The sequence below is a fragment of the Euprymna scolopes genome, chromosome 45 (assembly GCF_053919585.1).
Source record: "Euprymna scolopes isolate OS-2025 chromosome 45, ASM5391958v1, whole genome shotgun sequence".
In the NCBI taxonomy this organism is placed as follows: Eukaryota; Metazoa; Mollusca; class Cephalopoda; order Sepiida; family Sepiolidae; genus Euprymna; species Euprymna scolopes.
In genome coordinates, this window is record NC_136526.1 from 56087395 (window position 1) to 56159483 (window position 72089).

General features: G+C 33.7%; 1 protein-coding gene and 1 long non-coding RNA gene across 2 annotated transcripts in view; one reads left to right on the forward strand and one right to left on the reverse strand.

The window, feature by feature from the left end:
- The first annotated feature begins 13089 nt into the window (after positions 1–13089).
- Positions 13090–56888, forward strand: LOC145269706 (uncharacterized). The gene is made up of 2 exons (XR_013865180.1): positions 13090–13790; positions 56048–56888. It is a non-coding gene; the product is annotated as an uncharacterized LOC145269706 (long non-coding RNA).
- A 13544-nt stretch (positions 56889–70432) lies between these two features.
- The window catches only part of LOC145269196 (uncharacterized), an 86136-nt gene continuing 84479 nt past the window's right edge, over positions 70433–72089 (reverse strand). The window contains exon 5 of the mRNA XM_080124812.1: positions 70433–72089. This exon is cut by the window's right edge and continues 3531 nt beyond it. The gene's annotated coding sequence lies outside the window, so the exon portion shown is untranslated.

Here is a 72089-nt window from a genome sequence, read left to right on the forward strand (position 1 = left end):
TTGTAATTAATATTTAATAAACTGTGGAGGGACTCTGGTCACATGTGAAAAGGAACAGGAGGATGGTAGCGACTAATGAAAATTTGTTTCATTCCCATCTAGTGAAAGAGTTGCGGAGACGTCGAGAGAAAGGACACGCATTTCCACAAATTATTAAAAGCATAAGACAACAATACACTTTTTAAGAAATGTTTCATTTTCAAATTCATTTTATTTTGTATATATAAATTTGGCACTTGTACAGTTTAATCAAGACATTAAAAAATGAAAATATCGAAAAAAAAAAAATAAAAGGGTTATATTGTACGTATCCGTTTTGGACTGAAGATCTCCGGAAAAAAAATTCATTTAATTTGATCGAGTAGTTTTTTTTTTTGGGGGGGGGGTTACAGCGTCAAAAACGCGTTTTTATGAGAGCGCGTTGAAGGCAGCCATTATAGAATTTGTTGAACACTCTACGGCAGATAACTCCATGTAAAGCGCCGATAGTCCCTCCCCATCTTTATTACTAACTTTTCTTCCTAAAAATCGAACTTTTTTGCTCAGTTTCATAAAAAATTGTTTTTTCGCTGTAAAAAAAAAAAAAAAAAAAAAAAAAAAACTACTTGATGAAATTAAGTGAAATTTTTTGGGGTTTGTATTACTGTACACATAGATTCGAAAAAATTGTCAAAAAACAAATATATAACAAATAAATGTTATCAAAGGCAAGATAAGTTGTTACTTTTCTACCTAACTGGATATGTTTTTAGTGTTTATATTTAATGTAACATGTTTATTCAGCTCGAAAAACATAGTGTTTACCGATGTATTGGAAAATTTAAAATGGCAGCCGTTGCGTCGCAACGGCGTTGCGACGTTAAGTGTGGGAAAAGGAGTTATAAATTAAAAAAAAAAAAAAAACAGATAAAATACGGTTAAAAACTCGCTCAATATCTGTTACCGTGACATAGGCTGACATATATTATCAGTATTTTGGCTTTTTTTTTTTTTTTAAATTTATTTATAACTCCTTTTCTCAAACTTACCGTCTCCGAGAGCGAGTCGGTGCCCGGAAAACTCGTCCCGGGAAAACCCGTCTCTGGAAAACTCGTCTCCGGAAAACTCGACCCCGGAAAACTCGTCCCCTTTCGCTAGGTAGGAAAACTGGTCCCATATTGAATAAATATCGATTGAAAACACATTTTATGATCGTTCTTGAAGGAGGTATTGTTTTTTAAAATAGACTATAGCCCCCCCTTAATATTTTAAAAAAATATTTTTACTTGTTTAATGTTTTTTTTTTTTTTTTTTTTTTTAAATAAAATTGATTTTCTAAGTGTCCGTTTTCTACCTAACTGGCTAAGTTCTTAGTGGCTTCACTTATTTTAAAGCGTTTATTATGTTCATACAAAGTTAATTACAAATTTTTTTGTTCTTATTTTAACGATGTTTTTTGGAGTCATAAAAACAATAATAATAAAATATATATATATATATAAAAACGGAGCGATTTCGATTCTTCGTTACTTTTTTTGTTTTGGTTTTTTAATTATGATAGTTTTTTTTTGTTGTTGTTGTTATGTTTTTGTATGCGTTGTTTAAAATTATAATTTTATCAATTATCAACATTTATTGTCGTCCTGTCAAATTTTGCAAAAATTAACTAATAAATTAAAAACGAAATATTTTTTTGGCGCGAGAGATGCCATGTGCTTACAATCTCTCGTTAACTCATTTTTAATTTTTTTTTAATTTTTACTTCAAAATTCTAAAATTAATCATTAAGAGAAAAAGTAATCACTAAATAAATTTATTAATCAATTTTATTGAAAACTCCGCTATCGTTTATCAAGAATCTTTTTAATTTCATTTTTTGTTGGTTGTTTTTCGGAGGGAGATATAGTTTTTGAAAATTCGTCTTGGGAAAATTCGTCTCCGGAAAACTCGTTCCCTTTCACTAGGTAGGAAAACTGGTCCCTTATTAAATAAATGTCGATTGAAAACACATTTTATGATCGTTCTTGAAGGAGATATTGTTTTTTAAAATAGACTATAACCCCCATAATATTTTTAAAAAAAATATTTTTACTTGTTTAACAAAATACTGTTAGAAATTTGCTCAATATATGTTACCGTGACATAACTTGACAAATATTCGGTTGTTTTTTAACAGTATTTTGTCTAGTTCATTATTTATAACATCTTTTCCCAAACTTACCGTGTTAAAGAGAGAGAGTCGGCCGCCATTTTGAATTTTCCAATACATCGGTAAACACTGTATGCTTTTTGAGCTGAATAAACATGTTAAATTGAATAAAAACACGAAAAATATATCCAGTTTGGTAGAAAAGTAACTTATCTTGCCTTTGATAACATTTATTTGTTATATTTGTTTTTTGACAACTTTTTCGAATCTATGTGTACAGAATTTAGGAACACTCGTCCCGGGAAAACTCGTCTCCGGAAAACTCGTCTCCGGAAAATTGATCCCCTTTCGCTAAGTAGGAAAACTGGTCCCTTATTAAATAAATGTCGATTGAAAACACATTTTATGATCGTTCTTGAAGGAGATATTGTTTTTTAAAATAGACTATAACCCCCATAATATTTAAAAAAAAAAAATTTTTTTACCTGTTTAATGTTTTTTTTTTTTTTTTTTTTTTTAAAATAAAATCGATTTTCTAAGTGTCTGTTTTCTACCTGACTGGTTAAGTTCTTAGTGGTTTCACTTATTTTAAAGCGGTTATTATGTTCATAAACGAGACCGTTTTTTTTTTTTAATATTAATATAAAAAGAATTTACGGGTTTGTATTACCGTTACACATAGATTCGAAAAAGTTGTCAAAAAAACAATATAACCCATAAATGTTATCAAAGGCAAGATAAGCTACTTTTCTACCAAACTGGATATGTTTTTAGTGTTTTTATTCAATTTAACATGTTTATTCAGCTCAAAAAGCATACAGTGTTTAGCGATGTATTGGAAAATTCAAAATGGCGGCCGACTCTCTCTTTAACACGGTACGTTCGGGAAAATGTGTTATAAATAATGAACTAGACAAAATACTATTAAAAAAACACCGAATATATGTCAACTTATGTCACGGTAACATATATTGAGCAAATTTCTAACAGTATTTTGTCTAGTTTATGATTTATTACACCTTTTTTCGAACTTACCGTGTTAAAGAGAGAGTCGGCCGCCATTTTAAATTTTCCAATACATCGGTAAACACTGTATGCTTTTCGAGCTGAATAAACATGTTAAATTGAATAAAAAAAACACGAAAATTATATCCAGTTTGGTAGAAAAGTAATTCATCTTGCCTTTGATAACATTTATTGGGTTTGTATTACTGTACACATAGATTCGAAAAGGTGCTCGGAAAACTCGTCCCGGGAAAACTCGTCTCGGGAAAACTCGTCTCGGGAAAACTCGTCTCCGGAAAACTCGTCCCCTTTCGCTAGATAGGAAAACTCGTCCCGTATTGAATAAATATCGATTGAAAACACATTTTATGATCGTTCTTGAAGGAGATATTGTTTTTTAAAATAGACTATAGCCCCCCATAATATTTTTAAAAAATATTTTAACTTGTTTAATGTTTTTGTTTTTTTTTTTAAATAAAATTGATTTTCTAAGTATCCATTTTCTACCTTACTGGCTAAGTTCTTAGTGGTTTCACTTATTTTAAAGCGTTTATTATGTTCATACAAAGTTAATACCAAATTTTTTGGTTCTTATTTGAACGATGTTTTTTGGAGTCATAAAAACAATAATAATAAAAAACAAAACAAAAAAATTTTAAAAAATCAGGGAGCGATTCGATTCTTCGTTACTTTTTTTGTTTTGGTTTTTTAATTATGATAGTTTGTTTTTTTTTTGTTATGGTTTTGTTTTTTCTCTCATACCAAATGCACTCATGCGTTATTTAAAATTATAATTTTATCAATTATCAACATTTATTGTCGTCCTGTCAAATTTTGCAAAAATTAACTAATAAATTAAAAGCGAAATATTTTTTTGGCGCGAGAGATGCCATGTGCTAACAATCTCTCGTTAACTCATTTTTAATTTTTACTTCAAAATTCTAAAATCAATCATTAAGAGAAAAAGTAATCACTAAATAAATTTATTAATTAATTTTATTGAAAACTCCGCTATCGTGTATCAAGAATATTTTTAATTTCATTTTTTGTTGGTTGTTTTTCGGAGGGAGATATAGTTTTAACCCCTCCCTCTCTAAATTATATTTTAAAAATACAACTTTTTCGAATCAATGTGTACAGTAATACAAACCCTGATAGAATTATAATTTTAAATAACGCATGTGTCATTTGGTATGAGAGAAAACGAAACATAACAACAAAAAAACTATCATAATTAAAAAACCAAAACAAAAAAGTAACGCTCCCAGTTTTTAATTTTTTTGTTTTGTTTTTTTTTATTATTGTTTTTATGACTCCAAAAAAAAAATCGTTAAAATAAGAACCCAAAAAATTGTAATTAACTTTGTATGAACATAATAAACGCTTTAAAATAAGTGAAACCACTAAGAACTTAGCCAGTTAGGTAGAAAACGGACAATCGATTTTATTTTAAAAAAACAAACAAAAAAACATTAAACAAATAAAAATATTTTTTTTAAAATATTAGGGGGGGGCTATAGTCTATTTTAAAAAGCAATATCTCCTTCAAGAACGATCATAAAATGTGTTTTCAATCGATATTTATTTAATAAGGGACCAGTTTTCCTATCTAGCGAAAGGGGACGAGTTTTCCGGAGACGAGTTTTCCGGAGACGAGTTTTCCCGAGACGAGTTTTCCCGAGACGAGTTTTCCCGGGACGAGTTTTCCTAAATTCATTCGAAAAAGTTGTCAAAAAAACAATATATAACAAATAAATGTTATCAAAGGCAAGATAAGTTACTTTTCTACCTAACTGGATATATTTTTTGTGTTTTTATTCAGTGTAACATGTTTATTCAGCTCGAAAAACATGCAGTGTTTACCGATGTATTGGAAAATTCAAAATGGCGGCTGACTTCTCTCGTAGAGGGTAAGTTTGGGAAAAGGTATTATAAATAATAATATAGACAAATTACTGTTAAAAATTCGCTCAATATATGTTACTGTGACATACCTTGACATATATTCGGTTGTTTTTTTAATAGTATCTTGTCTAGTTTACTATTTATAACATCTTTTCCCAAACTTACCGTGTTAAAGAGACAGTCAGGCGCCATTTTGAATTTTCCAATACATAGATCGGTAAACACTGCATGTTTTTCGAGCTGAATAAACATGTTACATTGAATAAAAACACAAAAAATATATCCAGTTAGGAAGAAAAGTAACTTATCTTGCCTTTGATAACATTTATTTGTTATATATTTGTTTTTTGACAACTTTTTCGAATCTATGTGTACAGTAATACAAACCCGAGATTTGGTTTTAAAAACAAAATAATAAATTTTAATATTTTTTAAAATATAATTTAGAGAGAGAGAGAGAGAGAGAGAGAGAGAGAGAGAGAGAGAGAGAGAGAGAGAGAGTGGGGGGGGGGTAAAAACTATATCTCCCTCCGAAAAACAACCAACAAAAAATGAAATTAAAAAGATTCTTGATAAACGATAGCGGGTTTTTCAAGAAAATTGATTAATAAATTTATTTAGTTATTACTTTTTCTCTTAATGATTGATTTTAGTTTGAAGTAAAAATTAAAAAAATTAAAAATGAGTTAGCACATGGCATCTCTCGCGCCAAAAAATATTTCGCTTTTAATTTATTAGTTAATTTTTGCAAAGTTTGACAGGACGACAATAAATGTTGATAATTGATAAAATCATAACTTTAAATAACGCATGAGTGCATTTGGTATGAGAGAAAACAAAAATATAACAACAAAAAAACTATCATAATTAAAAAACCAAAACAAAAAAGTAACGAAAAATCGAATCGCTCCCTGTTTTTTAATTTTTTGGTTTTGTTTTTAATTATTGTTTTTATGACCCCAAAAAACATCGTTAAAATAAGAACAAAAAAAAATTTGTAATTAAATAATAAACGCTTTAATATAAGTGAAACCACTAAGAACTTAGCCAGTTAGGTAGAAAACGGACACTTAGAAAATCGATTTTATTTAAAAAAAAAAAAAAAAAAAAAACATTAAACAAGTAAAAATATTTTTTTTAAATATTAGGGGTGGGGGGGCTATAGTCTATTTTAAAAAATAATATCTCCTTCAAGAATGATCATAAAATGTGTTTTCAATCGATATTTATTCAATAAGGGACCAGTTTTCCTACCCAGCGAAAGGGGACGAGTTTTCCCGGGACGAGTTTTCCGGGCACCATAGTTTTTACCCCCCCCCCCTCTCTAAATTATATTTTAAAAAATATTAAAATTTAATTCTTTTCAAAACCAAATCTCTCTCAGTAATTTCGGGTTTGTATTACTGTACACATAGATTCGGAAAGTTGTCAAAAAACAAATATATAACAAATAAATGTTATCAAAGGCAAGATAAGTTACTTTTCTACCAAACTGGATATATTTTTTGTGTTTTTATTCAATGTAACATGTTTATTCAGCTCGAAAACCATATAGTGTTTGCCGATGTATTGGAAAATTCAAGATGGCGTCTGACTCCCTCTTTAACACGGTAAGTTTGAGAAAAGGTGTTATAAATAAAAAAACTGGATAAAATACTGTTAAAAACTCGCTCAATATATTTTACCGTGACATATTCGGCGGGTTTTTAATAGTATTTTTTCTAGTTTTCTGGAGCAATTTCCGGAACTCAGCTAGCTACAGTAATCGTGTAATCTTTTTTTTTTTTTTTTTTAACATTTTTTCATTGTTCTACTGATTATTTCAGCGTCCCAAATTATATATTGCAAAAAATGCTTATTTTTTACTAAGTTTATGCTGGTTATCTCCCTTAGATTTGATGATCCGTTGACATAAGCGCCAGTAATTTAATGAAATGTGCTCCGTAAAATTCTACTTTTGCAAAAGAGCACTCTGGGTATCTGATTGAACATAGTTAGATTTTACTATCAATGTGGCAATCTTCAACAAATCTGAAACCTAAAAACATTTTTTTTTCTATTCCAAGACGACCGTTCTCATCAGATACCTAAATCCCATATCCTTTTTTGTTTTTGTTTCAATCCTTTTTTTCCTTTTCTATGTCCCTTTAAACGATTTTAATCATTAATATATTTTCAATTTATGTGCTAAATAGCAAAATTATATCAAAACAGAATTAATATTTTGCTAATGACTTTCCTCTGAGGAAATGAACCCACGTCAACTCCATGGATTAAGCAAGTTCCTTAAAATGTTGTATTCTTTTTTTTTTCAAACAATAAATTTTTGCTTTGAAAATTATATTTTCTGAAAGAAATTTAAATGTAAGGCCTGTAATTTTTAATTTGCTTTATCTAGTATATTGAGCAATTTCATTTGACTGGGATTATCTTCTATAAAAATATTACCAAAAATATTTTGTAAGACTTGAAACCACAACATTCATCGATCTGTGATCTTATTAATTTCGTTATTCATATATATATATATATATATATATATATATATATATATATATATATATATATATATATATATATATATATATAATCTGTCCGAATGTCTATTTAAATAAACATCCGTCCGCTACTTGTAAAGTGCTCAAATGCTTGTTTGTAAACAAATCGCGAGCTTCACATTTTTTCAGCCAAATTAAGTAGCGAGTGAGATTATTTACGACTGTGCTCAACCCAAAGAGGGATGCTTTTTAAAATATATTTGTAGTCATCGACATGCAGTCCTGTTTTGTTGTATCACAACTCATTAGTGCCGCTAGACTAGCACCTCTCCCAAGCCCAGGATCGAATCTAGAACCGTCGTGTTGACAGTCGGCAGTTCTACCCCTCGACCACGGAAGCGATGCCTGCAACTAATCTGTCCGAATGTCTATTTAAATAAACATCCGTCCGCTACTTGTAAAGGGCTCAAACGCTAATATTTTTATTTATATAGACAAATATAACATAGTCGGTAAACTGAACATGCTATGGCTTCGGACAATTGGTTGTCAAGAACCAAAAGTCCTCGTCAGGCGACATAATGAAGCTTATGTGCCACCAAAGGCATCTGGTTCTTAAAAATCCCCCCAAACCTCTGGCCTTGATGTAGGGGAGGCTAGAACTTGCTGCTATAGTCTCAAATGATTTGAAATAACAGCAAGGGGAGACTTGATTCCAAATATTCCTCATATGTTATACCTCCCCTCTTTTGGAAATAGGGTATGATTATGAATATCTCCAGTATCAAATAATCCTAATACACTGTGAAATTTACTTTATGTATGAAAACTAAGGGGGGAGAACTTACATACGAGAAACATTTGGAATCAAGTCTCCCCTTGTTATTTCAGATCAATTAGAGATAATAATGATACAGTCATATGCCTCAGAAACATATGGAATGCTTCAGACTGTTTTTGGACCATCTTCCATGAATCGAACATCAGTGGCATAAGAGATTCAAGGAAGGCTGTAATGGATGATGAGAGGTGTGAGAGAAGTAAGGAAGTTAGAACACCAGAGTTGATTGGCCAAATAAAGAATTTCATGGATAAGGTCCGTCGTGTGTCTATAAAGACAATAAGTGTACAGTTTGATGTCAGTGTGGGAACTGTACACACAATTATTTGCGAGGAACTGAAGATGTGAAAGATTTGTGCAAAGATTGTCCAAAGGGTGCTCGCAGAAGATCAGAAAGAAAGACATTGGAAGGACAGTAGGGAGATAGTCGAGCTGATCAATTCAAATCTGATATTCTTGCTACCTTGATGACCTGCGATGAAAGCTTGATCTACTGCTTTGACCCAAAGACCAAGACACAGAGTTCCCCATGGAAGCATGTTAGCTCTCCCAGACCCATGAAGGCCAGACAGAGCAAATCCACCCAGAAACTTATGATGATCCCTTTTTTTGACAATATGAGCATGATCTACATATACTGGGTTTCCACTGGACAGCTAGTCAACAATACATGCCATGTTCAGATTTTAAGATTGTTGAGGAATAGATTCTGCCGGAAGAGGTCAGTATTCTTCAAATTGAGTCAGTGGCATTCCCACCAGGACAATGCACCCGTCCATAACTCCATCTTTGTCATTTGACAAAAATGGGCCTTATAGTCCAGACCTTGCTCCTTGTAACTTTTGGTTATTCCCTAAGATCAAGGCAAACCTTAGAAGATGTCGTATTGAGACAATTGAGGAGATGAAAGAGACTGTGATGAGGGTCATTGACAAGTTCAAATGAGAACACTTCCATGCGGCCTTCCAGAAGTTGTTGGAACGGTACAAGTGCATTGCAGCCGGAGGAGATTACTTCGAAGATGACTAGAGTTTCATGTGTGTCTGAAAACTTATTGAAGGCACCTCGTATTATCTATCTATCTATCCATCTATCTATCTATCTATCCATCTATCTATCCATCTATCTATCCATCTATCTATCTATCTATCTATCTACCAATCCATCTATCTATCCATCTATCTATCTATCTATCTGTAACATGGTTGATACTTTTTTTAACTGTGTTGTTACACTTCAAACCTCTCAGACCCACACGCTGTCTGGTACCACCGCAAAGGAACAAACAAAAACAGGAAAGAAATAAAAATTCGACTCAGAATTTTTTTTTTTAAACTGCAAATAAAATGCATTTATTCACGATTCTTCCAAAACAACGCATTTCCAAAGTCTTTTCACACACACGTGTGCTTTTTAAATGTCTCGTTATTATCTCATGTTGGTGCTTTCTCGTCCTCTGCTTTCACACGTCCATTTTGCCTGGTATGCAACTTGCTTCTCTCCTAGACCATGTAATGTATTTTTCTCTTTTCTTGTGATGTATGGCCTCAAGGTTTTATAAAAAGGATTAGTGGTGGGAAAGGATGCCATAGACTTTACAACAAAGAATACATGAAATGAACGACGTTGGAAGTGTGTAGATTCTGACTCCATATAATTAAAGACTGACGAATATTGAAGGTTGAGAACCGACTTTATTTACTACCAACAATTTGTATTAGGAGAGGCAAAGTGTTCATAGGATGGAATGTGATTTAACAAAGGAGATGAATGTTCGTAAGATGTTTGTAGGTATGTATGAATTGACAAGGAATGAATGCTCGTAAAATGTTTGTAGGTATGTATGAATTGACAAGGAATGAATGTTCGTAAAATGTTTGTAGGTATGTATGAATTGACAAGGAATGAATGTTCGTAAAATGTTTGTAGGTATGTATGAATTGACAAGGAATGAATGTTCGTAAAATGTTTGTAGGTATGTATGAATTGACAAGGAATGAATGTTCGTAAAATGTTTGTAGGTATGTATGAATTGACAAGGAATGAATGTTCGTAAAATGTTTGTAGGTATGTATGAATTGACAAGGAATGAATGTTCGTAAAATGTTTGTAGGTATGTATGAATTGACAAGGAATGAATGTTCGTAAAATGTTTGTAGGTATGTATGAATTGACAAGGAATGAATGTTCGTAAAATGTAACTTATCTTTTGGACGATGGAGAGGGTTAGGGTAGGCCGGTCATCCTGCTGTCGGTGATGCGTGTCCTGGCTTGTAACTGGAAAGCGAGTGACTTTTTCATCAGCAGCTAATAGTCTTTGTCTTCCTTTTCCTCCCCTCTTCTTTGGTTTGTGTGAATTAGGCATTGTTTAGAATTGAAGGCATTTGGCCCATAACATGAGAGCATAGTCGGCTTCAGTTCACTGGTGCCTTATTTCTTTTTCTTCTCCATCTCTTTAGGTCGGGTGGGAGAATCTGTCCGTGCGTTCACTGACGCAGCAGGGCGAATCTCCTCCTCCTTCTTTTTGGTCCCCTCATTTTATAGTGGCAAACCGGCTCCCAGCGACTGTGATATTTGAGGTGTTTATTTTAGGCGCGGAGCTCTGCCATTGGTCGATAATTATTTTGTGGTTATCCTATTTTTTTTCTTCCCAAGCAGAAGTGATGCGTGGAGCCATGTGCAAAAGACGATTTTTCATTTTGTCTCTCATGGTGGATGCGTTAACATCCGGTTTGCTGCTAATTCTCATCATGTTCCCACAGCTGCAAGCTCACACACACTTGCTAATTTGTATACGTGCTTTAACAGCTGCTGCTGTTAATATTTTCACTAGCAAGCTCTCCTTCAGCTGCTGCTGATTTTCTCACATGCACTCATACGTGCTCTATTACATATCTATTATATAATAGATGGCACTTTGTGTGTTTGTGTGTGAGTTTGTTCCCTATGAATCTTCACGCAAATGTACTTTATTTATCTCGCAGTATTCTTAGGTAGGTTTTGTATGGGAATGTCTTCGATAAAAATCTACTACTGACACCTGAAAGTATCCTGTACCTCTATAAGGCCACCATTCGCCCATGTATGGAGTATTGTTGTCACATTTGGGCTGGTGCATCTGCTACAAATCTCTCGCTCCTAGACAAGGTTAAAAAAAGAGTCGCCAATCTGATAGGCCCTGAACTGGGATCTAAGCTTCAGCCTCTGTCCCATCGACGAAACCTTGCATCCCTCTGCTTGTTCTACAAGTACTTTAATGGTGAATTCTCTGACGAACTGCAGACACTTGTGCCCCCACGATGTAGACACCCTCGACAAACCCGACAGGCAGCTAAATCCCACCCCCACACAGTAGAGATCCCTAGATGCAAAAGATCTTTCTACTCCAGTAGTTTCTTCCCCAGAACCGCTAGACTCTGGAATTCCATTCCAAGTTCCTGCTTCCCCAACTGTACTGACATGCAGAAGTTCAAGTGCAACGTGAACTGACATCTTGCTGCCCAAATCCCAACATAGCACCCCAGTAGTTGCTGCCCCTGATCGTAGCCCCCTACACCAAAGTGGCAATGCGCCTTGTTTGAGGTGGAAAAGTAATGAAAAAAAATTTTTTTTTAAATCCGATGAAAAAAGGAACAGCCGATTTTGACCAAAGTTATAGCTTAAGTATCATGTCACATATCCAAAAAAAATATGAAAAACGATGAGGAAGAAAATTATTTATTAATGAAAACAGTTATCAAAGACAATTAACGAAAATTGAGTTTTGTGCAATTGGCCTAATTTTTCAGTTTTCAGAAAATATCTACCAACCTTACATGAAGCTAGAAAGGATGACAACATGCAGATTTTTTTGATTTTATTTTTTAAATAAACGAATATTTATTTATTATTCCTTGATTGGAATTCATTTTTTTGAGATGAGCATTATATATTAATTTATTTTTATTTCGGACTATTATTCTCATCTTTATTAGTTGTTGTCTTTTTTATCTTTTATTGTATTTTTGTTTATTAAGGAATAATATATATACCAATTGGTACGGACCCGACTATGGAAGATCAGATAATAAATAAACATGGATTTATAAGATCAAAGAATCCAACCTTGATCGCCCTTCGGGGCCCGTGGCGCAGTTGATAGAGACGTTGAATCTCTACAGTTCCAGATGAACATTGTTTGAAGATAGCGGTTTCAATCCCACCCAAAGCGTGCCAGAGGTTAATTGGTCAAAATGTGGTGAGACGACAACTACGGATGGCAGTGATGGCTGAGAATGCAGTTAGGAGATTCGAAGTTCCTATCCGTCGCGGTTACCACCTGATGAAGGCCAGAGGAATAGTTGGCCGAAACGTTGTGAATAAACAAAAAACCAATAAAAGATAAAAAAACAACAACTAATAAAGATGAGACTAATAGTCCGAAATAAAAATAAATTAAACGAATATTTATTTAAAATGTTCGGCTTATAACAAAGCCTTCATCAGGAATATATTTTTAAAAACTATACATTTTTTCTTTTTTTTTTTTCTTACTTGTCATGGTGTAGTTTGGCACAGTTTGATAAACAAAAACAAAAAAATTTTAATGTATTTTTTTTGTTAAATATTCCTGATGAAGGCTTTGTTATAAGCCGAAAATTTGAAACTTTAAATAAATATTTGTTTATTAAAAAAAAAAAAAAAAAAAAGAAAAAAAAAATTCACACATGGTCGTTCTTTCTAACCTCATGTTTTGAAGTTTATTTTCTCCGTGCTTCTAAAGAGTGGATTACTTCTCTTTGTTATCCACTTTCCGTGGTTTGAGTTGAACTCTCCTGTTTTTTATTAAAATTCAATTTTCGATTATTGTCTTCGAAAACTATTTTAATTAATAATTAATTTTCTACCTCATCGTTTTTCGTAATTTTTGGATATGTTCATTCATTACTGCAAACTGACAATTAACTAGATACCATTGGTTTCACTTGAAATCCAGTATTTCGATTTTCGAATTTCGCTATTATAACGAAGAAGCCTCTGGTTTTGCTATCTATTCTGTACTTTCACCTAACAATTAATTACATCAATTAATAAATAAAAATTAGTATAAAACTTGATAAAGCCTAAGAAACCAAAAGCAGGAAGTCTTTGATATCAGGAATCAAATTTGACCGGATGCTTGGATTGCCGCTAAAATAAAAAATTCAAAATTTAAAAAAGAAAAAAAAAAAATCGATAAAAACTTGTCCAACCAAGAGAAAGCGCCGAGATGGGAAATATTTTCGTAAGTTTTTTTTTTTATCACGCCTTTAATTTTTCTGCTCGGCTGCTTTTGTAGGTCACCATTTTGAATTTTGACTGCGGGACTTGTTTAACGCATCACGTTCACAACACGACAATTGCAAAAACCTCAGCGGAGGAAGATTGAATAAAAGTAAGTATTAATGTCACTTGAATTATTCTGGCAGATATGCAGTTTAGGTTCTAACGATTTAAGATAGCCTCTGAACCTTACATGACTGAAAAAGGACAGCTTTTTAGATTACGCCGTCACGTTATATCCTAACATGTGTATCTACTGTGTCTGTGTTTAATCATTTACAAAAGTTTTTATGATTTTCAATAGTTTTATCATGTACTAATTTAAAAATAATTTCATTTATTCTAATTTTTTTTCTTTTTGTTTTGAAGAGTAATCTAAATTTAATTTGATTTTGTTTTTTCTGTTTTTAGTATTTTATATTTTTAAGAAAAAATTCAATTTAATTCGTTTTTATATACTTTTCTTTATTCGCATTTTATAAAAATTTTCGTAGGCTACATGTACAATTTAATCAAGGAATTAAAAAAATGAAAAAGGTTATATTGTAGGTATCTGTTTTAGACTGAAGATCTCCGAAAAAAAATTTCACTTAATTTGATCGAGTAGTTTTTTTTTTTTTTTTTTTTTTTTTTTTTTACAGCGGAAAAAAACACGTTTTTAAGATAGCGCACATTGAAAATAGTCATCTTTGAATTCTTTTGAACACGCCACGTGGCGATAACTCAGTTTAAAGCGGTGACACTTCCTCCCCATCTTTAATTCTAGCTTTCCTTCCTAAAAATCGAACCGTTTGCTTGGTATTATAACAAATTGTTTGTTCGCTGTAAAAAAAAAAAAAAAAACTTAAGGAAATTAAGTGAAATTTATTTTGAAGAACTTCATTTCATAACAGATACGTACAATATAATCTCTTTTTCGATATTTTAACTTTTTAATGTCTTGATTAAAGTACCAAAATTTTATTCCTTTTTGTTTTTTATTATTATTTTATTTATTTATTTTTTTGTGCTTAAAATGAAAATCAACATTGTGGGTCAAATCTGTAATTTATCTGTTATGGAGAAGAGGAGACATTATTTCAAATTGAACCACGCTATTTTTAAATAGTATTTTCAAGTTAAATTAAAGTTTTATGATATTTTATTTTATTAAATTGTGAAAAAAAAAACATATAATAGGGGTGATGCTTACGTTGGGCAAGTCCGACTGTCATGGGGGGGGGGATAAATGAACTAACATAAGCAAAGCATGGCAAATGGTATTTGTGTCAAAGGGGTAGGAGGTAATTAAAACCTAAAAACGCATGGTTCTTTTTTTTTTTTTTTTTTTTTTGCTTTCCGAGGGATCAGATTTTAATTATCGTGGCGACTAGACTAGGCCATTTAACTTGTTCCGGAAAATATTTTTCATACTGTTGTTACTAGACCCGGTTGGGGTGGGGTCGCTAAAAGAGTATTTCTTTTTTTGCAACCCTGACATTTGCTTGCTCGCCTTGGAGTGTCGCCCTTCGGCCCATTTTCTTTTCAACAGTTGTTAGATGAAAGTACAGAATAGTTACAAAACACCCTCCTCTCCCCATGTAAAGAATGGCTTTCTAAATAATGTTATTATTTCAGCATGTTTCAATAAGTGCATAAGTATCTCTAATTATTACACCTTGAGTCCTACTCGAGATGAGGATACAATCTGATGGATGGGCAGCCTATGAAGGTCTTGAACAATTTGTGGAATGGGATATACGATTACAACAAAGTGGTCCATGACGAAAATTTTGTGAATCCAGTTGACCCCTTTATCTACACACAAACTATTGAACGTTTATGGATAAATACTAAAACAAAAATGAGAAAGGCTGGAAATAAGGAAAATGTGTTCGATATGAATTTGATTAGACACAACCAAAATCGAAGGAAGGAGTATGTTTTGATGCAGTCTCTCTTTAAACCCTACCAAAAATCTAGTAATTATCCAATCAATATAAAATTTTCACCAAAAAGTAAAGTAGAAAAAGTTTTATATTATTCTGCTTTTCAAATGATAAAATTCAAGCTTTTATCTTTTTGGAAAAAATGTTGCTCAAGAATAATGGATTTTAATAGATGTTAATAGATTTTAATAGATTTTAATAGCTGTTAATAGATTTTAATAGATGTTAATTCATTAAAAAAAAACATTTTTCGATTTTTTGGCCATGCCTACATTTGATGGCATTATTGTAGTGATCAAGAGAAAAAGGGGAAGATTTTGCACATATCAAATGCATCTGTGAACAATATCTTGTTTAAATTTTATAACCTTATTGTTTAATATTTCTTAATATGATTAAGAAAAAAGTAGTTATAACGTTTTGTAATTAAAAAAAATGAAATTAATTTATAGGGCTATGACAAGAGCATAGGCTTTTCATTATTATTATTATACTCTCGAGTATATATCACTTAATATCATATGTTTTTAGATAGAGTGATGTGGTTCTTGATTGATTAACTGTGTCTAATTGTGTCGGATATATACATGAGAGTCAAAATAATGATAAAAATATACTCTTGTCATAGCGCTACTAATTAATCATTGATGTTTATTTAGGTGATACCACTACGGTGTAATTTTATAAGCTGTCTTTTTTAGTGAAACAAGGGTTAGAGGCTATCTTTACAGATTAATCGACATATCTGTTAATTATTTTATGTTTTTATAAATATGTTGTTTGTTTTTATTCATTTGCAAAAAATTAGATAAAAGTAATGACAAGCATCCTTCTAAAAGAAATGGCTCCTATTTTTTGTTTTTGTAAACTCAAAAAAAATGTGGTAGTAATAACATTAAAACAACGTAACAAGCGAACTTTTCTGTTCCAGAATTTATTTTTCTACATAGTCGCCCCCATTCTCAATGCACTTTTGCCAGGAAGTCAGTGATGCATCTCTGCTTCTGATGCACGCCCATTACAAGGGTTGCTTTCTTAAGAGTTTCACGCAGTCAATATCTGCAACAGAGAGATGAAACTTTCAGGTGATAAATGCATAAGTTCATTCATCATAACAATGCAATTTGCAATCCCCTCTGATCCATTCAGACAGAATGAAAAAATAGGAGGCATTACTTTTGGAATGGTCCTGTATAAAATAACTTGAATTATTAAAAAAGAATCATCTTTGGATTTCACATTGTACCATTGTTTATGTTTAGTTTTCGTAAGGCCAAGAACTTCAGCTTCTTTTTTTTTTACATAGGCATCACCACATTATCAAGGCCAAGAGGCCACTCAAGGATAAGGGTTAAAGAGTGTACAGTAGACATTGGACAATATAGTAATCATTAGTAATGAAAATTTGGTAAATTAGATAACTTATATGGAACGACTCATCAAGAACTTATTTACGTTAGAATTGAAGACAACCATATTGTAGTCAGCCAGAGAGCAGGAAAACGGAAGACAATTCCACAGGCGTGCAGTTCTAAGAAAAAAGCTTTGTTCATGGAATCTACGTTTAGGTTTAGGCACAGATAAAGAGTGGGGGGAATTAATGATAGTGTTTACAGCTAGACGAGTGTTTCTTGTGAAAGTTTGGCGAGGGGGGGACCATAGATTGAAGCTCAGTTGAACACTTTCCATGAAAATAACGATACATAAGAGACAGACTCGCAACATCTCTTCTGTGAGATAGAGGTTGCAAGGAAGAGAAAAGGACATCTCCTACGAGGCTACGAAGTCTATTTTGAACTCTATCAAGGCAGGACAAGTCCTTTCTAGCAGCTCCTGCCCAGATGTGGCAACAGTATTCCATCCTTGGACGTACCTGGCTCTTATATAGATAGAGAATAGCATCAGCAGTGAGATATCTACCGGATCGATAAAAAGATCCCACCATTTTTCCAGCGGCCTTGGCAACAGATTTGATGTACGTGTTCCATTTAAGATCAGGAGTAATGGTCAAGCCAAGAAGCTTGTCAAAACTTGAGGCCTCCTGAAGACGAGAGCCATTCATTTCAATTGATGCCAGATATGATATAAATGTGGTTGTGCCACAGGGGTGAATCCTTGGATATTATTATTATTATTATTGATATTCATAAATGGCCTCCTTGATAAAGTTTCCTCTGAGATGGGGATATTTGCTGATGACACCATGCTCTATAACAGATATGAGAGTAAAACTAATGAACACATATCTAAGGAAATTGCTAAAACTCTAGAAGACCTCCAGTCTGTAGTGGAATGAGGCTGTAAGTGGTTGGTTTCCTTTAATAATTACAAGAAACCTTCTCAACCACTGATTTTTCATAATATTGAACAAAGCAAAAAAAAAAAAAAAGAAAAAAAGCGACAAAATAAATCTATATATCTACTATGATTGATACCCGACATTGCCCAGGTCGACACAAAGTTCCGTTTGGAACACACCTGCTATACTAAGGATATTCATCACTTTCATTGTGTGCAATGTTGATACCCCCCTCCAACAATTTAAAAAATAAAAGAATGGATAAAAACCTGAAAATATAAAACAAAAACAAAAGTATGTGACACCCTCTTTACCAGATGTTTCAGCAGAAGGGATGGAAAGAAAAGGAGCTATTCTCCGGATATTGAGCACTTTTTGTTTCCCGTGTGCTTGGACGCCCCCCCCCACACCTAAAAAAAATAAAATATAAATGAATCAAAACAATTTTTCTTTCAATCAAAATAGCAGGGAGTGCCTGTGTGACCAATAAAAGAAAAAAAAAAAATGAGCTGCAGTGTCCGGACTCGAACATAAAACGCAAAAAAGGGGAAGTAGGCAAAAACTTATGGACAAACTATTTTGTTCACATGGTCACGAGTGCTTATGACTAATGACGTTGGAAACTAAGTGTTTTAAAGGCATGCATAACTTGCGAAAAGTTTAAGAAAAAAAATGGAATTCCTTTCATGGATTTTTTTTTTTTGTAAAGCCACTTTTTTCAACGTTTTTTTTTTTTTTCGTAAAGGCACTTTCTTCAACGTTTTTTTTTTTTCATAAAGGCACTTTTTTCAACGTTTTTTTTTTTTTCGTAAAGGCACTTTTTTCAATGTTTTTTTTTCGTAAAGGCACTTTTTTCAAGTTTTTCTTTTCGTAAAGGCACTTTTTTCAACGTTTTTTTTTTTTTCGTAAAGGCACTTTTTTCAACGTTTTTTTTTTTTTCGTAAAGGCACTTTTTTCAACGTTTTTTTTTTTTTTTTCGTAAAGGCACTTTGTAATATGTATTAAACATAATTTGCTGCAGTTAAATGTTTTTAAAGGGAAATGTGGCATCCAAAGGAATAACTTGAAACCGGTTTCTAAAAAATCAATGTTGGTAATAATAATTCAAAATAAATTAAATTAAATATATTATCAATATAAATCAACTTTAAATAACAATCTTAAATAGAACACTTAAAAAATTCTCTCGCTATAAATGGTAACTAACATGCAGCTATTTAGTAAAATCGATTTTCTTTAATGTAATATGCAAATGAGGTTAGCTCTTGAGCGTATATTTTGCAAGAATCATACTATATAGTGAAATAAAGTTTATGCAAGTAAGTTTCCAGTCTGAAAATTACTTAGGAAAGTAATGAGCCTTTTGTATATATATTAATTCAAATTGTGAACAAACGTACAAACAAACATACAGGAATACAAATTTATATATAGAAATAAATGAGAATGTGTGTGTGAGAGGACAACTCTTATCTTTTTTATCTTCAGACTTGAAATTTGGTATATATGGTATTCAGACATGTGTAAAACTTTTTAATCAGTTTTAATCCAAAAAAACATCTACTAAGAGGTCAAAATTGAAAACTTGTACTTGGCGTTCATCAGATTTGTCAACTGTTTCACAACTGTGCATGCATAAATCGTTCACATGACAGATTCATTATATTAAGAATAAGTAGGTTTGAAAACACATTTTAAACAGTAGCAAGCTAGCATATTGGACTTAGAAAAATTGAACTGTTTAGAAAAAAACATAATACGTGCATGTGCCTGTCTTAGTTTCTTTCATTTTTTACTTAATTTTTTTAAAAGGAATTTAACATTACATTTACTACCGGGCAACGCCAGGTACATCTGGTAGTATACAATAAATGATTGTTACCAAAGTTTTTTTCTCTAATTAAGGTGAAGTCAGATTAAATTTTTTTGTCAGAGAAAAATTCCTTTTTAGGCAATTGTGCAGTATAGTTAACCAGAAAATAAAAGAATGAAAAACAATTAAATAACAAATAATTATTATCAAATGATAGAAACTTTAATATTTTACTGAATTATTTGTCATTTAAAAAATTTTTTTCTTGTCATTTCACTTAAGTGATTTAAAGAAACGGGTATTTTTCCCCCTCCCACTGAAATAACTGACACCAGGGTTAGAAAGAGAGATTGCGAAGACAACGCACACTGGAGGTGCACTTTGACCTGCAAAAAGTGACCAGGCAGACCCGTTTACATTTCCCAGATAGAGCGTCTCAGGTGATTAGCTATAAACTAACCCATTCTCAAAGAGAAAAAGCAAAGCCTGGGAAGGTGGACCTCCTAGAACTGCACATAACTAACATTACACCACAATCAGCCACCAATAGCCATGTCTAATAATACATTACCTGAAAGTACTTTGTTCAAACTCCTCAGCTTAACGTTCACAGGAAACATGAGTTGAAACGTAAATTGAAGGCATTGTGGTGTCTGCTGTGAGAAAGGTAGGCTCTCTCTACCATACTAGAAAGTTACTTATGCCTGAGAGTATCCTATACATCTACAAAGCCACTATTCGACCATGTATGGACTATTGTTGTCACATTTGGGCTGTTAGTCTGTTACTCCTGGACAGTTCAAAATTGTCAGCTGGTCTTCAACCTCTGTTTCATTGATGAAATGTTCCATCCCTCTACCTGTTTTACAAGTATTTTAATCGTAAATGTTCTGATGAACTACAAACACTTGTACCCCCTCAACATAAATACCCTGAAAACCCCAACAAGCAGCAAAATCCCACCCCTACACAATAGAGATTCCCAGATGCCAGAAGTTTTCTTCTCTAATAGTTTCTTCTCCAAAACAACTAGATTTTGGTATTCAGTTCTGGTTCCTGTTTCCCAGACTGTACTTACATTCAGAAATTCCAGTGTAATGTGAGTTTACATCTTGCTGCTAAACTCCTTAAACAGTGTCCCTGCAATTATGTCCAAAATAGTAGCTCCCTTCATCAAAATGGCGCTGTACCCTGTTTGGGGTGAAAATACAATTTAAAAAAAATCAACTACTGTGAATGTTACACGGAGGAATTGGAATGAAGTACTTTTAGATCATATATGATTACCCATGGCTATTGGTGTATTATTAGCCATGGCTATTGGTGTATGATTAGCCATGGCTATTATTGTATGATTAGCCATGGCTATTAGTGTATGATTAGCCATGGCTATTGGTGTATGATTAGCCATGGCTATTAATGTATGATTAGCCATGGCTATTGGTGTATGATTAGCCATGGCTATTAGTGTATGATTAGCCATGGCTATTAGTGTATGATTAGCCATGGCTATAAGTGTATGATTAGCCATGGCTATTGGTGTATGATTAGCCATGGCTATTGGTGTATGATTAGCCATGGCTATTGGTGTATGATTAGCCATGGCTATTATTGTATGATTAGCCATGGCTATTGGTGTATGATTAGCCATGGCTATTGGTGTATGATTAGCCATGGCTATTATTGTATGATTAGCCATGGCTATTGGTGTATGATTAGCCATGGCTATTGGTGTATGATTAGCCATGGCTATTGGTGTATGATTAGCCATGGCTATTAGTGTATGATTAGCCATGGCTATTAGTGTATGATTAGCCATGGCTATTAGTGTATGATTAGCCATGGCTATTATTGTATGATTAGCCATGGCTATTGGTGTATGATTAGCCATGGCTATTATTGTATGATTAGCCATGGCTATTAGTGTATGATTAGCCATGGCTATTAGTGTATGATTAGCCATGGCTATTATTGTATGATTAGCCATGGCTATTGGTGTATGATTAGCCATGGCTATTGGTGTATGATTAGCCATGGCTATTATTGTATGATTAGCCATGGCTATTGGTGTATGATTAGCCATGGCTATTGGTGTATGATTAGCCATGGCTATTATTGTATGATTAGCCATGGCTATTGGTGTATGATTAGCCATGGCTATTGGTGTATGATTAGCCATGGCTATTGGTGTATGATTAGCCATGGCTATTAGTGTATGATTAGCCATGGCTATTAGTGTATGATTAGCCATGGCTATTAGTGTATGATTAGCCATGGCTATTGGTGTATGATTAGCCATGGCTATTGGTGTATGATTAGCCATGGCTATTGGTGTATGATTAGCCATGGCTATTGGTGTATGATTAGCCATGGCTATTGGTGTATGATTAGCCATGGCTATTATTGTATGATTAGCCATGGCTATTGGTGTATGATTAGCCATGGCTATTGGTGTATGATTAGCCATGGCTATTATTGTATGATTAGCCATGGCTATTGGTGTATGATTAGCCATGGCTATTGGTGTATGATTAGCCATGGCTATTATTGTATGATTAGCCATGGCTATTGGTGTATGATTAGCCATGGCTATTGGTGTATGATTAGCCATGGCTATTGGTGTATGATTAGCCATGGCTATTAGTGTATGATTAGCCATGGCTATTAGTGTATGATTAGCCATGGCTATTGGTGTATGATTAGCCATGGCTATTGGTGTATGATTAGCCATGGCTATTGGTGTATGATTAGCCATGGCTATTGGTGTATGATTAGCCATGGCTATTGGTGTATGATTAGCCATGGCTATTAATGTATGATTAGCCATGGCTATTAGTGTATGATTAGCCATGGCTATTGGTGTATGATTAGCCATGGCTATTGGTGTATGATTAGCCATGGCTATTGGTGTATGATTAGCCATGGCTATTGGTGTATGATTAGCCATGGCTATTGGTGTATGATTAGCCATGGCTATTATTGTATGATTAGCCATGGCTATTGGTGTATGATTAGCCATGGCTATTGGTGTATGATTAGCCATGGCTATTATTGTATGATTAGCCATGGCTATTGGTGTATGATTAGCCATGGCTATTGGTGTATGATTAGCCATGGCTATTATTGTATGATTAGCCATGGCTATTGGTGTATGATTAGCCATGGCTATTGGTGTATGATTAGCCATGGCTATTGGTGTATGATTAGCCATGGCTATTAGTGTATGATTAGCCATGGCTATTAGTGTATGATTAGCCATGGCTATTAGTGTATGATTAGCCATGGCTATTGGTGTATGATTAGCCATGGCTATTGGTGTATGATTAGCCATGGCTATTGGTGTATGATTAGCCATGGCTATTGGTGTATGATTAGCCATGGCTATTGGTGTATGATTAGCCATGGCTATTAATGTATAATTAGCCATGGCTATTAGTGTATTATTAGCCATGGCTATTAATGTATTATTAGCCACTGCTATTAGTGTATGATTAGCCATGGCTATTAGTGTATGATTAGCCATGGCTATTGGTGTATGATTAGCCATGGCTATTGGTGTATGATTAGCCATGGCTATTGGTGTATGATTAGCCATGGCTATTGGTGTATGATTAGCCATGGCTATTGGTGTATGATTAGCCATGGCTATTGGTTTATGATTTGCCATGGCTATTGGTGTATGATTAGCCATGGCTATTATTGTATGATTAGCCATGGCTATTGGTGTATGATTAGCCATGGCTATTAGTGTATGATTAGCCATGGCTATTAGTGTATGATTAGCCATGGCTATTATTGTATGATTAGCCATGGCTATTAGTGTATGATTAGCCATGGCTATTAGTGTATGATTAGCCATGGCTATTAGTGTATGATTAGCCATGGCTATTAGTGTATGATTAGCCATGGCTATTGGTGTATGATTAGCCATGGCTATTAATGTATGATTAGCCATGGCTATTGGTGTATGATTAGCCATGGCTATTAGTGTATGATTAGCCATGGCTATTAGTGTATGATTAGCCATGGCTATTAGTGTATGATTAGCCATGGCTATTAGTGTATGATTAGCCATGGCTATTAATGTATGATTAGCCATGGCTATTGGTGTATGATTAGCCATGGCTATTGGTGTATGATTAGCCATGGCTATTGGTGTATGATTAGCCATGGCTATTGGTGTATGATTAGCCATGGCTATTAGTGTATGATTAGCCATGGCTATTAGTGGATGATTAGCCATGGCTATTAATGTATGATTAGCCATGGCTATTGGTGTATGATTAGCCATGGCTATTGGTGTATGATTAGCCATGGCTATTGGTGTATGATTAGCCATGGCTATTGGTGTATGATTAGCCATGGCTATTGGTGTATGATTAGCCATGGCTATTAGTGTATGATTAGCCATGGCTATTAGTGTATGATTAGCCATGGCTATTAGTGTATGATTAGCCATGGCTATTAATGTATGATTAGCCATGGCTATTGGTGTATGATTAGCCATGGCTATTGGTGTATGATTAGCCATGGCTATTAGTGTATGATTAGCCATGGCTATTAGTGTATGATTAGCCATGGCTATTAGTGTATGATTAGCCATGGCTATTAATGTATGATTAGCCATGGCTATTAGTGTATGATTAGCCATGGCTATTGGTGTATGATTAGCCATGGCTATTGGTGTATGATTAGCCATGGCTATTGGTGTATGATTAGCCATGGCTATTAGTGTATGATTAGCCATGGCTATTAGTGGATGATTAGCCATGGCTATTAATGTATGATTAGCCATGGCTATTGGTGTATGATTAGCCATGGCTATTGGTGTATGATTAGCCATGGCTATTGGTGTATGATTAGCCATGGCTATTGGTGTATGATTAGCCATGGCTATTGGTGTATGATTAGCCATGGCTATTAGTGTATGATTAGCCATGGCTATTAGTGTATGATTAGCCATGGCTATTAGTGTATGATTAGCCATGGCTATTAATGTATGATTAGCCATGGCTATTGGTGTATGATTAGCCATGGCTATTGGTGTATGATTAGCCATGGCTATTGGTGTATGATTAGCCATGGCTATTGGTGTATGATTAGCCATGGCTATTAATGTATGATTAGCCATGGCTATTGGTGTATGATTAGCCATGGCTATTGGTGTATGATTAGCCATGGCTATTGGTGTATGATTAGCCATGGCTATTATTGTATGATTAGCCATGGCTATTAGTGTATGATTAGCCATGGCTATTAGTGTATGATTAGCCATGGCTATTATTGTATGATTAGCCATGGCTATTGGTGTATGATTAGCCATGGCTATTAATGTATGATTAGCCATGGCTATTGGTGTATGATTAGCCATGGCTATTGGTGTATGATTAGCCATGGCTATTAGTGTATGATTAGCCATGGGTATTAATGTATGATTAGCCATGGCTATTGGTGTATGATTAGCCATGGCTATTAATGTATGATTAGCCATGGCTATTGGTGTATGATTAGCCATGGCTATTGGTGTATGATTAGCCATGGCTATTGGTGTATGATTAGCCATGGCTATTAGTGTATGATTAGCCATGGGTATTAATGTATGATTAGCCATGGCTATTGGTGTATGATTAGCCATGGCTATTGGTGTATGATTAGCCATGGCTATTGGTGTATGATTAGCCATGGCTATTAGTGTATGATTAGCCATGGCTATTAATGTATGATTAGCCATGGCTATTGGTGTATGATTAGCCATGGCTATTAATGTATGATTAGCCATGGCTATTGGTGTATGATTAGCCATGGCTATTGGTGTATGATTAGCCATGGCTATTAGTGTATGATTAGCCATGGGTATTAATGTATGATTAGCCATGGCTATTGGTGTATGATTAGCCATGGCTATTGGTGTATGATTAGCCATGGCTATTGGTGTATGATTAGCCATGGCTATTAGTGTATGATTAGCCATGGGTATTAATGTATGATTAGCCATGGCTATTGGTGTATGATTAGCCATGGCTATTGGTGTATGATTAGCCATGGCTATTGGTGTATGATTAGCCATGGCTATTGGTGTATGATTAGCCATGGCTATTAGTGTATGATTAGCCATGGCTATTAGTGTATGATTAGCCATGGCTATTAATGTATGATTAGCCATGGCTATTAGTGTATGATTAGCCATGGCTATTGGTGTATGATTAGCCATGGCTATTATTGTATGATTAGCCATGGCTATTGGTGTATGATTAGCCATGGCTATTGGTGTATGATTAGCCATGGCTATTGGTGTATGATTAGCCATGGCTATTAGTGTATGATTAGCCATGGCTATTATTGTATGATTAGCCATGGCTATTAGTGTATGATTAGCCATGGCTATTGGTGTATGATTAGCCATGGCTATTGGTGTATGATTAGCCATGGCTATTAGTGTATGATTAGCCATGGCTATTGGTGTATGATTAGCCATGGCTATTGGTGTATGATTAGCCATGGCTATTAGTGTATGATTAGCCATGGCTATTGGTGTATGATTAGCCATGGCTATTAGTGTATGATTAGCCATGGCTATTATTGTATGATTAGCCATGGCTATTAGTGTATGATTAGCCATGGCTATTGGTGTATGATTAGCCATGGCTATTGGTGTATGATTAGCCATGGCTATTAGTGTATGATTAGCCATGGCTATTAGTGTATGATTAGCCATGGCTATTAATGTATGATTAGCCATGGCTATTAGTGTATGATTAGCCATGGCTATTGGTGTATGATTAGCCATGGCTATTATTGTATGATTAGCCATGGCTATTGGTGTATGATTAGCCATGGCTATTGGTGTATGATTAGCCATGGCTATTAGTGTATGATTAGCCATGGCTATTGGTGTATGATTAGCCATGGCTATTAGTGTATGATTAGCCATGGCTATTGGTGTATGATTAGCCATGGCTATTAATGTATGATTAGCCATGGCTATTGGTGTATGATTAGCCATGGCTATTGGTGTATGATTAGCCATGGCTATTGGTGTATGATTAGCCATGGCTATTGGTGTATGATTAGCCATGGCTATTAGTGTATGATTAGCCATGGCTATTAGTGTATGATTAGCCATGGCTATTATTGTATGATTAGCCATGGCTATTAGTGTATGATTAGCCATGGCTATTAGTGTATGATTAGCCATGGCTATTAATGTATGATTAGCCATGGCTATTGGTGTATGATTAGCCATGGCTATTATTGTATGATTAGCCATGGCTATTGGTGTATGATTAGCCATGGCTATTAATGTATGATTAGCCATGGCTATTGGTGTATGATTAGCCATGGCTATTAGTGTATGATTAGCCATGGCTATTAGTGTATGATTAGCCATGGCTATTGGTGTATGATAAGCCATGGCGATTGGTGTATGATTAGCCATGGCTATTGGTGTATGATTAGCCATGGCTATTGGTGTATGATAAGCCATGGCTATTATTGTATGATTAGCCATGGCTATTAGTGTATGATTAGCCATGGCTATTAGTGTATGATTAGCCATGGCTATTGGTGTATGATTAGCCATGGCTATTGGTGTATGATTAGCCATGGCTATTGGTGTATGATTAGCCATGGCTATTATTGTATGATTAGCCATGGCTATTAATGTATGATTAGCCATGGCTATTGGTGTATGGTTAGCCATGGCTATTAGTGTATGATTAGCCATGGCTATTAGTGTATGATTAGCCATGGCTATTAGTGTATGATTAGCCATGGCTATTAGTGTATGATTAGCCATGGCTATTAATGTATGATTAGCCATGGCTATTAGTGTATGATTAGCCATGGCTATTAGTGTATGATTAGCCATGGCTATTAGTGTATGATTAGCCATGGCTATTAGTGTATGATTAGCCATGGCTATTAGTGTATGATTAGCCATGGCTATTAATGTATGATTAGCCATGGCTATTAGTGTATGATTAGCCATGGCTATTAGTGTATGATTAGCCATGGCTATTATTGTATGATTAGCCATGGCTATTGGTGTATGATTAGCCATGGCTATTGGTGTATGATTAGCCATGGCTATTAGTGTATGATTAGCCATGGCTATTGGTGTATGATTAGCCATGGCTATTAGTGTATGATTAGCCATGGCTATTATTGTATGATTAGCCATGGCTATTAGTGTATGATTAGCCATGGCTATTGGTGTATGATTAGCCATGGCTATTGGTGTATGATTAGCCATGGCTATTATTGTATGATTAGCCATGGCTATTAGTGTATGATTAGCCATGGCTATTAATGTATGATTAGCCATGGCTATTGGTGTATGATTAGCCATGGCTATTGGTGTATGATTAGCCATGGCTATTGGTGTATGATTAGCCATGGCTATTAGTGTATGATTAGCCATGGCTATTAGTGTATGATTAGCCATGGCTATTAATGTATGATTAGCCATGGCTATTGGTGTATGATTAGCCATGGCTATTGGTGTATGATTAGCCATGGCTATTAGTGTATGATTAGCCATGGGTATTAATGTATGATTAGCCATGGCTATTGGTGTATGATTAGCCATGGCTATTGGTGTATGATTAGCCATGGCTATTGGTGTATGATTAGCCATGGCTATTAGTGTATGATTAGCCATGGGTATTAATGTATGATTAGCCATGGCTATTGGTGTATGATTAGCCATGGCTATTGGTGTATGATTAGCCATGGCTATTGGTGTATGATTAGCCATGGCTATTATTGTATGATTAGCCATGGCTATTGGTGTATGATTAGCCATGGCTATTGGTGTATGATTAGCCATGGCTATTAGTGTATGATTAGCCATGGCTATTGGTGTATGATTAGCCATGGCTATTAGTGTATGATTAGCCATGGCTATTATTGTATGATTAGCCATGGCTATTAGTGTATGATTAGCCATGGCTATTGGTGTATGATTAGCCATGGCTATTGGTGTATGATTAGCCATGGCTATTATTGTATGATTAGCCATGGCTATTAGTGTATGATTAGCCATGGCTATTAATGTATGATTAGCCATGGCTATTGGTGTATGATTAGCCATGGCTATTGGTGTATGATTAGCCATGGCTATTGGTGTATGATTAGCCATGGCTATTAGTGTATGATTAGCCATGGCTATTAGTGTATGATTAGCCATGGCTATTAATGTATGATTAGCCATGGCTATTGGTGTATGATTAGCCATGGCTATTGGTGTATGATTAGCCATGGCTATTAGTGTATGATTAGCCATGGGTATTAATGTATGATTAGCCATGGCTATTGGTGTATGATTAGCCATGGCTATTGGTGTATGATTAGCCATGGCTATTGGTGTATGATTAGCCATGGCTATTAGTGTATGATTAGCCATGGGTATTAATGTATGATTAGCCATGGCTATTGGTGTATGATTAGCCATGGCTATTGGTGTATGATTAGCCATGGCTATTGGTGTATGATTAGCCATGGCTATTGGTGTATGATTAGCCATGGCTATTAGTGTATGATTAGCCATGGCTATTAGTGTATGATTAGCCATGGCTATTAATGTATGATTAGCCATGGCTATTAGTGTATGATTAGCCATGGCTATTGGTGTATGATTAGCCATGGCTATTATTGTATGATTAGCCATGGCTATTGGTGTATGATTAGCCATGGCTATTGGTGTATGATTAGCCATGGCTATTAGTGTATGATTAGCCATGGCTATTGGTGTATGATTAGCCATGGCTATTAGTGTATGATTAGCCATGGCTATTATTGTATGATTAGCCATGGCTATTAGTGTATGATTAGCCATGGCTATTGGTGTATGATTAGCCATGGCTATTGGTGTATGATTAGCCATGGCTATTATTGTATGATTAGCCATGGCTATTGGTGTATGATTAGCCATGGCTATTGGTGTATGATTAGCCATGGCTATTAGTGTATGATTAGCCATGGCTATTGGTGTATGATTAGCCATGGCTATTAGTGTATGATTAGCCATGGCTATTATTGTATGATTAGCCATGGCTATTAGTGTATGATTAGCCATGGCTATTGGTGTATGATTAGCCATGGCTATTGGTGTATGATTAGCCATGGCTATTAGTGTATGATTAGCCATGGCTATTAGTGTATGATTAGCCATGGCTATTAATGTATGATTAGCCATGGCTATTAGTGTATGATTAGCCATGGCTATTAATGTATGATTAGCCATGGCTATTAGTGTATGATTAGCCATGGCTATTGGTGTATGATTAGCCATGGCTATTATTGTATGATTAGCCATGGCTATTGGTGTATGATTAGCCATGGCTATTGGTGTATGATTAGCCATGGCTATTAGTGTATGATTAGCCATGGCTATTAGTGTATGATTAGCCATGGCTATTAATGTATGATTAGCCATGGCTATTAGTGTATGATTAGCCATGGCTATTAATGTATGATTAGCCATGGCTATTAGTGTATGATTAGCCATGGCTATTGGTGTATGATTAGCCATGGCTATTATTGTATGATTAGCCATGGCTATTGGTGTATGATTAGCCATGGCTATTGGTGTATGATTAGCCATGGCTATTAGTGTATGATTAGCCATGGCTATTGGTGTATGATTAGCCATGGCTATTAGTGTATGATTAGCCATGGCTATTGGTGTATGATTAGCCATGGCTATTAATGTATGATTAGCCATGGCTATTGGTGTATGATTAGCCATGGCTATTGGTGTATGATTAGCCATGGCTATTGGTGTATGATTAGCCATGGCTATTGGTGTATGATTAGCCATGGCTATTAGTGTATGATTAGCCATGGCTATTAGTGTATGATTAGCCATGGCTATTATTGTATGATTAGCCATGGCTATTAGTGTATGATTAGCCATGGCTATTAGTGTATGATTAGCCATGGCTATTAATGTATGATTAGCCATGGCTATTGGTGTATGATTAGCCATGGCTATTATTGTATGATTAGCCATGGCTATTGGTGTATGATTAGCCATGGCTATTAATGTATGATTAGCCATGGCTATTGGTGTATGATTAGCCATGGCTATTAGTGTATGATTAGCCATGGCTATTAGTGTATGATTAGCCATGGCTATTGGTGTATGATAAGCCATGGCGATTGGTGTATGATTAGCCATGGCTATTGGTGTATGATTAGCCATGGCTATTGGTGTATGATAAGCCATGGCTATTATTGTATGATTAGCCATGGCTATTAGTGTATGATTAGCCATGGCTATTAGTGTATGATTAGCCATGGCTATTGGTGTATGATTAGCCATGGCTATTGGTGTATGATTAGCCATGGCTATTGGTGTATGATTAGCCATGGCTATTATTGTATGATTAGCCATGGCTATTAATGTATGATTAGCCATGGCTATTGGTGTATGGTTAGCCATGGCTATTAGTGTATGATTAGCCATGGCTATTAGTGTATGATTAGCCATGGCTATTAGTGTATGATTAGCCATGGCTATTAGTGTATGATTAGCCATGGCTATTAATGTATGATTAGCCATGGCTATTAGTGTATGATTAGCCATGGCTATTAGTGTATGATTAGCCATGGCTATTAGTGTATGATTAGCCATGGCTATTAATGTATGATTAGCCATGGCTATTAGTGTATGATTAGCCATGGCTATTAGTGTATGATTAGCCATGGCTATTAGTGTATGATTAGCCATGGCTATTAATGTATGATTAGCCATGGCTATTAGTGTATGATTAGCCATGGCTATTAGTGTATGATTAGCCATGGCTATTATTGTATGATTAGCCATGGCTATTAGTGTATGATTAGCCATGGCTATTAGTGTATGATTAGCCATGGCTATTAGTGTATGATTAGCCATGGCTATTAGTGTATGATTAGCCATGGCTATTAGTGTATGATTAGCCATGGCTATTAATGTATGATTAGCCATGGCTATTAGTGTATGATTAGCCATGGCTATTAGTGTATGATTAGCCATGGCTATTAGTGTATGATTAGCCATGGCTATTAATGTATGATTAGCCATGGCTATTAGTGTATGATTAGCCATGGCTATTAGTGTATGATTAGCCATGGCTATTAGTGTATGATTAGCCATGGCTATTAATGTATGATTAGCCATGGCTATTAGTGTATGATTAGCCATGGCTATTAGTGTATGATTAGCCATGGCTATTAGTGTATGATTAGCCATGGCTATTAGTGTATGATTAGCCATGGCTATTAGTGTATGATTAGCCATGGCTATTGGTGTATGATTAGCCATGGCTATTAATGTATGATTAGCCATGGCTATTGGTGTATGATTAGCCATGGCTATTAGTGTATGATTAGCAATGGCTATTAGTGTATGATTAGCCATGGCTATTAGTGTATGATTAGCCATGGCTATTAATGTATGATTAGCCATGGCTATTGGTGTATGATTAGCCATGGCTATTGGTGTATGATTAGCCATGGCTATTGGTGTATGATTAGCCATGGCTATTGGTGTATGATTAGCCATGGCTATTAGTGTATGATTAGCCATGGCTATTAGTGTATGATTAGCCATGGCTATTATTGTATGATTAGCCATGGCTATTAGTGTATGATTAGCCATGGCTATTAGTGTATGATTAGCCATGGCTATTAGTGTATGATTAGCCATGGCTATTAGTGTATGATTAGCCATGGCTATTAGTGTATGATTAGCCATGGCTATTGGTGTATGATTAGCCATGGCTATTAATGTATGATTAGCCATGGCTATTGGTGTATGATTAGCCATGGCTATTAGTGTATGATTAGCCATGGCTATTAGTGTATGATTAGCCATTGCTATTAGTGTATGATTAGCCATGGCTATTAGTGTATGATTAGCCATGGCTATAATTGTATGATTAGCCATGGCTATTGGTGTATGATTAGCCATGGCTATTGGTGTATGATTAGCCATGGCTATTGGTGTATGATTAGCCATGGCTATTGGTGTATGATTAGCCATGGCTATTAGTGTATGATTAGCCATGGCTATTAGTGTATGATTAGCCATGGCTATTATTGTATGATTAGCCATGGCTATTAGTGTATGATTAGCCATGGCTATTGGTGTATGATTAGCCATGGCTATTATTGTATGATTAGCCATGGCTATTAGTGTATGATTAGCCATGGCTATTAGTGTATGATTAGCCATGGCTATTAGTGTATGATTAGCCATGGCTATTAGTGTATGCTTAGCCATGGCTATTGGTGTATGATTAGCCATGGCTATTAGTGTATGATTAGCCATGGCTATTGGTGTATGATTAGCCATGGCTATTGGTGTATGATTAGCCATGGCTATTGGTGTATGATTAGCCATGGCTATTGGTGTATGATTAGCCATGGCTATTGGTGTATGATTAGCCATGGCTATTAATGTATGATTAGCCATGGCTATTGGTGTATGATTAGCCATGGCTATTAGTGTATGATTAGCCATGGCTATTGGTGTATGATTAGCCATGGCTATTGGTGTATGATTAGCCATGGCTATTGGTGTATGATTAGCCATGGCTATTATTGTATGATTAGCCATGGCTATTAGTGTATGATTAGCCATGGCTATTAGTGTATGATTAGCCATGGCTATTAATGTATGATTAGCCATGGCTATTGGTGTATGATTAGCCATGGCTATTATTGTATGATTAGCCATGGCTATTAGTGTATGATTAGCCATGGCTATTAGTGTATGATTAGCCATGGCTATTAATGTATGATTAGCCATGGCTATTGGTGTATGATTAGCCATGGCTATTGGTGTATGATTAGCCATGGCTATTGGTGTATGATTAGCCATGGCTATTGGTGTATGATTAGCCATGGCTATTGGTGTATGATTAGCCATGGCTATTGGTGTATGATTAGCCATGGCTATTAATGTATGATTAGCCATGGCTATTGGTGTATGATTAGCCATGGCTATTGGTGTATGATTAGCCATGGCTATTGGTGTATGATTAGCCATGGCTATTGGTGTATGATTAGCCATGGCTATTAGTGTATGATTAGCCATGGCTATTAATGTATGATTAGCCATGGCTATTAGTGTATGATTAGCCATGGCTATTAGTGTATGATTAGCCATGGCTATTAGTGTATGATTAGCCATGGCTATTGGTGTATGATTAGCCATGGCTATTAATGTATGATTAGCCATGGCTATTATTGTATGATTAGCCATGGCTATTAGTGTATGATTAGCCATGGCTATTAGTGTATGATTAGCCATGGCTATTAGTGTATGATTAGCCATGGCTATTAGTGTATGATTAGCCATGGCTATTAGTGTATGATTAGCCATGGCTATTGGTGTATGATTAGCCATGGCTATTAATGTATGATTAGCCATGGCTATTGGTGTATGATTAGCCATGGCTATTAGTGTATGATTAGCCATGGCTATTAGTGTATGATTAGCCATGGCTATTGGTGTATGATTAGCCATTGCTATTGGTGTATGATTAGCCATGGCTATTGGTGTATGATAAGCCATGGCTATTATTGTATGATTAGCCATGGCTATTAGTGTATGATTAGCCATGGCTATTAGTGTATGATTAGCCATGGCTATTGGTGTATGATTAGCCATGGCTATTGGTGTATGATTAGCCATGGCTATTGGTGTATGATTAGCCATGGCTATTATTGTATGATTAGCCATGGCTATTAGTGTATGGTTAGCCATGGCTATTGGTGTATGGTTAGCCATGGCTATTAGTGTATGATTAGCCATGGCTATTAGTGTATGATTAGCCATGGCTATTAGTGTATGATTAGCCATGGCTATTAATGTATGATTAGCCATGGCTATTGGTGTATGATTAGCCATGGCTATTAGTGTATGATTAGCCATGGCTATTATTGTATGATTAGCCATGGCTATTAATGTATGATTAGCCATGGCTATTAGTGTATGATTAGCCATGGCTATTGGTGTATGATTAGCCATGGCTATTGGTGTATGATTAGCCATGGCTATTGGTGTATGATTAGCCATGGCTATTGGTGTATGATTAGCCATGGCTATTAGTGTATGATTAGCCATGGCTATTGGTGTATGATTAGCCATGGCTATTATTGTATGATTAGCCATGGCTATTAGTGTATGATTAGCCATGGCTATTATTGTATGATTAGCCATGGCTATTAGTGTATGATTAGCCATGGCTATTATTGTATGATTAGCCATGGCTATTAATGTATGATTAGCCATGGCTATTAGTGTATGATTAGCCATGGCTATTGGTGTATGATTAGCCATGGCTATTAGTGTATGATTAGCCATGGCTATTGGTGTATGATTAGCCATGGCTATTGGTGTATGATTAGCCATGGCTATTGGTGTATGATTAGCCATGGATATTGGTGTATGATTAGCCATGGCTATTGGTGTATGATTAGCCATGGCTATTGGTGTATGATTAGCCATGGCTATTAGTGTATGATTAGCCATGGCTATTATTGTATGATTAGCCATGGCTATTAGTGTATGATTAGCCATGGCTATTAGTGTATGATTAGCCATGGCTATTAGTGTATGATTAGCCATGGCTATTAATGTATGATTAGCCATGGCTATTGGTGTATGATTAGCCATGGCTATTGGTGTATGATTAGCCATGGCTATTGGTGTATGATTAGCCATGGCTATTGGTGTATGATTAGCCATGGCTATTGGTGTATGATTAGCCATGGCTATTGGTGTATGATTAGCCATGGCTATTAGTGTATGATTAGCCATGGCTATTAGTGTATGATTAGCCATGGCTATTGGTGTATGATTAGCCATGGCTATTGGTGTATGATTAGCCATGGCTATTAGTGTATGATTAGCCATGGCTATTAGTGTATGATTAGCCATGGCTATTAATGTATGATTAGCCATGGCTATTGGTGTATGATTAGCCATGGCTATTGGTGTATGATTAGCCATGGCTATTGGTGTATGATTAGCCATGGCTATTGGTGTATGATTAGCCATGGCTATTGGTGTATGATTAGCCATGGCTATTAGTGTATGATTAGCCATGGCTATTAGTGTATGATTAGCCATGGCTATTGGTGTATGATTAGCCATGGCTATTAGTGTATGATTAGCCATGGCTATTAGTGTATGATTAGCCATGGCTATTGGTGTATGATTAGCCATGGCTATTAGTGTATGATTAGCCATGGCTATTAATGTATGATTAGCCATGGCTATTGGTGTATGATTAGCCATGGCTATTGGTGTATGATTAGCCATGGCTATTATTGTATGATTAGCCATGGCTATTAGTGTATGATTAGCCATGGCTATTAGTGTATGATTAGCCATGGCTATTAGTGTATGATTAGCCATGGCTATTAATGTATGATTAGCCATGGCTATTGGTGTATGATTAGCCATGGCTATTGGTGTATGATTAGCCATGGCTATTGGTGTATGATTAGCCATGGCTATTAGTGTATGATTAGCCATGGCTATTAGTGTATGATTAGCCATGGCTATTGGTGTATGATTAGCCATGGCTATTAGTGTATGATTAGCCATGGCTATTAGTGTATGATTAGCCATGGCTATTGGTGTATGATTAGCCATGGCTATTGGTGTATGATTAGCCATGGCTATTGGTGTATGATTAGCCATGGCTATTAATGTATGATTAGCCATGGCTATTGGTGTATGATTAGCCATGGCTATTGGTGTATGATTAGCCATGGCTATTGGTGTATGATTAGCCATGGCTATTAGTGTATGATTAGCCATGGCTATTAGTGTATGATTAGCCATGGCTATTGGTGTATGATTAGCCATGGCTATTAGTGTATGATTAGCCATGGCTATTAGTGTATGATTAGCCATGGCTATTGGTGTATGATTAGCCATGGCTATTGGTGTATGATTAGCCATGGCTATTGGTGTATGATTAGCCATGGCTATTGGTGTATGATTAGCCATGGCTATTGTTGTATGATTAGCCATGGCTATTAGTGTATGATTAGCCATGGCTATTAGTGTATGATTAGCCATGGCTATTATTGTATGATTAGCCATGGCTATTAGTGTATGATTAGCCATGGCTATTAGTATATGATTAGCCATGGCTATTAGTGTATGATTAGCCATGGCTATTGGTGTATGATTAGCCATGGCTATTGGTGTATGATTAGCCATGGCTATTAGTGTATGATTAGCCATGGCTATTAGTGTATGATTAGCCATGGCTATTGGTGTATGATTAGCCATGGCTATTGGTGTATGATTAGCCATGGCTATTGGTGTATGATTAGCCATGGCTATTGGTGTATGATTAGCCATGGCTATTAGTGTATGATTAGCCATGGCTATTAGTGTATGATTAGCCATGGCTATTAGTGTATGATTAGCCATGGCTATTAATGTATGATTAGCCATGGCTATTGGTGTATGATTAGCCATGGCTATTGGTGTATGATTAGCCATGGCTATTGGTGTATGATTAGCCATGGCTATTGGTGTATGATTAGCCATGGCTATTGGTGTATGATTAGCCATGGCTATTAGTGTATGATTAGCCATGGCTATTAGTGTATGATTAGCCATGGCTATTATTGTATGATTAGCCATGGCTATTAGTGTATGATTAGCCATGGCTATTAGTGTATGATTAGCCATGGCTATTATTGTATGATTAGCCATGGCTATTAGTGTATGATTAGCCATGGCTATTAATGTATGATTAGCCATGGCTATTAGTGTATGATTAGCCATGGCTATTGGTGTATGATTAGCCATGGCTATTGGTGTATGATTAGCCATGGCTATTAGTGTATGATTAGCCATGGCTATTATTGTATGATTAGCCATGGCTATTATTGTATGATTAGCCATGGCTATTAGTGTATGATTAGCCATGGCTATTAGTGTATGATTAGCCATGGCTATTATTGTATGATTAGCCATGGCTATTAGTGTATGATTAGCCATGGCTATTAGTGTATGATTAGCCATGGCTATTAATGTATGATTAGCCATGGCTATTGGTGTATGATTAGCCATGGCTATTGGTGTATGATTAGCCATGGCTATTAGTGTATGATTAGCCATGGCTATTATTGTATGATTAGCCATGGCTATTGGTGTATGATTAGCCATGGCTATTAGTGTATGATTAGCCATGGCTATTAATGTATGATTAGCCATGGCTATTATTGTATGATTAGCCATGGCTATTAGTGTATGATTAGCCATGGCTATTAGTGTATGATTAGCCATGGCTATTATTGTATGATTAGCCATGGCTATTAGTGTATGATTAGCCATGGCTATTGGTGTATGATTAGCCATGGCTATTGGTGTATGATTAGCCATGGCTATTGGTGTATGATTAGCCATGGCTATTAGTGTATGATTAGCCATGGCTATTAGTGTATGATTAGCCATGGCTATTATTGTATGATTAGCCATGGCTATTAGTGTATGATTAGCCATGGCTATTAGTGTATGATTAGCCATGGCTATTAATGTATGATTAGCCATGGCTATTGGTGTATGATTAGCCATGGCTATTGGTGTATGATTAGCCATGGCTATTGGTGTATGATTAGCCATGGCTATTAGTGTATGATTAGCCATGGCTATTATTGTATGATTAGCCATGGCTATTATTGTATGATTAGCCATGGCTATTAGTGTATGATTAGCCATGGCTATTAGTGTATGATTAGCCATGGCTATTAGTGTATGATTAGCCATGGCTATTAATGTATGATTAGCCATGGCTATTGGTGTATGATTAGCCATGGCTATTGGTGTATGATTAGCCATGGCTATTGGTGTATGATTAGCCATGGCTATTGGTGTATGATTAGCCATGGCTATTGGTGTATGATTAGCCATGGCTATTAGTGTATGATTAGCCATGGCTATTAGTGTATGATTAGCCATGGCTATTAGTGTATGATTAGCCATGGCTATTAGTGTATGATTAGCCATGGCTATTAGTGTATGATTAGCCATGGGTATTAGTGTATGCTTAGCCATGGCTATTATTGTATGATTAGCCATGGCTATTGGTGTATGATTAGCCATGGCTATTAATGTATTATTAGCCATGGCTATTAATGTATGATTAGCCATAACTATTAGTGTATGATTAGCCATGGCTATTGGTGTATTATTAGCCATGGCTATTAATGTATTATTAGCCATGGCTATTAATGTATTATTAGCCATGGCTATTAGTGTATGCTTAGCCATGGCTATTAATGTATTATAAGCCATGCCTATTGGTGTATGATTAGCTATAGCTAATAGTGTATGATTAGCCATGGCTATTAGTGTATGATTAGCCATGGCTATTGTATGATAAGCCATGGCTATTATTGTATGATTAGCCATGGCTATTAGTGTATGATTAGCCATGGCTATTGGTGTATGATAAGCCATGGCTATTGGTGTATGATTTGCCATGGCTATTATTGTATGATTAGCCATGGCTATTAGTGTATGATTAGCCATGGCTATTAGTGTATGATTAGCCATGGCTATTGGTGTATGATTAGCCATGGCTATTGGTGTATGATTAGCCATGGCTATTGGTGTATGATTAGCCATGGCTATTAATGTATAATTAGCCATGGCTATTAGTGTATTATTAGCCATGTCTATTGGTGTATGATTAGCCATGGCTATTAATGTATTATTAGCCACTGCTATTAGTGTATGATTAGCCATGGCTATTAATGTATGATTAGCCATGGCTATTGGTGTATGATTAGCCATGTCTATTGGTGTATGATTAGCCATGTCTATTGATGTATTATTAGCCATGGCTAATTATGTATTATTAGCCATGGCTATTAATGTATTATTAGCCATGGCTATTAATGTATGATTAGCCATGGCTATTAGTGTATGATTAGCCATGGCTATTAGTGTATGCTTAGCCATGGCTATTAGTGTATGCTTAGCCATGGCTATTAGTGTATGCTTAGCCATGGCTATTAATGTATTATTAGCCATGGCTATAATGTATGATTAGCCATGGCTATTAATGCATGATTAGCCATGGCTATAAATGTATGATTAGCCATAGCTATTAGTGTATGATTAGCCATAACTATTAGTGTATGATTAGCCATGGCTATTAGTGTATTATTAGCCATGGCTATTAATGTATTATTAGCCATGACTATTAATGTATGATTAGCCATGACTATTAGTGTATGATTAGCCATGACTATTAGTGTATGATTAGCCATGGCTATTAGTGTATGATAAGCCCAGGCTATTGGTGTATTATTAGCCATGGCTATTAATGTATTATTAGCCATGGCTATTGGTGTATTATTAGCCATGACTATTAATGTATTATTAGCCATGACTATTAATGTATTATTAGCCATGACTATTAATGTATTATAAGCCATGGCTATTAATGTATTATTAGCCATGACTATTAATGTATTATTAGCCATGGCTATTAATGTATTATTAGCCATGGCTATTAATGTATTATTAGCCATGGCTATTAATGTATTATTAGCCATGACTATTGGTGTATTATTAGCCATGACTATTAATGTATTATAAGCCATGGCTATTAATGTATTATTAGCCATGACTATTAATGTATTATTAGCCATGACTATTAATGTATTATTAGCCATGACTATTAATGTATTATTAGCCATGACTATTGGTGTATTATTAGCCATTGCTATTAATGTATTATTAGCCATCGCTATTAATGTATTATTAGCCATGGCTATTAATGTATTATAAGCCATGGCTATTAATGTATTATTAGCCATGGCTATTAGTGTATGATTAGCCATGTCTATTAGTGTATTATTAGCCATGGCTATTAATGTATTATTAGCCATGACTATTAATGTATTATTAGCCATCGCTATTAATGTATTATTAGCCATCGCTATTAATGTATTATTAGCCATGACTATTAATGTATTATTAGCCATCGCTATTAATGTATTATTAGCCATGACTATTAATGTATTATTAGCCATGGCTAATTATGTATTATTAGCCATGACTATTAATGTATTATTAGCCATCGCTATTAATGTATTATTAGCCATCGCTATTAATGTATTATTAGCCATGGCTATTAATGTATTATAAGCCATGGCTATTAATGTATTATTAGCCATGGCTATTAGTGTATGATTAGCCATGTCTATTAGTGTATTATTAGCCATGGCTATTAATGTATTATTAGCCATAACTATTAATGTATTATTAGCCATGGCTATTAATGTATTATTAGCCATGGCTATTAATGTATTATTAGCCATGGCTATTGGTGTATTATTAGCCATGACTATTAATGTATTATTAGCCATGGCTATTAATCTATTATTAGCCATGACTATTAATGTATTATTAGCCATGACTATTAATGTAATGTTAGCCATGGCTATTAATGTATTGTTAGCCATGACTATTAATGTATTATTAGCCATGGCTATTAATGTATGATTAGCCATGTCTATTAGTGTATTATTAGCCATGACTATTAATGTATTATTAGCCATGGCTATTAATGTATGATTAGCCATGACTATTAATGTATTATTAGCCATGACTATTAATGTAATGTTAGCCATGGCTATTAATGTATTGTTAGCCATGGCTATTAATGTATTATTAGCCATGGCTCTTAGTGTATTATTAGCCATGGCTATTAATGTATTATTAGCCATGGCTATTAATGTATTATTAGCCATGACTATTAATGTATTATTAGCCATGACTATTGGTGTATTATTAGCCATAACTATTAGTGTATGATTAGCCATGACTATTAATGTATTATAAGCCATGGCTATTAATGTATTATTAGCCATGGCTATTAATGTATTATTAGCCATGACTATTAATGTATTATTAGCCATGGCTATTAATGTATGATTAGCCATGTCTATTAGTGTATTATTAGCCATGGCTATTAATGTATTATTAGCCATGACTATTAATGTATTATTAGCCATGACTATTGGTGTATTATTAGCCATGACTATTAATGTATTATAAGCCATGGCTATTAATGTATTATTAGCCATGGCTTTTAATGTATTATTAGCCATGACTATTAATGTATGATTAGCCATGTCTATTAGTGTATTATTAGCCATGGCTATTAATGTATTATTAGCCATGGCTATTAATGTATTATTAGCCATGGCTATTAATGTATTATTAGCCATGACTATTAATGTATGATTAGCCATGTCTATTAGTGTATTATTAGCCATGGCTATTAATGTATTATTAGCCATGACTATTAATGTATTATTAGCCATGACTATTGGTGTATTATTAGCCATGGCTATTAATGTATTATTAGCCATGACTATTAATGTATGATTAGCCATGTCTATTAGTGTATTATTAGCCATGGCTATTAATGTATTATTAGCCATGGCTATTAATGTATTATTAGCCATGACTATTGGTGTATTATTAGCCATGGCTATTAATGTATTATTAGCCATGACTATTAATGTATTATTAGCCATGGCTATTAATCTATGATTAGCCATGTCTATTAGTGTATGATTAGCCATGGCTATTAATGTATTATTAGCCATGACTATTAATGTATTATTAGCCATGGCTATTAATGTATTATTAGCCATGGCTATTAGTGTATTATTAGCCATGGCTATTAATGTATTATTAGCCATTGCTATTAATGTATTATTAGCCATTGCTATTAATGTATTATAAGCCATCGCTATTAATGTATGATTAGCCATTGCTATTAATGTATGATTAGCCATGGCTATTGGAGTATTATTAGCCATGGCTATTAATGTATGATTAGCCATGGCTATTAATGTATTATTAGCCATGACTATTAATGTATTATTAGCCATGGCTATTAATGTATTATTAGCCATGACTATTAATGTATTATTAGCCATGACTATTAATGTATTATTAGCCATGGCTATTAATGTATTATTAGCCATGGCTATTAGTGTATTATTAGCCATGGCTATTAATGTATTATTAGCCATGGCTATTAATGTATGATTAGCCATGGCTATTGGAGTATTATTAGCCATGGCTATTAATGTATGATTAGCCATGGCTATTAATGTATTATTAGCCATGACTATTAATGTATTATTAGCCATGGCTATTAATGTATTATTAGCCATGGCTATTAGTGTATTATTAGCCATGGCTATTAATGTATTATTAGCCATGGCTATTAATGTATGATTAGCCATGGCTATTGGAGTATTATTAGCCATGGCTATTAATGTATGATTAGCCATGGCTATTAGTGTATTATTAGCCATGGCTATTAATGTATTATTAGCCATGGCTATTAATGTATGATTAGCCATGGCTATTAATGTATGATTAGCCATGTCTATTAGTGTATGATTAGCCATGGCTATTAATGTATTATTAGCCATGACTATTAATGTATTATTAGCCATGGCTATTAATGTATTATTAGCCATGGCTATTAATGTATGATTAGCCATGTCTATTAGTGTATGATTAGCCATGACTATTAATGTATTATTAGCCATGGCTATTAGTGTATTATTAGCCATGGCTATTAATGTATTATTAGCCATGGCTATTAGTGAAATATTTGCCATGGCTATTAATGTATTATTAGCCATGACTATTAATGTATTATTAGCCATTACTATTAATGTATTATTAGCCATGGCTATTAGTGTATTATTAGCCATGACTATTAATGTATTATTAGCCATTACTATTAATGTATTATTAGCCATGGCTATTAGTGTATTATTAGCCATGGCTATTAATGTATTATTAGCCATGGCTATTAGTGAAATATTTGCCATGGCTATTAATGTATTATTAGCCATGACTATTAATGTATTATTAGCCATTACTATTAATGTATTATTAGCCATGGCTATTAGTGAAATATTTGCCATGGCTATTAATGTATTATTAGCCATGACTATTAATGTATTATTAGCCATTACTATTAATGTATTATTAGCCATGGCTATTAGTGTATTATTAGCCATGGCTATTAATGTATTATTAGCCATGGCTATTAGTGAAATATTTGCCATGGCTATTAATGTATTATTAGCCATGACTATTAATGTATTATTAGCCATTACTATTAATGTATTATTAGCCATGGCTATTAATGTATTATTAGCCATGACTATTAATGTATTATTAGCCATTACTATTAATGTATTATTAGCCATGGCTATTAGTGTATTATTAGCCATGGCTATTAATGTATTATTAGCCATGGCTATTAGTGAAATATTTGCCATGGCTATTAATGTATTATTAGCCATGGCTATTAATGTATGATTAGCTATGGCTATTGGAGTATTATTAGCCATGACTATTAATGTATGATTAGCCATGGCTATTAATGTATTATTAGCCATGACTATTAATGTATTATTAGCCATGGCTATTAATGTATTATTAGCCATGGCTATTAGTGTATTATTAGCCATGGCTATTAATGTATTATTAGCCATGGCTATTAATGTATGATTAGCCATGGCTATTGGAGTATTATTAGCCATGTCTATTAGTGTATGATTAGCCATGGCTATTAATGTATTATTAGCCATGGCTATTAGTGTATTATTAGCCATGGCTATTAATGTATGATTAGCCATGGCTATTAATGTATGATTAGCCATGTCTATTAGTGTATGATTAGCCATGGCTATTAATGTATTATTAGCCATGGCTATTAATGTATTATTAGCCATGGCTATTAATGTATGATTAGCCATGGCTATTAATGTATTATTAGCCATGTCTATTAGTGTATTATTAGCCATGGCTATTAATGTATTATTAGCCATGGCTATTAGTGTATTATTAGCCATGGCTATTAATGTATGATTAGCCATGGCTATTAATGTATGATTAGCCATGTCTATTAGTGTATGATTAGCCATGGCTATTAGTGTATTATTAGCCATGGCTATTAATGTATTATTAGCCATGACTATTAATGTATGATTAGCCATGGCTATTAATGTATTATTAGCCATGGCTATTAATGTATGATTAGCCATGTCTATTAGTGTATGATTAGCCATGACTATTAATGTATTATTAGCCATGGCTATTAATGTATTATTAGCCATGACTATTAATGTATTATTAGCCATGGCTATTAATGTATGATTAGCCATGTCTATTAGTGTATTATTAGCCATGGCTATTAATGTATTATTAGCCATGACTATTAATGTATTATTAGCCATGGCTATTAATGTATTATTAGCCATGGCTATTAGTGTATTATTAGCCATGGCTATTAATGTATTATTAGCCATGACTATTAATGTATTATTAGCCATGGCTATTAATGTATTATTAGCCATGGCTATTAGTGTATTATTAGCCATGGCTATTTATGTATTATTAGCCATGACTATTAATGTATGATTAGCCATGTCTATTAGTGTATTATTAGCCATGGCTATTAATGTATTATTAGCCATGACTATTAATGTATTATTAGCCATGGCTATTAATGTATTATTAGCCATGGCTATTAGTGTATTATTAGCCATGGCTATTAATGTATTATTAGCCATGACTATTAATGTATTATTAGCCATGGCTATTAATGTATTATTAGCCATGGCTATTAGTGTATTATTAGCCATGGCTATTAATGTATTATTAGCCATGGCTATTAATGTATGATTAGCAATGTCTATTAGTGTATTATTAGCCATGGCTATTAATGTATTATTAGCCATGGCTATTAATATATTATTAGCCATGGCTATTAATGTATTATTAGCCATGACTATTAATGTATTATTAGCCATGGCTATTAATATATTATTAGCCATGGCTATTAATGTATTATTAGCCATGACTATTAATGTATTATTAGCCATGGCTATTAATGTATGATTAGCCATGTCTATTAGTGTATTATTAGCCATGGCTATTAATGTATTATTAGCCATGGCTATTAATATATTATTAGCCATGACTATTAATGTATTATTAGCCATGACTATTAATGTATTATTAGCCATGGCTATTAATATATTATTAGCCATGGCTATTAATGTATTATTAGCCATGACTATTAATGTATTATTAGCCATGGCTATTAATGTATGATTAGCCATGTCTATTAGTGTATTATTAGCCATGGCTATTAATGTATTATTAGCCATGACTATTAATGTATTATTAGCCATGGCTATTAATGTATTATTAGCCATGACTATTAATGTATTATTAGCCATGACTATTGGTGTATTATTAGCCATGACTATTGGTGTATTATTAGCCATGACTATTAATGTATTATAAGCCATGGCTATTAATGTATTATTAGCCATGGCTATTAGTGTATTATTAGCCATGACTATTGGTGTATTATTAGCCATGACTATTAATGTATTATAAGCCATGGCTATTAATGTATTATTAGCCATGGCTATTAGTGTATGATTAGCCATGACTATTAATGTATTATTAGCCATGGCTATTAGTGTATGGTTAGCCATGGCTATTGATGTATGATTAGCCATGGCTATTAATGTATTATTAGCCATGGCTATTGGTGTATGATTAGCCATAGCTATTGGTGTATGAGTAGCCATGACTATTAGTGTATGATTAGCCATGGCTATTGGTGTATGATTAGCCATGGCTATTAATGTATTATTAGCCATGGCTATTAATGTATTATTAGCCATGACTATTAATGTATTATTAGCCATGGCTATTAATGTATTATTAGCCATGGCAATTAATGTATTATTAGCCATGGCTATTAATGTATTATTAGCCATTGCTATTAATGTATTATTAGCCATGACTATTAATGTATTATTAGCCATGGCTATTAATGTATTATTAGCCATGGCAATTAATGTATTATTAGCCATGGCTATTAATGTATTATTAGCCATTGCTATTAATGTATTATTAGCCATGACTATTAATGTATTATTAGCCATGGCTATTAATGTATTATTAGCCATGGCTATTAATGTATTATTAGCCATGGCAATTAATGTATTATTAGCCATGGCAATTAATGTATTATTAGCCATGGCTATTAATGTATTATTAGCCATTGCTATTAATGTATTATTAGCCATGGCTATTAATGTATTATTAGCCATGGCTATTTATGTATTATAAGCCATGGCTATTAATGTATTATTAGCCATGGCTATTAATGTATTATTAGCCATTGCTATTAATGTATTATTAGCCATGGCAATTAATGTATTATTAGCCATGGCTATTAATGTATTATTAGCCATGACTATTAATGTATTATTAGCCATGACTACTGGTGTATTATTAGCCATGACTATTAATGTATTATTAGCCATGGCTATTAATGTATTATTAGCCATGGCTATTAGTGTATGATTAGCCATGGCTATTGGTGTATTATTAGCCATGGCTATTAGTGTATGATTAGCCATGGCTATTAGTGTATGATTAGCCATGGCTATTAATGTATGATTAGCCATGGCTATTAATGTATTATTAGCCATGGCTATTAATGTATTATTAGCCATGGCTATTAATGTATTATTAGCCATGGCAATTAATGTATTATTAGCCATGGCTATTAATGTATTATTAGCCATTGCTATTAATGTATTATTAGCCATGACTATTAATGTATTATTAGCCATGGCTATTAATGTATTATTAGCCATGGCTATTAATGTATTATTAGCCATGACTATTAATGTATTATTAGCCATGACTACTGGTGTATTATTAGCCATGACTATTAATGTATTATTAGCCATGGCAATTAATGTATTATTAGCCATGGCTATTAATGTATTATTAGCCATTGCTATTAATGTATTATTAGCCATGGCTATTAATGTATTATTAGCCATGGCTATTAATGTATTATAAGCCATGGCTATTAATGTATTATTAGCCATGGCTATTAATGTATTATTAGCCATTGCTATTAATGTATTATTAGCCATGGCAATTAATGTATTATTAGCCATGGCTATTAATGTATTATTAGCCATGACTATTAATGTATTATTAGCCATGACTACTGGTGTATTATTAGCCATGACTATTAATGTATTATTAGCCATGGCTATTAATGTATTATTAGCCATGGCTATTAATGTATTATTAGCCATGGCTATTAATGTATTATTAGCCATGACTATTAATGTATTATTAGCCATGGCTATTAGTGTATGATTAGCCATGGCTATTAATGTATTATTAGCCATGGCTATTAATGTATTATTAGCCATGGCTATTAATGTATTATTAGCCATGGCTATTAATGTATTATTAGCCATGGCAATTAATGTATTATTAGCCATGGCTATTAATGTATTATTAGCCATTGCTATTAATGTATTATTAGCCATGGCTATTAATGTATTATTAGCCATGGCTATTAATGTATTATTAGCCATGGCTATTAATGTATTATAAGCCATGGCTATTAATGTATTATTAGCCATTGCTATTAGTGTATGATTAGCCATGGCTATTAGTGTATTATTAGCCATGGCTATTAATGTATTATTAGCCATGACTATTAATGTATTATTAGCCATGGCAATTAATGTATTATTAGCCATGACTATTAATGTATTATTAGCCATGGCTATTAATGTAATGTTAGCCATGGCTATTAGTGTATGATTAGCCATGGCTATTAATGTATTATTAGCCATGACTATTAATGTATTATTAGCCATGACTATTAATGTAATGTTAGCCATGGCTATTAGTGTATGATTAGCCATGGCTATTAATGTATTATTAGCCATTGCTATTAATGTATTATTAGCCATGGCTATTAATGTATTATTAGCCATGGCTATTAATGTATTATAAGCCATGGCTATTAATGTATTATTAGCCATTGCTATTAGTGTATGATTAGCCATGGCTATTAGTGTATTATTAGCCATGGCTATTAATGTATTATTAGCCATGACTATTAATGTATTATTAGCCATGACTATTAATGTAATGTTAGCCATGGCTATTAGTGTATGATTAGCCATGGCTATTAATGTATTATTAGCCATTGCTATTAATGTATTATTAGCCATGGCTATTAATGTATTATTAGCCATGGCTATTAATGTATTATAAGCCATGGCTATTAATGTATTATTAGCCATTGCTATTAGTGTATGATTAGCCATGGCTATTAGTGTATTATTAGCCATGGCTATTAATGTATTATTAGCCATGACTATTAATGTATTATTAGCCATGGCAATTAATGTATTATTAGCCATGACTATTAATGTATTATTAGCCATGGCTATTAGTGTATTATTAGCCATGACTATTAATGTATTATTAGCCATGGCTATTAATGTATTATTAGCCATGACTATTAATGTATTATTAGCCATGGCTATTAATGTATTATTAGCCATGACTATTAATGTATTATTAGCCATGGCTATTAATGTATTATTAGCCATGGCTATTAATGTATTATTAGCCATGACTATTAATGTATTATTAGCCATGGCTATTAATGTATTATTAGCCATGACTATTAATGTATTATTAGCCATGGCTATTAATGTATTATTAGCCATGGCTATTAGTGTATGATTAGCCATGGCTATTGGTGTATGATTAGCCATGGCTATTAATGTATTATTAGCCATGGCTATTAATGTATTATTAGCCATGACTATTAATGTATTATTAGCCATGGCTATTAATGTATTATTAGCCATGGCTATTAATGTATTATTAGCCATGGCTATTAATCTATTATTAGCCATGACTATTAATGTATTATTAGCCATGACTATTAATGTATTGTTAGCCATGGCTATTAATGTATTATTAGCCATGACTATTAATGTATTATTAGCCATGACTATTAATGTATGATTAGCCATGACTATTAATGTATTATTAGCCATGGCTATTAATGTATTATTAGCCATGGCTATTAATGTATTATTAGCCATGGCTATTAGTGTATGATTAGCCATGGCTATTAATGTATTATTAGCCATGGCTATTAATGTATGATTAGCCATGGCTATTAGTGTATGATTAGCCATGGCTATTGGTGTATGATTAGCCATGGCTATTAATGTATTATTAGCCATGGCTATTAATGTATTATTAGCCATGGCTATTAATCTATTATTAGCCATGACTATTAATGTATTATTAGCCATGACTATTAATGTAATGTTAGCCATGACTATTAATGTATTGTTAGCCATGGCTATTAATGTATTATTAGCCATGACTATTAATGTATTATTAGCCATGACTATTAATGTATGATTAGCCATGACTATTAATGTATTATTAGCCATGGCTATTAAAGTATTATTAGCCATGGCTATTAATATATTATTAGCCATGGCTATTAATGTATTATTAGCCATGGCTATTAAAGTATTATTAGCCATGGCTATTAATATATTATTAGCCATGACTATTAATGTATTATTAGCCATGGCTATTAAAGTATTATTAGCCATGGCTATTAATATATTATTAGCCATGACTATTAATGTATTATTAGCCATGACTATTAATGTATTATTAGCCATGGCTATTAATATATTATTAGCCATGGCTATTAATGTATTATTAGTCATGGCTATTAATGTATTATTAGCCATGGCTATTAATGTATTATTAGCCATAGCTATTAATGTATTATTAGCCATGACTATTAATGTATTATTAGCCATGGCTATTGGTGTATTATTAGCCACGGCTATTAATGTATTATTAGCCATGGCTATTAATGTATTATTAGCCATGGCTATTGGTGTATTATTAGCCATGGCTATTATTGTATTATTAGCCATGACTATTAATGTATTGTTAGCCATGACTATTAATGTATTGTTAGCCATGACTATTAATGTATTATTAGCCATGGCTATTAATGTGTTATTAGTTATGACTATTAATGTGTTATTAGCCATGACTATTAATGTATTATTAGTCATGGCTATTAATGTATTATTAGCCATGACTATTAATGTATTATTAGCCATAGCTATTGGTGTATTATTAGCCATGGCTATTAATGTGTTATTAGTTATGACTATTAATGTGTTATTAGCCATGGCTATTAATGTATTATTAGCCATGGCTATTAATGTATTATTAGCCATAGCTATTGGTGTATTATTAGCCATAGCAATTAGTGTATGATTAGTTATGGCTATTAGTGTATGATTAGGTATGGCTATGAATGTATTATTAGCCATGGCTATTAGTGTATGATTAGCCATGTCTAGTTGTGTCTGATTAGCCATGGCTATTTATGTATGAGTAGCCATGGCTATTGGTGTATTATTAGCCATGGCTATATATATATTATAAAGGTTGTCTCATATCCAAGTAATCTAAAATTTCAATATTTATGCTCAAATTTGTCAGAGAAGTTTAGTAGAGTCTTCAAAGCTCAACTCTTTTAACTTTGATCCCTTGGCAGTCCAATTTCCGCCCTAAAACTGATTACAAAGCTTGCTGCAGGTCTGAATGCCCTTTATGTAAAATTTCAAATGTTTAGACCCAAAATTGGCTAATAGTTTGCTATAGACTGCAAAGGCAAATGTTTTTAACTTTGACCTCTTGGCAGTCAAATTTTCGGCAAAAACCAATCAATAGGCTTGAATACACTTTATGTAAAATTTCAAATGTGTAGATCAAAAATTGGCTGAGTAATTTGGTAGAGATCACATCACAGGTCAAACTTTATTTAACTTTGATTCCAATTTTGACCCCTTTACATTTATTGTTTTGGGCTCAAATCAAATTAAAAATTTGATTGATTTCCAAGTAACCTACTTGTAAAATTTCAAGTGTTTAAACACAAAATTAGTGGAGGAGTTTGATAGAGTTTGCAAAAGCCAACTCATTGAACTTCCACCCCTTGACAGCGAAATTTCTGGCTGAAAACCAATTAAAAGGATTTTCCTAAATCTCAATGCCCTTTATATCAAATCTCGAATCTGTAGACTGAAAATTGATAGAGTAGTTTGGTAGGGAAATGTACGCACACACAGACACACACACACAGACAGACAATTTCACTTTTATATATATATCGTTAGCAGAACTTGGATACGAGTATACATTTAATTCATTAAGTTTTAGCCAGCCCCAGCTACAAAGTGTTTTTAGGTGATCCACAAGATGTAAGTTTATGTCACACACACTTCAGATATCACCATTCACCATGGCAAACATGTGCTTTACATGTTGGTTTGCAGAAAACGCTGAATCATAGAAGTGTCCAGGTTGGTATCCAAGGGCATATTTAATTTACTAGGGTAGATGTGCCCCCAAATAAACTTACCTGGTGGGTAGATAACAAGATGGTAAGTTCATGTAATAGTGTACCAGCAACCTGCTGTAAGATATATGTATATATATATATATATATATATATATATATATATATTTATACAGCAGTGCTAAAAAGAAAGTCCACACGTGTCATTGTTTCCAAAACTGCAAATTTAAGTTAGATTAGATATAACGGTTTGAACAACCTGTACCTCATTTGATTTGCCTTTTATTCCTCTATAATTTTACCTGTTTATATGTGAAGTTTAATTGAAGTATCCTAGTGTTCACCTCAATTTAAAAATTAACTTTAAACCTTGAATGCAAAATGAAACTCTCCAGCATCAAATGAGCTTAAAACCAGCTTAAATCTAGAACTATGCCTGTTCACACTTGTATACACACACACACACAACAATCTAGAATTATGCCTGGCCACATGTACACACATACACACACACACACAGGCTCTCATGTCATTTTTCCATTGTTCACAAATGTATTATTCGTATATATGTAACTCGGTATTTTGTTGTCTCATTTTGATGTCGGAGTTGAGAATACATTTATACTCTACAAACATTGCATCTAACACTTGTCAATTATGCCATTGTATATCTTTCTTGTGGTTTCTTGTTCTTACTGGGTTCCAGGGCAAGAATTCCTCTAGTCTTGTGTTATTATTACTCTAGACAATATCAGTTATATAAAGCATATCATTTTTTGTATGCTGGTGTCTTATAGAAAGTCCACACTTATCATTTTTTCAAAAACCGCAAATTTAAGCTAAATTAAATGTAACTGTTTAAACAACTCACACCTCATTTGATTTGCCTTTTATTCCTCTATAATTTTACCTGTTCATATTTGACTTTTAATTGAATTATCCTATTTAATAGGTCTGAAATATATTGAGATTTATAACACCATTGAATACAACAGAAAAAAAAAATTACTGTTGTTTAGAGTTAAAATTTGTGTGAAAAAGAAAAAACAAACAACAAAAAAAAGAAATCTCAATATATTTCAGACCTATTAGTCCTTTTTCAAGAGAAGACAGCGGAAGAGTGTTCAAAATTGGAAAAGCAGCTGCAGAGTTTGCCATGTGATACCGCGAAATATAGAACAAAAAATGACGTTAGGAGAACGTTAAAATAAATCAGTTGGTGTTTGAAATACTTGTTGCGTTTGTGAATCAAGGGAGATGACTATTCAAACAAGGGTTTTTTTTGTTTTTTTATTATTATTATTATTTTAATTATTGTTTTTCTTATGTTTTAAACTTATATTATAAAAGCGAAGCTCAATTCCAGTCTATTGTTTAGTGTGGGAGTATTTTTTGAAATAATTAAAGATTCGAGGATACGAAGTTGACCTACGTTTCTTGAAGAAGCAAGAATGTTGATGTGAAAATCCGGTTCTGAATTAATGCAAGTGCGAATATGTTTATAGAACGATGAAGCAGTAGTGTTTAAGTGCTCTTTAATGTGGTGGTGAAGACTCTTCCGCTGTCTTCTCTATAAAAAGGACTAATAGGTCTGAAATATATTGAGATTTATAACACCATTGAATACAACAGAAAAAAAAATTACTGTTGTTTAGAGTTAAAATTTGTGTGAAAAAGAAAAAACAAACAACAAAAAAAAGAAATTTATTTCTTTTGTTTTCATTTAATTTTACTCTATATAAAAAAAAATCTCGCATTGTTCTTGGCTTTTAATTTTATCTTATAATTTTCTTCAACAATGCTTCAAGCAAACTACAATCTACTTATATATATATATATATATATATATATCAGTTATTATAATAATTATTAAATACCTACATACTCTAGCGTTTCATCCCTTTGAGAATCATCAGTGTAGGAGGTCATGATTAACACTGGGCGAGAGATTGGAACCTGGCAACGATATCTGACTCCGTTACCAAGGACCAAATCCATTCGGCCACTGTTAATCATGAGAAATATTAATGAAATTTAAACATTTATTCTTAAATGTTTTTAACGTCTGCAGAGTGATCTAATGATCTGTGCATGCAAGCTAACTTGACCAACTGTATTTCAGCTGTGTTCTGTATAAAAGCCAAGTACGTCCAAGGATGGAGTACTGCTGCCACATCTGGGCAGGAGCTGCTAAAAACAGCCTATCCTGCCTTGACAGAGTACAAAATAGGCTTTGTGGCCTAGTGGGTGATGCCCTTTTCTCTTCTCTGCAACCTCTCTCCCACAGGAGAGACATTACGAGCCTGTCTTTGTTTTATCATTACTGCCATGGCAGATGCTCGTCTGAACTCCAATCTCTGGTCCCCCTTCGCTAATTTTTCACAATAAACATCCGCCTAGCTGAAACCACTGTCAAAAATTTTCCCCACTCCTTATCTGTGCCAAAATCAAGATGTGGATTCCATGAACAGAGCTTCTTTCTTAGAAGTGCATGCCTGCGGAACTCTGTCTCAGTTGCCTGTTTCCCACCTGACTACAACCTGGATGTCTTCAAGTCCAATGTAAACGTGTTCCTGATGAACCGCCCCCTTAAGTGAGACACTTTATTAAATCTCTAACACTAATGTACTGTACACACAATAACCCTTATCCCCGAGTGGCTTCCGAGCCTTGATAAGTGGTGACTACCTTGTAAAAAAAAGTGCTCAATGATATGAAACAAGTTCCTTATAATTATTTGCTATAATAATTATTAAATACCTAAAGACAATAGTGTTTCATCCTTTCAGGAATTATCAGTGCAGTGCATGATTAACACTGGTCGAGAAATTCAAACCTGGCAAAGAGATTTAGGTACGAGGAAAACAGTTCTCTATACTAAGAACATTAGATACATACATATGATCCGTTAATTAATCAGGAAAAAAGTAAGTATGATTTAGATTACAAAATACGATGCACAAAACTCGAAGTTTATACGAAATTAGAACTTCCGAGTTTTTCAACTATTATGTATGAATGATGATCTTTAAAAACACAAAAGAAATAAATTTCTTTTTTTTGTTGTTTGTTTTTTCTCTCTCTCTCTCTATATATATATATATTTCTCTCTCTCTATATATATATATATATATTTCTCTCTCTCTCTCTCTCTCTCTCTATATATATATATATATATATATTTCTCTCTATATCTCTCTCTCTCTATATATATATATTTCTCTCTATATCTCTCTCTATATATATATCTATATATATTTCTCTCTCTCTCTATATATATATATACATATATATTTCTCTTTCTCTCTCTCTCTCTCTATATATATACATATATATTTCTCTTTCTCTCTCTCTCTATATATACATATATATTTCTCTCTCTCTCTCTCTCTATATACATATATATTTCTCTCTCTATATATATATATATACATATATATTTCTCTCTCTCTCTCTCTCTCTCTATATATATATATATATATATATATATATATATATATATATATATATATATATTATAAGGTAAAATTAAAAGCCAAGAACAATGCGAGATTTTTTTTTTTTATATAGAGTAAAATTAAATGCAAACAAAAGAAATAAAGTTCTTTTTTTTGTTGTTTGTTTTTTCTTTTTCACACAAATTTTAACTCTAAACAACAGTAATTTTTTTTCCTGTTGTATTCAATGGTGTTATAAATCTCAATATATTTCAGACCTATTAGTCCTTTTTCAAGAGAAGACAGCGGAAGAGTGTTCAAAATTGGAAAAGCAGCCGCAGAGTTTGCCACGTGATACCGCAAAATATAGAACAAAAAATGACATTAGGAGAACGTTAAAATAAATCAGTTGGTGTTTGAAATACTTGTTGCATTTGTGAATCAAGGGAGATGACTATTCAAGCCAGGGTTTTTTTTTTGTTTTTGTTTTTTTATTATTAATGTTTATTTGTGTAGGTTTTACTAATTGAAATTTTTTTTTCATTTGCAGGGACATTCTGGAAGCCAATTGTTTTTATGAGGTGACAAAGCACTGAAGCATATTTCTTTTGAAGCATACAGAAACGAATTACCAAATATCTCATCTAGAACTACTAAAGGAAACAGAAGATGTTTTCCTGCGAGGAATGTGACTCAGTATTTTCAGAGCAGTCAGCTTTAGTCGTCCATATCCTCACACACACGGGAGGAAACCCTCATGATTGTAAAGTGTGCAGTGCATCATTTTCAAATGCAGCTGATTTAAGAAAACATGCACAAACCCACACTGAAGGGCAACCATTTAAATGTGAAACCTGTGGCTCAGGATTTTCACAGCAATCTACATTAGTAGCACATATTCTCAACCACACATTAGAAAAACCTTTTTCATGTGATTTGTGTGGCGCCTCATTTTCAACGTCAGCAAAGTTTAAAAGACACAGACAAACGCACGCAACCGAAAATGCTTACACCTGTGAAGCACATGATTCCTCAGCAAGTCTTGACAAACATATGCAAACACATGTTGCGAAAGAGACTTATTCTTGTGAAGTGTGTTATTCGACGTTTGCAGATAAGTCATGGTTAAAAGCCCATATGCAAACTCACACTAAACAAAAATCTTATCAGTGTGAAGTGTGTGGATCAACGTTTTCTAACTCCTCAAATTTAAGAATTCATAGACAAACACATTCTGTAAAAAAACCTTCCAAGTGTTCCTTGTGTGACTTATCTTCGACGCGATCAACATGCAATAGTCACATAAAAACACAAGTAGTAAAGTATTATTCTTGCGAAGTGTGTGGACTTTCATATTTAACAAGGCGTGGTTTATTAAAGCATAGCGAAAAGCATATTAGAAAATCTTAAAACGATCTCTTGGTAAAAATGTAGGATATAGTAGATGACTGTATGGTATTCAGTAGGGTGCTCCATCTCCAGCTTAAACAAAATAAAAAAGGAGAACAATTCCATTTAAATGGTGCAGTTAGAATCTTAAACATATCTTGGTATTATAACCAAGATATGGTTGAGATTCTAACTGTACCATGAAAGAGAGGGTGAAGGTTTGGGATTCAGTAGGCTGATCCATTCCCAGTTTGAACAAAATGAATGTGTAGTATCGCAAGTTAAAAAATAATGAAATTAAAATAAAAAAGAAAACTTGTGAGCTGCTAAATATCTAATGTCTTTCTATATAAATATAATAATATATGTCAAATATATATATATATATATGTCAAATATATATATATATATATATATGTGTGTGTCAAAACAAACTGGAAAAAGGATATCTTCATTCTATGCTTGTTTTAAGAGTCCTATATTCATTCATGTTTGATCACCGAAGTTAAGCAATGATAGGCCTGGCCAGTACCAGATGGATGACCATTTGGAGCTTCCAGGTGCTCTATGTATTCTCCGCTTATCTCGGCATTGTTTCCAGTTTGGACTTTTCCTTGCCACTGGACTCAAGCAGTGCTGATTCAGAATAGGTGTGGTTGGGATTGCGCAACCCTTGCCTCACAATTACATGTGCAGCTGCCCCTACAGGGGGTATCCTTTGTCTTTTGAGACTGAACAGAGGCATCAATATTCATTAATTCAATACTTGTGCATCTTTTTCTGATAATTCAGTATTTTTTTAAGTAATACACATTTAAAACAACATACCATACACATACAGTATACAAAACACAGCTTCAATGCCTTACTAATGTCTGTTGTCTCTTGGTACAAGGGGTACATCAGGTCAACCTTGCATAAGGATACTTTCCCCCCACAAGTAAATATTCAAAATAACATATTATCATCAGTTCAACCAAGATCGTCTTAGTATGGCTACCCCACAGAGGCTTATACAGTGGCACCAAAAAGAAAGCCAGCATTTGTCATTTTTTCAAAAACCGCAAATTTAAGCTAAATTGAATGTGACTGTTTAAACAATTCATACCTCATTTAATTTGCCATTTATTACTCTGAAGTATTCTAGTGTTCACGTCAATTTAAAAAATCACTTCAAATCGAGAAGCAAAAAACTCTGCACAATGAAAAATTGTTATTTAAATGTAACTTTGGAACATTAATGCAATACAAATACATTAGGAACACAATGAACTAGTTCATATTTAGTAGAATAGTCTGCAATTTGATACCCTGCAATCTTTTGAGCATTCCTTGAATTAGTCTGCGGCAATAATCCTGTGAAAGGGCATCCTACTTCTCTTTAATTTTTGTCCAAAGTTATTTCAACTTTTATCATTGCGTAGCTGTTGCTTGATGTAATGCCATGTTTTCGATATGATTGAGATCTGGAGATTGTGCAGGCCAATTCAAACACAGAATATCATGCTCTTCAAGGAATCTCTTGACATTGCTAGATGTGTTAATGAAGACATTATCATGCATTAAGATGGTATAATCATCCAAATTCCGGCCAAAGTAGGGTAGAAAATGCTCATGCACAGATTCATGTGCTTGGTCAAATTAATTCATCCTTGCAAGCAAACTATAGGCCCTGGACCAGTAGCACTAATAACGCTCCACACCAAAACTGAACCTCCAGCTTGCAGCATTGAAACTGTGCACCTAGGATTAAATTCATTCTTCCTTCGACCGACTTACTGTCGACCATCACTGCCTTGCCTATTGAATGTACTTTCGTTCCTAAAAATCACTTTCGACCAATATGAAGAGTCATGATTTTTCTCATCACATTTTAATCTGCAGCCGATTTTTCAATTGGATAAACCAGAAAGGTGGCAATTAACAAGCTCCAGATAATCACTAAGAGAAAGACTAAATGTTACATTGTATAACCTGAAACAACAACAATTATGATTAGAGATGCTTTGTTCCCTAAAAATCACTTTCAACCAATATGAAGTCATGATTTTCATTGTATATGATGAAGTCCAGACTCCACTTCTGTTCATTACAGTAATCATTGGCTTGTGTCTTTTAACCTGTTCTTAATTGCAGAAAGAGAGCACTCTTAACAAGATTACACTGTTGTTTGATTTGGGGAGTCGTTTCAAATCTGATTCTGTGATTACAGATCTTGATAGCATTGTCTTCCTTCTAAGAAGTAACTCTAGTACGACCAGATTTAGGGGCATCATGAACACTGCCATTGTTTTGGTGCTTTTGCACAATCTTTCATACTATTTTCCCATCACATTTTAATCTGCAGCCGATTTTTCGATTGGATAAACTAGAAAGATGGCAATTAACAAGCTTCAGATAATCACTAAGAGAAAGACTAAATGTAACATTGTATAACCTAGATCAACAACGATTACGATTAGAGATACTTTGTTGCTTAAAAGATGGAATCTTAAGCTTGTTTAAAGCTCATTTGTTGCTGCAGAGTTTCTTTTGTCCTCGATTTGAAGTTAATTTTTAAATTGACGTCAACACTAAGATACTTCAATTAAAAGTCAAATATGAACAGGTAAAATTATAGAGAAATAAAAGGCAAATCAAATGAGGTACTGGTTGTTTAAACAGTTACATTCAATTTTGCTTTAATTTGTGCTTTTTGAAAACGTGACAAATGTGCACTTTCTTTTAGGCGTCAGCATATAAGAAATGATGCACCTACTCTAATAATACACCTTCTATAACATATGTTGTCTAGAGTAATTATAACATGAGACTAGAGGAATTCTTGCCCTGGAATCCAGTAAGAACCAGATGTCACAAGAAAGATATACAATGGCATAATTGATTTATATAAAGATCAAGTGTTAGATGCAATGCTTGTAGAGGATAAATGTGTTCTCAACTCCGACATAAAAATGAGACAACAAAATACCGAGTTATATACTTACAAATAATACATTTTTTTATGGACAATGGAAAAATGACATGAGTGTGTGTGTGTGTACCTGTGGTCAGGCATGATTCTAGATTGTTGTGTGTGTGTATGTGTACAAGTGTGAACAGGCATAATTCTTGACCATTCATTTATGTTTATGGAGAAATCAAGTTATCTTCAAATATATTCATGCGTACAGGCAGAAGTTTTTTCTTTGTGTGCATCTTTTGGAGTAATGCGATATCACGTGCAATCACGATCGCATCAAGTTGAAAAAAGAAGGAAAAAAAACAAGTGGAGAGAGAGAGGAAAAATAGGAAATTAGTAGCACCCTCTGCAGAAGACAAGGTCAATGAGAGGCGATAACTTTTCTACTGTCTCTTTTACAATTTGTGTCTGTGTGTTTGCGCCATGCACAAACCTGTTATAGTAGTTGTAATATTTTGCTGTAGGTTTTTTTGATTGAAGTAAATTGAAATGAGAAAAAATTCCATATCTACTAATAGAGGGAAATTAATGTTCCTAAAAAACTCAACATTTGTGAAGTAAAGAAGAATTAAATAGAAAACTCGAGTATCTATGTTTTTTAGGGGTCAAGAATGGAAAACAGTGTATATCTATATTTCCATGATAACAAACACAAACAGATGAAAGATCTATTTGGCTCAAAAGCAATTCTTTGGTGCCCCAATATGAAAAATAGAACCTTAGCATTTTTAGACTGTTTTTATCTAAACTGCAAGTGCAAAATACATTTCCAAATATAGAAGCTCACACTCAACTCACATTAATCCACTTTGGACATCACCCCGTGCTTGGCATATCTTTGAATCGTTTGCTTTCCATTTCTGCTTTCTCTTCTTTTTCGATGGTACACACACACACATATATATATATATATGTATACCACTAATAGCAATGGCCAAGAACACATTGCCTGAAAGTACTTCTTTTAAACTCCTCGGCCTAATGTTTACAGGGAATATGAACTGGAATAGATACATTGAGAGCATTGCCAAGGCTGCTGCAAGGAAGGTTGGCTCCCTCTACTGTGCTAGAAAACTACTTACGCCTGAAAGTATCCTGTACCTCTAAAAGGTCATCATTCGCCAATGTATGGAGTACTGCTGTCATATCTGGGCTGATGCATCTGCTGCTTGTCTCTAGCTTCTGGACAGGGTTCAACCTGATAGGTACTGAACTGTCATTTAGGCTTCAGGGCGGACAAAACTTATTTTTTTCAAATTCTGTTCAAAATTCAAAAGAAATCATGCTTGAAACTTATAATCGAGGATGGAGTCTGAATGCTTACTGGACACCATCATTGGGTGTCTTTGGTCTTGGACAACAGTGATTTGTCAAGATATGCTGACACAAGGATGCTACACTCTTTAAGTAACTCATCATATTCAAAATAAATGTTTTCAAAGTCTAAATAAGATGCCAAAGTAGCAAAAAGAAAATTACCTGAACAGAAATGAAAATAAAATTTTATTTTCAAAATTTACAAAGTATACTTTAAACATCATGTATGAAGACTCTGTAAAAAGGTCTCGTATGATATGAAAAGAAACTGAAATCTTAGGGAGATATCAATTATACCACTTATCATAGTTGCTACAGGACTTATGAAGAAAAACCTGAAGTTTTACCTAACTAATATTCCTGGTGAACCAAGTTCAAAAGAGATCCAGACAATTGCTCTTAAGGGAACAGCAAGGATACTAAAATGAGCTCTCGGTTGGTTTCAATTAAAAGCAGGGCAATGTTGGCAGTTGGTTTCGCTGCAACATACCCAGCATTACAATCTTCAAAGTGTAGTATCTGTTCTTCAGATGCTGCACTTTCATTTATTGTTCTCTTTTGGTAGAAGAGCAGTCCTTCACGACTGATACAATTTTTTATTTTTGTACCTTTTCTTCACGTTAAAAAACAACCCTGGTGTCTAACTCTGTCCCGTGGACAGACATAGTAAATGGGTACAATCTTCAAAGAAAGAAAATTAAAAAAGTTAAATGGTCTTTAAAAAAGACATGTCATGGTTCCCTGAACAGGCCCAAAAGAGGATCCCTTCATTATGACCAAAGGACGTTGAAGTTGATATTGACTGCACAAGACCAGGGCCTCATGACGAATGCCTTCAAGAAGATGCAATAGCAATAAATTCAGGTTCTACAACACTGACGATACCCATAATGTTGAATGATATTTAAAAAGACACACCAAACCCCATAATGTTGAATGATCTTTATTTTCATGACAAGTGCTCGTCTGAGCTGCAATCTATGGTCCCACCTCTTCTGATTGTCATGAAAAACACTTGTCTACTGAAACCACTATCAATAATTTCCTCAACTCAAAGATACTAAAAAGAGCTCTCGGTTGGTTTCAATAAAAAGCAGGAGAATGTTGGCTGCCCCATATTCAACATTACAATCTTCCAAGGAAGAAAAAAAAAAGTTAGGCTTTTCAGCGAACCCCATGTCCAAATATGGAATGAAGAGAAAACATAGTTATGTACTTCAACAAATTTTACAATAAAAATACAAACAGGTGAAAGATCTGATTGTGAATTGTTTGTATTGAAACCAATTTTCTTACAAACTGTTGCAACTTCGCATCTCTTGTATGGCAATTAAATGTTAGCCCCAAGAATGGGTCTCTTGATTTCTGAGAACTTCGATTGTAGTAAAATGCATCAAAAAGAAAAAAAACTTTATTCACGTGAAGTGCGTGAATGATTTTCCGCATTATTAACAGTTCTTCATTATTGCAGCGAAATTAAAAAATCGAAATATTGAATTCCAAGTTACTGAATTTTCATAAGTTCTAATTGTAAAAAAAGAGGGGGGGGGGTAAATATTTTCTGAAAAGTAGAAAATCTCAGGCTAATAAAACAAAAATTTAATTAATTTTCTTCTAAAACTGCTTTCATTAATTAATTTTCTACCTTATCGTTTTTCATAATTTGTGGATATGTTCATTACTGTGACATGACAATTCAATAGATACCTTTGGTTTCACTTGAAATTTAAAATTTCATTTTTCGATTTTCACTACAATACTTGGCCTTTTGGTCAAGATCAAAGTGTAGTATCTGACTTCAGATGCTGCACTTCCATTTCTTGTTCTCTTTCGGTGGAGGATCAGTCCTTCACGACTGAGACAATTTTTTTATTTTTGTACCTTTTCTCCACGTTAAAAAACGACCCTGGTGTCTAACTCTGTCCCGTGGGGAGGCATAGTAAATAGGTACAATAATGAACCTGAATTAACATTGAAAAAAAATCACCTTTATTTTTATTCTTTAATTCCTTGCTGATAGGTGTTTATTTTTATTGTTTTTCTAATTCCTTGTTTCAATTATTGAACACCACATACTAACATGTGTTCATTTTTTTATTCTTTTTTTTAATTCATCGTTTAATATACATCACATACTAACAGGTATTCATTTTTTTATTCTTTTTTTTTAATTCATCATTTAATATACATCACATACTAACAGGTATTCATTTTTTTATTCTTTTTTTTTAATTCATCATTTAATATACATCACATACTAACAGGTATTCATTTTTTTCTTTTTTTTTAATTCATCATTTAATATACATCACATACTAACAGGTATTCATTTTTTTATTCTTTTTTTTTAATTCATCATTTAATATACATCACATACTAACAGGTATTCATTTTTTTATTCTTTTTTTTTAATTCATCATTTAATATACATCACATACTAACAGGTATTCATTTTTTTATTCTTTTTTAATTCATCGTTTAATATACATCACATACTAACAGGTATTCATTTTTTATTCTTTTTTTTTTAATTCATTGTTTAATATACATCACATACTAACAAGTATTCATTTTTTTATTCTTTTTTTTTAATTCATCGTTTAATATACATCACATACTAACAGGTATTCATTTGTTATTCTTTTTTTTTAATTCATCATTTAATATACACCACATACTAACAGGTATTCATTTTTTTATTCTTTTTTTTTTATTCATTGTTTAATATACATCACATACTAACAAGTATTCATTTTTTTTATTCTTTTTTTTAATTCATTGTTTAATATACATCACATACTAACAGGTATTCATTTTTTTATTCTTTCTTATTAATTCATTATTTTATATATACCACATACTAACAGGTATTCATTTTTCTTCTTTTTTTTGTTCCTTGTTTGTAATATTTGAACACCACATGCTAACATGTATTTAATTTTATTTTATTCCTCGTTTGAACATTTGAAAGCCACATATACTAACATGTATTCATTTTTATTATTTACTTCGTTGTTTGAATATTTGAAAGCCATATATACTAACATGTATTCATTTTTATTATTTACTTTGTTGTTTGAACATTTGAAAACCACATATACTAACATGTATTCATTTTTATTCTTTACTTTGTTTGAATATTTGAAAGCCACATGCAAACACATGTATTCATTTTTTGTTCTTTTATATTTGATAAATAAAATAATTCCATTTTTATTTTCATAATCATTTTTCTTGTTCATCCTTCTTAACCTATGGAACGAAGATGAAATGTTCCAAAAATCACGTAATTTGATAAACCTATGCTTGCCATGACAAAGAACACCCAGACTGTTCAGCTTAATATAAACAAGCAACATGAATTGGAACAAATATATAGAAACATTGCCAAGGCTGCTGCAAAGAATGTGGGCACCTTTTATCATGCTAGAAAATAGAACACACCAGAGAGCATGATATCTCTTTATAAAAAACATGATTCGCCCTTGCATGGATAAGTGTTGCCACATCTGGCCTTGTGCATCTGCCACTAGTCTCATTTAAGCTGGTGACGTTATCATTGCACCAACGTGACATGTATATGAACTGATTAAAGATAAATAAATAAAATAAATTATGAATGTACAAAATGTATAATGATTTTTCCCCCATTTTAATCTGTTTTTGTACCCCTTAAAAAAAAAAGGTCCTTAAAAAATCCAATCATTTGAGGCCCTTAGCAATGCTCTGCGACTTTTCATTTCAGGAGAGATAGAGTTTGAAATATGGAGACATCAGACAGTGAGTTTTATAAATTAGATTTTATATAGTAAAAAAAAACTTAAACATCCGTTTATTTTGGTTTTCATTCCACGTGTTTAAATAGACCATATGTCAAATTTCCAATCTGTAGACCAAAAATTGGCAGAGTAATTTTGTAGAGACCGTTTTGCACACACCTAGACAAAATCGCCATTGCCCGGTCGTAAAATATGCTTAAATATTATATTTTAATCTATGCAGATTTTGCATTTACTATTATAGAGCCAAAATTCTATCGATTATTATATTGTACCTAATATATTGTAGTCATTTCGAAAATAAAGTCTGAAGCTCACTCAAATGTTCAGGTATTTTTCTGCATCAACTTACCAAATGACGCTTCTCAGAGAGTTCACGGTTAAAAGATTTCAAACGATTTGGCAAATTTTATTTTCTTGGAGCTGTTTTGTCTGACCACACCACCGTGTCCTCTGAAATTGTTAATGTTTTAAATATACATTAATATCTCACATTAAATTTATCAAAGTCTTGGATAAAATATCTACATTTGAAAGTAACCTCCCCTCCCCTCCCAATGATAATCTACTTTTTGGGGCGATATTTGTGAACCCACTAAAAACAAAATTATTTTAGAATTTAGGATGGAGAGTTAGTATCGCTTAGAAAATTAGGACAATTATTGAATAAATATCGATTTTTAAAAAGTGGCTACTCTTCCCCAAAAATTATATTTAAAAAAATATATTAAAATATTAAGGGTTCTTTAAAACCAAATAAAATCGATTTTTATAAGTTATGCTAATGTTTCAACTACTGTTCCTATTTACATGTTAGACACCAGGCTCGTTTTTTAATGCGGAGAAAAGGAACAAAAATTAAAATTGTGTCAGTCGTGAAGGATTTCTCCTCCACTGACAGAGAACAAGAAATTGAAGTACAACATTTGAAGAACAAATACTACACTTTGATCTTGATCCTAAGGCCAAGAGGATAAAGTTAGACAAAAGGTCGTTTTTTTTAGTTTTTTTTTAATCTGGGGAATATCCAGTTCTAAAAAGGGGCACTCTGGGTCGGAACAAAAATTAAAATTGCCTCAGTCTAGAAGGATTTCTCCTTCATTGAACGAGGAGAGAATAGGTGAAGTGTAGCAGCACTTGTTCACCAGAACAGATACTACACTTTGTTAACGTTTCAATCGATGTAACCTCTGACCAAATTTCTGTGCAGACTCTCGAGTTCAACAGAAAAATTCCCGAGTTCAAGAAACCAAAACAAAACGATTAGTATATTAATATTTTTTAAATTGGAGTGAATGGTGCGGGTGGTGGGCGCCCTCTTCTTAAAACCATATCTCCCACAAGAACTGTTCTAAAATTTATTTTCAATCGATATTTATTCAATAATTGCCTTTTTTTTCCAAGTTGGCCCAAAATAAATGGCTGTTTTTCAGTTGCCCTTTCTTCTGTTACCTTTTTTCTGTTGCCCAATTTCCATAAATTTAACGTAAAATGATCACCCGTTTCCGGGCCATTGTAATTGTTTTAAAACAGTTAACTAATTTTTTTTTCACCACTGACGACTGACCCCAAAGCCCAATCGGCAAAATCATAAAACCACAAGTCGCTTTATTTTTTGTATTATCACCCGGACTTAGGGTTAGTAGTAGGAAGGGGTCGTTTCTTTTATGACTTTTGACCAAGAGGAACATTAACACGGCCAAAATTAAAAACAAACAAAATCTGTCACCTGTTCTTTAAACACTGGTTCGAAAGAGGTGATCATTTCATGTTAAATTTATATGCAAAACTGTTTTTTAGATTGTTTACATGCAATGGCCTAAACAATAGTGAATTGAATTTTTCTTTTTGCAACAAAAAGTTATAATTGCGATTGGCCTACAATGAAAATAGAAGAAAAAACAACGACAATTTCTTGAGAATACAGTAAATACATGTACCGTGTAACTGTTAAAAATTAAACACAAAACATTACCTATAAACACTCATAAAAAAAAATTAAAAAAAACGATTTATTTAGTAATTTACAAGTAATCAGCTATTTCACACACAAATTTAACGTAAAATAAATGTATTTTCCCAAAACATTCTAGTGTGTTAAGGTACTTTAACAAAAAAAAAAAAAAAAAAAAAAAAAAAAATTTCTATTAGAAATAAATTATGTGCGTTTATTTAGGGGAGAGTGTATACTTTTTTAAGCGATTACGCACGGTTTTACGACGTTGCCAATCGAACTTAAGTTAGTGGGAAACAATTTAGTTAACATATATAAAGAATTATTATGGGCCAGAAATGATGATTATTTTATGCTAACATACGTGCAAAATGAATGTCGATGCTCAAAATGTATAAACATTATTATTATTGGTTACATATGTGCATGTATGTTTCAGCAAAATTCCAATTCAAAGATAACACTCCATCAGACCAAAAAATAATCGATATTGAAATGAGAGTTAAAATTACAAATGTAATTTTGATAAATTACATTTGTAATTTTGACTCTTGTTTTATATCGTTTTTTTTTTTGGGGGGGGGGGTCTGATAAGGTGTTATCCTTGAATTGGGAATCCACTGAAACATGTATGCACATATGTAACCAATAATGTTTGTATAATAAACGGACTATATACCTGCTCTGTCCTGCATTGAGCACTCTTTAATAATCACGTGAGTTTCATTGGATTTAATCTAGGAAACCAATTGATACAACCATTACACACACACACACACACACATACACACACATACACACACACACATACACACATTAATATTACTCAACTATTCTGTCAATTTTGGGTTTTCAGACTTGCAATTTGATATATAAGGGTTTAGACTGGTGGAACAAATTCAATTTGTTTCTAGCCGGTAAAAATAGCTGCTAAGGAGACAACATTATAAAAAAGTGAAACTTGGCCAAAAGAAGTTGACTAAACATGTTACTTCTACACAGCGTTATTTTCAAGTTTTGATATACATATGGTCTTAGCTCAGATTATAATCGATAATGCTGGAGAGCTATAAGTTTTGGTTTCGATTCTAGGTGATGGTCCCCACGATTTTTTCCTTAAACTTTTAAAATCAATTATATCTGGAGTAAAATATAATAATAGAGATCTGGCTCTATAATAATATATACAAAATCTGTATGAATTACAATCGGGACAAGATCAAAGTGTAGTATCTGTTCTCCAGATGCTGCACTTCTATTTCTTGTTCTCTTTCAGTGGAGGAGAAATCCTTCACGACTGAAGCCAATTTTTATTTTTGTACCTTTTCTCCACGTTAAAAAACGACCCTGGTGTCTAACTCTGTCCTGTGGGGAGGCATAGTAAATAGGTACAATATCATATTTAAGCATGTTTTATGATCAGGCAACACTGGGCAGCTACTACTATATACTGAATACAATAAAAGTTAGTATTGAAGCATATTTAATGACCAGACCATGTCGTGCGACCACTACTATATATTGGGTACAATATAATAATAATAAAAATATGGCTCTATAATAATAAATATGAAATTTGTATGAGTTACATTATCATATTTAAGCTTATTTTATGACTGGGCCATGCCAGGAAGCCACTAATATATATTGGGTATAACATAATCTATATATCTATAAAAGTGAGAATGTGTGTGTGAAGACACTTCTTAACCTATATACTCAACGAATTTTTTATCTACAGACTTGAAATTTTGTATATAGAGTATTCAGATGTGGAAAACTTTTTAATCAATTTTTATCCAGAACAAAGTATTGCTAATGGAGAAAAATTAAAAAAATTGTACTTGGGGTGAGGCCACCAGATTTTTATGTTTTCAACCGTTTCATAACTGTGTAGGCACCTATCTTATGTTAAGTATGAGTTGGTTTGGAATCACTCTATAAAATTCATGTCAAGCTGGTCCAGTGGTTATCATACTCGACTCACTGTCTTTAGGTTAGGGATCTCAGCTGGGGTTTTTTTTTTTTTTACTTACAAGAAATGAACTGTTTAGAAAAAACATAATACTTACATGCACACGTCTCAGTTTCTGGATGAATTAAAATATAACAGGGACCGATACTGCTCCAACCACACCGGGTGTCTCTAACCTTGTTGGACTGCACCCGATATGACAGGTGTTCTTTCGATCGTACGTTGTCCCGTCACAAGTTGGCATGTTGATCGTCTTCACCCGCTGTGTTTTCATGGTGAGGCACTTTGCCTCTTGACCGAATCGTCTCCTATTCTGTGTAGTTAGTCTCCGGGTTCATCAATCACTCTGCTGGACCTTGCGGCTTGGTGCAAAATGAAGAATCCTTACCACAAGCAGAACTCTGGTTTATAACAATAACAACTATTTAATTTCATTACTTCATAAAAACTACTGTCTAAATTGAGGTAACTGACTATAGCAGTGAACGATGTAAGACCAGACAAGTAAAGTCACAGATTTTCCATTAACACAGGCTAGTTAACATAACATCAGGCCCGAGGGCCCCCAAATCGGGAGCGTTTGACCAGCCCAGCCGTTCAGTTTGCTGGCTACGATTCTACTCTTTGTAGAATTCTTTTTTCTAAATCCACTCCCTTTTCTACACCTCTCCTTCAGAGAGTGGTTACAAACACCCTTTCTTTCTCTCAGAGCTTACCCTTCGTCTTGTTCACTCAACACCACTCTCTCTCCCTTTCCTGGGAAGTGGGGGTGGTTGCTCACACTGATATCTATTGGCAGTCCCCAGGGGTTTGTCTTTGCGCAGCATTGTGTGTGTGGTCCTTTATCATCTAATGTCACTTCTAATACGACCATCTCTTTTGACATATCGTAGATAATTCCAAATCTGTCTCCATTTTTGAGACAATATACCATCTGCTTTGCCTTTAACAGGCCCATAATGACATATCAGCAGTTGGCCTTGTTTTCCTAGCTAAGGTTTTGCATTTCTCTGCACTCCTCCACCCCATCCCGTCTGGTCAAACGACCCCTCTCACCACAATATGCAGCAAGGTGCATGCATTCATGACACCATATTGTCATAAAAATATAATATGCATATTTTACGACCAGGTAATGCCAGGTGGCCTGCTAGTAATGTATAAAGAATTGGCTCTATAATGATATATACAAAATCTGCATAAATTTAAATGTTGTATATGTTTCGATTTTTGGTACACATCCGATGAATTTCTGTACAAAACATATCTAAGAACACTGCCAGACAGATAAATTAGCTTTGTGTAAAATTTGCAAAAGATAGGCTCAGCCGTTTCAGAACATATAAGGAAGGAACTCACACAGTGACTTTTATGTAATAGTAAAGATATATATATTTCAAATATAAAATTTAATGAAACTTTTTTTTTTATTTAACTCTGACTCATAACCTGTTACCATGTGGCACACACAAGTTATATTATCATAGTCCATACAAAAACATTGCTCATTTTGAAACAAGATAAATTTAAATATATTCACCAACCTTAATTAATCGATGCACAGTGTTTATATAGGAATTTAATAATTTAACAATTTTGACAAATCACTCTAATAATTTTTTCTAATTTCTTCTTGTAATAAGTTGTAAAGTCGAACAGAATGAAGGAAGAAAGCAACCACGTGTCTGCGTGTGTTGTCTTACCTGCTAGGAGGATCACAGGGAGGGCAGAAATTAAAAATGGCGGCTGTCGTTTTTGTAAGATTATTGAGCAATGACGTCAGGCCTCACGTGACTGTTTTTCTGGCCGCTGATTGGCTGATGACGAATGCTTGGACAATAAAAGGAGTATGTTCAGAAGATCGAGGAAAGTGTGTACCAACTGCATCAGTGTGATTAGAAGTTCGACATGTGCGTTAATCAACTGCCGTAGTTGTGAAACCAATTCAGGCTTTAGAAGTGTTAATCAACTGCCGTAGTTGCGAAACGAATTCACAAACACAATACTAGTCTAAATATGTGTTTAAGAGAAACCCGTTAAGATAAAATGAAAATTGGAACTATATCATTCATTTTCAATGTTCAATTAAGAAAAATACTGGCACCAACAAGATTTGCAAATGAGAAATTTAAGCTTTCTTGATGGGAAGTAAATAGAAAAAGTATGTGAATAGTTTTGCAATTATTTGGTAAATGTGAAATGACGGTCACATGCTTGATGTATGAAAAGCAAAAACAAATGTACAAAATGTAAAAAGGAAAATACTAAAATTATTATATGTACAATTTTTCTATTGAACATTTATATACAAATTCACCAGAAGAACGTTGTAATGTTTTTTATTGGGACATCTTACGATTAAGTGACATATTCATAATGAATCAAAGTTTGCAGGTGTTAAGAGATAGAATTGTTCTAAAAAAGGTAAAATTATGAAACACTCGTGCTCAATCAAAGACACTTGACAACGTCTGTATTTTTGTAAACAAAACAAGAATAAATTTTGTTCCGAGCCACATGTTACAAAACGGTGTCTATTTGCATGTTTTTTTGTAAGTTTTTTTTGGGTTTTTTTTTAAATAATTAACCATAAATTTCACAAAGGTTTCAGTACCATTTCTCAGAAATCAAGTGTCAGCTCCCCTTCCTGGGCCTAACAATCGATTTCTATGTAAGATACATAGATATACGATTATTCCATCAACGTTTTTCCTTACCTCTCAAACACTGAGTTATTAAAAAAGTTGAGAACACAATAATTTATCGTTCCCACTTTAAAAAATGCATGCCATAGAATATACGCATTGATAACCATGGTTTTGTAATTAAAAAAAAACGACTTGTTAAATCAACAAAGTTTTATTTATTTTACAGTGATAGAATGACAAGAGAAAGTGGGTGTAGTTGTTTGAGAAACCTCAGAAATGTGTCGGCTGGCTTCTCTTTCGTTCTTTATACTCTGACTTCGTTTTTATTTATAGTTACATCACCCTACATTTCTTGATATACAGATATTTGAATATTCCATGAATGTTCTCTTTTGCCTAAGATTGTAAAGAAGTTAGTAACATTATCTCTCTCTCCTGAATTGACCATTTAAATATGTTATAGTATACCTTTCTTATTGTTCCTTAGTCTTACTGGATTCCAGATGAGAATTCATCTAGTCTGGTGGAGTATCCAGCAATGTGCTGGTACTTGAGGTAACATAACTTG